Source organism: Corylus avellana, chromosome ca4 (assembly GCF_901000735.1).
Source record: "Corylus avellana chromosome ca4, CavTom2PMs-1.0".
NCBI lineage: Eukaryota > Viridiplantae > Streptophyta > Magnoliopsida > Fagales > Betulaceae > Corylus > Corylus avellana.
Window position 1 is genome coordinate 8,582,714 of NC_081544.1, and position 72,089 is coordinate 8,654,802.

Genomic DNA, 72,089 nt, shown 5'->3' on the forward strand with positions numbered 1-72,089 from the left:
TGTGCGTTCAAGTATGATATTTTCAGTATTATTCATTGTGCTTAAACATGTTACATTAGTCATATCATTTACATCAAACATACCTAATCTTGACCTAGCTAGGTAGTGTCTAGCTAGTCCACATGCTTGCACTGTCATGATTAGTGCATCTCCTTATGCTTGGGTGATTAACTATTGGTTTAAACTATTTGTGTGTTCGTTGCTTGTGTTTTCAATAAAATTAATGGTCGAGTCTTCAAGAATGCGTGAAAGAAAAGTTCAGGCAGACCCTAGTAGTTGAGAGGGTAGTTAAGGTGGCTGATCTAGAGGAACCTCCTTTTTCTTTCATTTTAGACATCTTTAAGGATAGGGTTTGGCTGTAACTTTTCAACCAATTAATTTTTGTCGTGAGATAAGGCAGTTATGAGGTTTTTACTAAGAGTACATTAATATACATAGTTGAACACAACTCTAGCCCAAAAGCCCAAGCTAATGGGCTAAGGTCCACTTAGGTATATTAACTATTCTTTTCTTTTATATTTTTTTAATGTGGGACTCAACATTTACAAGTGCACTCACAACAATTTTTACCTTAAAATTGTTTGAGAATTCTATATGAACATCGATTAAATAAGCATGACCACTCCCTCTTTTGTGACCTCTATCTTAGGCATCAAAATCAAAGCTTCCATACCACTTGAGCCAAAGAGTATTTCTAGGAGCTTCCTTTTTATTTTTCCAAAATTTGAGAAACTAAACTACTTTTTGCTTCTTTATTTAAATACACTTCAAAATAGTTTTCCTTTAATTTTTTTCTATATCATTAACATATTATTTTTCACTTTTACTTTTTTTTCATTTTTTTTTTCTCTTCTCTCTCTCTCTCTCTCTCTCTCTCTTATCGTCTAGTCTTCTGCAAGCTCCCACCTCTCCATCGGAAAACTCAATAAAATCAAACAAACCAATCAACAAGTTCTGCAAGCTCCCACCTCTCATTATCAGCTTTAATGACTTTCTTGTTCCTTTTTTTTTTCTTCTACTTAGGCATTTTCTTGCATACTTCCAATTTACTAAGGTTATGTCCTGCGCTTTTTAATATATACTTCATTACTTATCAAAACCAAATTCCTATCCAAATCCCAAATCCCAAATCAAGTAGGTGTTTGTTCCTCCCCAGGGTCCTTCATGGCCAAACCATAGCCTTACTTGGTAAACAACAAGCCCTTTCCAATGCACTGTTCATGATTGGTGAGAAAAAAAAATGAGTGTAATAATTAGTATAGAAAAGTGAAAAAGTTGTATTAAAAAGTAGAAAAGTTTTATTTTGTAGTGATTGTTTTTATTTAAATAGGAATAAAAAATAAATGATGTGATATAAAAAGTGAATGTTTTGATGTTAATTTTTTTGAAAAATAAGATGAATCGTGTGGCAGTGTTTGGTGTTGTTTGCCAAACACCACCCATGTCTCTCATTTTCTCTTAGGGGACATGTCTAACCCTATGAGACTCTTTGTCAAGATCATTATGATCATTATGACCAATCTGTGTCACATCCATAGGCACATTTTTTATGAGGACTGATGAGTCTCTTCCTCAATTGTAAACAAACTTTGTTGGTGCCAATGACCGAATTATCCAGATAAAGATGGATGTCAAACCAGTTTTGCACAAGGATGCCCCAAAACCACTTGAGTTTTCCCTTTGTCATTTGTGACAAAAAGGAGAGTGTGGATAGTGAGATATAGGGGGATAGTTGCTTGGATATAGAGGGACATAAAATATTTTTGATGATTTGTTATTTTGCTACAGATTAACACATTTTTGTGTAGTTCAAAACTATTTGTTGTTGAGATGTTTATGTAATTTGAAAACAATCTGTTGATGCTATATGGATGTATTTTTTTGGGTTTAATCTTGAAAATTCTTAAACATCTATGTAATGTGAATGGATTCAATGATTTAGATATTACATTATTTAATAATTTATTCATTTAGAAATATGAGTAATTATTTTGAATCTACAAATCTCAATGCTTGTGACGTGTTTGTTCATGGTTTCAGAAGACCGGTTCAAACTTCAAATTTTCAACTTAGCTTAGTTTTGTGGTTTAGTAGGCCGGCTTAGGTTATGTTTTGAGTTTGAAATTTGTTCTATATATTTTGTTCTCTATTTTATCACCAAATTGCCAAATGAGGAGTTTGTTAAGTTTTTAATGTTGGCATATTAAGTGCTCAAAACATTAATTGTAAGTTCTTTAGTCTTAGGGTTTTGGTTGTCTTCAAAGTGTTGTGCATTTATGAAGAGCAAAACCAGTTAGCAAACTCATCAGCCATGGCATCCTGGCACTCACCAGTTAGCAAACTCACCAGCAACGTCATCAAATGAGCGTCTTGATGTGGTCTTCAAAGTGGTACCCTAGGAGCCTCATTTGCTAAGGCGTCAGTAAGCCGTCCTAACGAGATGATTATTGAACCATAGAGAGCTTTGTTAGCTAAGGTGCTAGCAAGTCGTCCTAACAAGATGTGTTCATGTGAACTTTTAGAGAGTATTGTCAGCTAGGTCGTTAGCAAGGCATCTCGACGAGAGCTATTTCAATGGACTTCTAGAGAGGTTCGTCAACTAGGTGGTTAGTGACTTGTCCTAATGAGACATGTTTAAAAGGACTCCCGGCAGTTTCATTAACTAGCATGTCGGCAAGGTCGTCCCAATGTTGTCAATATTAAATAGTAAAAGCCTAAAGTTGACGACTTCATTATGTGTCTTGACACCACTGTGTTACCTGCATGATTTTAGGGATTCGCTAGATGTGAAACACTCGAATTTTACCTTTGCCTATATAAGGACTATTAAACATGACTTCCAAGAGAGTTCTTTGTCTTGTGAGCCTTGAATCTTGATTCTTTCTTTAACACAAATTACAAACCTTCAGCCACTGGAGTTCCGGCATAAGAGATCAAGTAGAAGAATTGTCTAGTGGTTCTGAAAGTGCTATTGTGATAGAGGGCAAGTGAGTCACTTGTGTACTCCAAAGGTGTGCAAACTACAAAGGTTTTGTAAGTGTGAACTTGTAATCTCTTATTCTTCTATAGTGGATTGATTTCTTAAGTTTTGTTACCCATAAATTATTCAAAAATTGTTTATTGAATGTGTTCGATTTTGATTATTATTCGATTAATTGTTCACCATATTATTTGCAAGTAATAATAATTTATGTGTAATACTTATTCACTCCCCCTCTAGGTGTTGTTTCGGGTCAAAACGTGTATTTCATAAACAAATCACATTGATAAGAAATCTTGCTATGCTCATTTTGAAATCAAAAGACAATTATATTATTTCACAACTATGTGACCCTATTTAAGCATGCAAAGACCATCTCAACTGATATAGCAGTGTCGAAGCGGTTAGAAGTCAAGCTTTGACAACCTCGTTCAAATGGCTCTCAAGTCCATTCCAATTGAACTCAAACTGTGCATCTCATTTCAACGTACCTAATTCCCTTTCAAATGAAATTTGGCAAAACTAGATGAAAGCTAGGGTGTTTTTCCATGCATTTTTATTGGTTTTAAGAGTTATTTTGGTCGTGTTACCGTACAAACAGTTATTACATTAATTGAGTTCTTTTAGGGATTCGTAATTTTTGTTTTTTGATACTTACTATTTTATTGGTTTTATTAGAATCGGCTATCTTATGATATGTAAGTATTTTATTTTCACTGTTTTTCCTAAGAGTTTTAGGAGTAAGAGATCGCTCAAAACTTATTTACTAGGGAATCGTACTTAGATAATTGCTAGTTAATTAATTTCGGAGGCGTTACATGGCTTGTGGGAAACCCCAACCCCACGGAGATAGTTGTGGAGCTAAGGGACCCCCACAATCCACCCTATCCCATGCTAGGGTGGGTCATAAGAGATCCCCACCCATGCAACCACCTGCGTGGGTCGAAGGGCAATCATCAAAGTCCCCCCACCCAATCCCTTAGAAAGGAAAAGATCCTTCAAAATGAACTATCGTTCCCAATCCTATTCGTCGACTGTGTCGTGGTTGACGTGGCAAAGAACCTAGCCCGAGTCATGGTTGATGTGACAAAGCCCATAGGGATATATTCAACAACCCATCGTTGATCATGGTGAAATTTTTGCTGCTATTGCACGTTTGGAAACCATAAGAATGGTCATTTCTCTTGCAACTCAAAATAAATTAAGGATTTATCAAATGGATTGACAATCCGCTTTCTTGAATGGAATTCTTGAGGAGAAAATTTATGTTGAATCACCTATAGGTTATGTCATCAATAGGCATGAGGAGAAAGTCTTGAAATTAAAAAATGTGTATTATGGCTTAAAACAAGCACCAAGGGCATGGAATAGTTGAATTGATAAGGTGCGTGAATATGCTCTCTATGCTAAGATGCGTGAGAATGAAAATATTTAGATTGTTTGCTTGTATGTAGATGGCTTGATTTTTATAGGCAACAAACCAAACATGTTTGAAGATTTCAAGAAAACAACAACTCAAGAATTTGAAATGATTGAAAATGGACTCATGTCCAATTATCTTGGAATTGATATAAAGCAAATTGAGGAGGGAATTTTTATTTGTCAAGGAGGCTTTTCAAAGAAAATTCTCACAAGGTTCAGTATGGACAATTGTAAATCTGTTAGCACTCTGATAGAATGTGGAATCAAATTGTCAAAGCATGAAGAAGCAACAAAGGTGGATTCAACAATTTTCAGGAGTTTAGTTTGAAGCTTAAGATACTTGACATGCACAAGACAGGGTATTATCTACGGAGTTGGGCTTGTTAGTCATTATATGGAGTCACCTAGCATGACACATTTCAATCAGGCTAAAAGAATTCTTGGTTATATCAAAAGTACAATTGATTTTGGCCTACTTTATTCATCTTCTAATGAATTCAAACTTGTGCATTTAATTTATAGTGATTGGGTTGGAGATGTGGATGATAGAAATAGCACTTTATATCAAAACTACAATTGATTTTGGCCTACTTTATTCATCTTCTAATGAATTCAAACTTGTGCATTAAATTTATAGTGATTGGGTTGGAGATGTGGATGATAGAAATAGCACTACCGGATTTGTCTTCTACTTCGAAAGTTCGGCATTTACTTGGATTTCTAAAAAACAAACAATTGTGACACTCTACATTTGAAACCGAACATGTTGCCGCTACATCATGTGCATGTTTGTCATGCAATTTGGTTGAGCAAATTGTTGAAAGAACTACATAAGCCACAAGAGGAAGGTACGGAAATCTTTCTTGATAACAAGTCAGCGTTTGATTGGCCAAAAATCCAATATTTCATGATCAAAGTAAACACATTGACACAAGATATCATTTTCTTAGAGAATGTATTGTCAAGAAGGAGGTAAAACTCAAGTTTGTGAAGACTTAGGATCAAGTTGCGGACATTTTCACTAAGCCTCTCAAGGATGATACTTTTAGCAAGCGCTACGAACGTTACTTGGACTCACTAGAAATTATGTTTAAAGGGGGTATTGAATACTACACTCAATTCCAATAATATCATATTCTTGTAAGTTAAGTGTCTTGAAGAGTTTGTGTGTTTTGGTTTTTCAAGCATGTAGGAGTTACATGAGATTTATTTTGCATGTGGGAGCTACGTGAGAGTTATATGCATGGAGTCACATAGGATTGATTCTATATGTGGGAGTTACTTATGTCTTGTTTGGGAGAGAAATTTATTTCATGAACTTGCATATTTGGTTGTCCGGATAGCATATTCAGTCTCCTAGAGCAGAAAAGCTAATCTCCCTCACAATTTGAGCTATATTGTTTACTGCTTCCACTCGTAGTAGTGCTTTCCCTTATATCTATGCATATCATCACAGTAGGAAAATCCTACTCCAATTGAATGGCATCATCACTCTATCTAAAGAACCAAAAAAAATTCCTTCTACTCTAATTGAATGCCCGCACACTAACTGAAGAGGAATCAAGCTGCATTTGTCGCCCATATTGAAGGAAAATATAGAGAGCTAGATTCAGAAAGGGGATGTTCATGCACTGGAATTTGCCTAATTAAATTGCTAACACTTTGCTTTGTGTTGTGTTAAAGTTGATCCCAACTTAGAGTACATAGAATTGTGTGATCTGTTGAAGTAGGGGCGGGGAATCAAGCCAAACATATTTCCTGTTGGCTATAGTATTAAATAGAGCTTAACATTATCTATACATATGAGTTCAGACACCCCAAAAATCACAGATTTTTGGAATGGCTGAAACGTTGAAAATTGGTGAACTAAGACAACTTTGATTCCTTTATTCAACTTGATCAAAATGACTTGCTTACATTGGTATTTATGTATAGACTATAAAGAATCTTCTAGCTCACTCATTTACATCACATCACTCAAAAAATTGCATTATAAATTCCAAGTCTATAAATTTTATTAGTTAGTATAATAAGATTACTACCGAGTTGATATGAACATGTGGAAAAGGATTAAACCTGAAGAAGAAACTAATTACAATGTACTTTAATTCCACTTCTAAATCAAATGATATCAACAAGACAAGACAATTTTGCGGCTTCATGATAACAAATTAGTTGTCTTCTAAATCAAATGATATAATCCCAAAATACGTATGTTGATTCCTAAATTAATTATTGCATCATATCATTCATGTGCTTAATTAATATGCACTTCTATATCAACTGTTTTAAACCAAAAAGTACGTTCCTAAACTAGTTCACCATATCATTCATTTGGGTATACGCTATATTTTATGAAGACATCCTTAAAGAAAAGCTGCCAACATATTTTATTATTGGAGGACAATAAAAGTACAAAACCACAAAGCTCGTTAGGAATGAAAGGAAACATTGAAACTCCTAATTAAAGCTTAATTTACAATAAGTAAACGCAAGTACTACAAAATAAGTAGCAGCGACATATTAAACCCATCAAGGTGATATTAACTTCTCTTTTTTCTGGGGTAAACTTGAAAATCAAGTACTACAAAATAAGTAGCAGCGACATATTAAACCCATCAAGGTGATATTAACTTCTCTTTTTTCTGGGGTAAACTTGAAAATTGTGCTTTGCAGAAAGGAAAAGACTCGGTAGTACTTCTTCTTCTTCTTCTTCTTTTTTTTTTTTTTTCTTCTTTATTTGATGTATCCTGGTACATTTTTTCAGTCACTCTTTAGGTTTGCTCATTCTTCTATTGTTTAATTTGGGTCTTTGTTTTGAGCTTTTGGATTTCTCATATTCCCTCTCTCGCTCTCAAGAAATGATAAAACTATTGGAGAATGCATGAATAAAACGATCTAAAGGTATAGATAGACAGCGACATATACTTTACTATAAGTAGAAAAACTATATGTTTCTCTAAGTAGAAAGATGCAAGAGAGAGAGAGAGAAACCTTGAGCTGGCGTAGTGAAAGAGCTTTCCAGTAGAAGAAAAGACAATGAGAGCAATTTCAGCATCGCAGAGAGTTGAGAGCTCCATAGCCTTCTTAAACAGCCCCCTCCTCCTCTTTGAGAAAGTCACCTGCCTTGCCGTTGTGTTGTCAATCTTTTTGATCTGGATTTTCCTCCTCGTCATTTTTGAGAGAAATTAAAAAATGATCCGACCCTTTACATAAAACCAATCAAAATTATCATCCCCAACTATTAATTCTAGGAAGAGAAATCAAAACTTTACTTGTACAAATTAAAAGAGGAATAAATATCCTTCACAAATGTTTTAATCCAAGAATTCAAAAGAAAACCAGTACCTCAGAGACAGCAAATTCAAACTCCTATACCTGAAAAATATAGACAGTCAAAAGAAAACCAGTTTTTTTCACAAAGAGGGAGAGTATATATATATATATATATATATATATATATATAGAAGAAAGTTCTTTCAACCTGCACTTGCTCTCTCCAAAAAAACAAAAAAGAAGGAAAAATATGAAACATAAGCTGAAATTTAACCTACCCTTCAGACAACAATCAACTAATCTTGCAGATCTTCCACCAGTCTTCTAGTGCTTAGTAAGCATTCTATATATGGAAAATGTGGAGAGAGAGAGAGAGAGAGAGAGAGAGTGGTATGTAGAGAGTAAGAACAAAGGAAAAAAAGAAAGACGGGGAATTTTCCAAATTAGGCCAACAATCTCTAACCAACCAACCCTAGTTTGCAGAAACACTGTGGGGGTGAAGAAGGAGATCGAAGAATAATTGATGAACCCTACTGTTCTAGCTTCACTGCTTCCTTTCCTTTCTTGTCGTTTGTAGGGCTGTTGACATCCGACACTTGCCACAAAAAGTTTTAAGATAGGGAGAGAGAGAGAAAAGAGAAAAGAGAATGAATGAGATACTTCTTTTTATTTTTTTAATATAAGCATCTAAATAAAGAAAATTCATGTTCCTTTTTTGGTCAAGCAGAGGGGTAGTCAGGTCATCTGCAATTTCAAATTAAGTTTGGTTATAAAAAAGAGAAGCCAACTGAATGGGTGCATTCATTGTGGTTGTTGATAAGTGGCTCAGATTAAAAAAGGAGTGCATGATTTTTATTGTTTTTTTATAAGTTGAGGTTCATTCCGTACAGATTGCCACGCTGCATCGTTGGACAGAAATTATGACATCTCTGTACCCTCGTACCCGTCACGTCACCATAGTTCTGTTTATGCATTTTCAATAAAAATAAAAATAAAATAATATTGGGTATAGAAAAGTTAAAAAATTGTATTAAAAATTTTTTTTATAGAAATATTTTTATTTAAATAATAGTAAAAATTAAATAATGTGATATAAAATTTGAACATATTTTTATGTTAATATTTTTGAAAAAATAAGATAAATAGTATGTAGGGTACGTAGGGTACGTAGTAGAACACTAGGGGTCTGTTTAGCAAATGAGTAGATCTAATCGGACCTAAATATCTAAAAAATTTCTCTCTAAGTTAACTCTAATATTCTTACTTTTTACATTACATTAATCACTTTTTATTACTATTCAAATAAAAAATCACTGTAAAACAATTTTTCTTTTTACTTTTTTATACAAAACATTTTTTTTTCCTTACATCAATCAAATCTACTACAATTCTGATCTACTTCCTTTTTCAAGCCTTTTGTCAAACACACTTCACTGGTACGTATATATAATTATTTACACATACATATATCTTAAGAAAATCTTATAAATACTTTTAACCTTTTTATTTTATATTATTAGAACATTCTCATTTTTATTTTTTATTTTTTGTACCAAACTTTGTATTAGAAACATAAAAGAATACAACCCTCAAGGGGGGAAAAAAACAGAAGGTGGTGTAGCACCACTACAGGTAGTAGGAGGGAGAGAAGAAAGAGGAAAAATGGGAATGCAGCCAGAGTGGACTCTAGCCGCAGCCCAATAAGCCACATGATGGGTGCAGAAGTTTGCACTTCTGTTTATCTTCTTTGCTTCCCACTTAGGGGAAGGAGGGAGAAGAGTTAAGGTATCTTTTATAGCCTTTTCAATGTGCCAATCTTGGATGATCAAGGGATGTTGGAGAGCTGTGATAACAATAAGGGAGTCTCCTTCGATGGTGAAGTTGCTGAGGTTCAAAGACACTGCTAGAGAGGCGGCCAGCAGTGCTGCTTGAGCTTCCCCACTGTTTGGAGAGCAAGGAGGACTGATCATGGAGATAGCTTTAATGATATTGCCTTTATGGTCTCTGCAAACGGCTGCTTGAGCAGATAAATTCTCTCTAATGGCTGTATCAAAGTTGATCTTATGATGGCCTTCATGGGGAGGGGTCCAAACTTCTATTCCTCTAGGAGATACATAATTCCAAGCTGCAGCATGAGAAAGAGTGGTCTTTTTTTATGGAAAGAGCTAGCTTGGCAATATTTGGAATTACACCTTCATGAAGAGCTTTGTTCCTGCTAAACCATAACATATCACAAAAAACAGCAGCATATATTTGGAAAAGATGAGACTCAGCTTTTGGAATGCCAAACGTAATATGGGGATTTAAGATCCCCTTGATCCAACTAGGGAGATTCATTGAGGACCATGCTAAGGAGTCCACTGGCCAGAAGGAATTTCTCCAGGCTATACGGGCAAAGCAGCATCTGAAGAATAAATGGGGAAGGGAATCTTCTTCAAACTTGCACAGGGGGCAAAGGGCCTCTGAAGGAGGGATAGGAAAAATGGACTTAAGTCTGGCTTTAGAAGGGATTATATCCTAGGCAATTTTCCACAGGAAAGTTTTGAGCCTGGCATTCAACTTTAGGTTCCACAACAGTTTCCAGGAGAAAGCACTAAGAGGGGAGGATTGAGAGGAAACTCTAGGGCTGTTGATCATTTTGTAAGCTGACTTAGTGGAGAATTTCCCAGATGGGGAGAGAGGCCAGAAAAAATCAGCACAAGGGGAAGTACTGATAGAGATTTTAAGGATTTCCCTAACACTATGTAAGTAAAAAGTAGCGAGGAGGAGGGGTGTATTCCAGGTAGCATTAGGATTGATAAGGTCCGAGATAGTGTGGGGAAGGGAAAGGAAAGAAGCTGTAGAGAGAGGCGAGGGCCGGAAGGAGGGGATAGAAGGGATCCATGGGGAATGCCAACAAGAAAAACTGGACAGGGAGTGAACTCTATGGCAGGCTCCTTTGGAAATGATAGGTTGAGAAGAGAGGATGCCTTGCCATAGCCAAGAGGGGGAAGAATGGGAAGAGGGGGAGAGAAAAGTACCAGAAGGAAAATACTTACCTTTGAGCTGCTGCACCCACATGGAGTCTGAGTTACTTTGGAGCTTCCAACCAAGCTTAGCAATGAGAGCAAGATTAATTTCTCTCATTTTCCTGATTCCCAAACCTCCAGCATTTCTCGGCAAGCAGAGAGAGTCTCATGATTTAAGAGAGAGATTTCTGGCTTTTGAAGGAGGAAAACCCCACCAGAAGTTCTTGAACATTTGGTCTAGCTTTTTGCTAATGCTGGCAGGCAACAAAAAAGTACTCATAGCATAAGAGGGGATAGCTGCTGCCACTGCTTTAATGAGAACTAACCTCCCAGCTTGGGAGAGGGTTTTAGCTCTCCAACCTTCTATCCTATTCTGAACCTTGTCCAAGATACTTTGGCAGGCTGCAATTTTTGATCTACCAATGAGAAAGGGGAGCCCCAGATAAATAGAGCAAGATGGATTAGGGTTGAAAGGAAGGATATTTAGGATGGAGGAGCAGGTGGAGGGGTAGGTATTATTGCTGAATCTGATAGAGGATTTGCTATTGTTGATGGATTGACCAGTCCAAGCACAATATTTGTCTAAACAGGATTTGATACAGTTAGCTTCAATGAGGGAAGCCTTTCCAAAGATAAGCAGATCATCTGCAAATAGCAAATGATGAATGGCAGGAGATCTCCTGGCTATCTTCATGCCTTTTAATAATCCAAGACTTTCTTCTCTAAACAATAATCTGGATAGCACTTCTGAACCCAAGATGAAGAGGAAAGGGGAAAGGGGATCACCTTGTCTCAACCCTCTTCCAGGAAAGATCTTGCCAAAGGGGCTGCCATTTATGAGAATGGAGAAGGAGGGGGAAGAGATGCAGGATTCAATCCAACTGATCCAAGTGGCATGGAATCCCAACTTCTTCATGACTGCCAGAATCAAGGGCCATTCCATTTTATCAAAAGCCTTTTCCATAGCCATATGCAGAAACATGAAACCTCCTTTCCCTTTCTTATTCTTAAAAGAATGCAGAAGTTCATGAGCTAAAATGGAATTGTCTTGGATATTTCTCCCTGGCACAAAAGCAGATTGGAGAGGGGATATGATCTTAAGGAGCAAAACTTTCAGCCGATTTGCTAGGATTTTTGAGATGATCTTGTAGGCAATATTGCAGAGGCTTATGGGCCTAAATTGATCAACTGTGTGAGCACCATTAAGCTTAGGGACCAAAGTAATGAAGGTGTGGTTCAGCTCTTGGATCAGCTGCTTGCTATTGAAGAAATTCCAGACACACTCCAGAACCTCTCTTTTGACAGTAGGCTAGTATCTTTGGTAAAAGAGGGCTGTGAACCCATCTGGACCAGGAGCTTTTTTTGAGCCAAGACTAGAGAGGGCTTGAAACACCTCTGCTTCTAGGGGGATAGAGCAAAGGGATAGGTTTTCTTCTTCGGTTATGATGGGGTTGAAAAGGTTCAGGAGCTCTTCTTCAATGGGAGGAGAGGTGGAAGAGAACAAGTTGGTGAAATGTGAAACAAAATTTTCACCAATTTCTGCTATATCCAAAACCCAACCCCCATTTCTGGATTTAAGGAAATTCACTGCATTGGATCTCCTCCTGATGATGGTGGATGTGTGGAAGAATTTAGTGTTGAGATCAGTGCAGGTAAGCCAAACTTCTCTGGATTTAGATTTCCAGAGAATCTCCTCTTTGATGAGAAGCTCATCAAGGTTAATCTTCAGGTTAGCTTCTAAGGAGCAGGAGTTAGGACAAGGGAAAAGCTGTTGGACCTCATCAATTTTAGCTTTAGTGGCTTTGATTTGGGACTGAATATTTCCAAAGTGGAGAAAATTCCATCTTTTGAGAGGCTTTGGTGTGATTTAATTTCTGGTTAAGTGAGGAACTAGGAGGATCAGAAACCGGTTGATTCCAGGCTGGATTGATGACAAACTCACATGAGGGGTCTCTAGTCCAAAATTCTTCAAATCTGAAAGGCCTAGGCAACAGGGTAGCATTTTAGTTGGTGTTGAGTGAGATGGGGTGATGGTCAGAGATTGTGGCAGGGAGATGAATGAGGGAATATTCAGGGTGCAAATGGATCCAGCTGAGGGAAGCTAGACCTCTATCTAGCCTTTCTTTGATAGAGGCATCACCTTGCCTATTGTTACTCCAAGTGAAAGGGTTTCCAAGGTCAACAAGGCCAAATTGATCAATAAACAGTTTGAAAGGGCAAGTGGAGGAGTTAGCAACAGGCCAACCTCCTTGTTTCTCCAATTGATCAAGCACAAAATTGAGGTCCTCAATACAAAGCCACGGACTACCAAAACTTTCACCAACCGTGGTGATAGAGTCCCAAAAGGCAGTTTTGTCTTTCTTACAGGGGGGGGCATATATACAAGAAAGGATCCAAGGGGATGGGGTCAATAACACCATGCATAGATGTTATTCTTGTTAGTGATGAAACATTCTAAATCAATACCAGGGCGCCAAGCAAGGACAAGACCACCACTAAACCGATAGGGGCAACTTGAGACATTAAGAAGAAACCAATAAGATTGAGGGAAAGCTGAGACAAGAGAGGGGAGGATTTGGTTTCTGAGAGGAAGAGACTGTCAGGGCATTTTAGGATAAGCATCCGTTAGGGACCGAACTGCAGCTGGCCTGGAAAGCCCCCTGCAGTTCCAAGAGAGGATCTTCATATGTTCTTTGGGGACATATCATTGTCCCCTGAGAGAGAGAAATTTCTGAGATTAGGAGAGGGAGAAACAACCACCTGTTTGTTCTTACGGGTGGCTTGGATGATATGTCGAAGGTAAGGGAGGATGATAGCGCTGGGGGGATTAACAAAGGTGTCCATTTGGTAAGTTGTGTCCATATCCTCGGAAAGGACTCCATGGTGATTGATGTCAGAGCCTTTTTTGAGAGGGCCATAGGCACCAAGACTACACTTCCTTTTTCTAGTGATCTGAGGGGTTGAGGGGGTGGGGTTAACATTTGAGGGTTCTTTCTCAGTGTGGAATGGTTTAATAGGTTTGGGATGTCTAGAGGGGTAGGGAGAGGACTTGTTTTGGGCTATTTTTTTGAGTGAGGTTTTGGCGGGGAAATCTGGTATGTTTTGAATATCAGTTGGTGGCGTGGAGTTAGTTGGGCTTTTTGGAGGGATGGGGTGGTTTTTGGGATGGGTTACATGGGAGTTTTTTTGGGCTTTTTCTACTGCTGATTTGTTCGGCCTAGGATGGAATAGTTGGAGGTCAATGGAGAGGGAGCCAGGAACTAGATTGGTTGGGGATTCAGGAGTAGGGTAGTTAGCTTTAGTAGTGGTTTGCAAGAGGGGATGGTTGATGAGAAGGGGTTCAATTAAAGAGGAGAGGTCACTTCTCTTAGCGGTGGGGGAGTTTCCCGATTGAGCATTTAATGAGGTGAGGGGTGGACTAGGGTAAGCAGTAAGGAGAGCAGTGGGAGGTGTAGTGGGCTGCACGTTCTGATTTCTGATGGAGTAAGGGAGGGAAGGGGTTAGGTGGGTGAGTTTGACCGGGTTGAGGTGATTGGGACTCGGGCCTTTTGCCTGGGATGACTTAGCACCTAGGTTTTGGGCGGTGGGAGCTGGTGCGCCATCTGAGTAGCCCCAAGCTCCGGCGTGCATGGGATGCAAATTTGAGAATAAATTGACTTTGAGAGAAATGGAATACTTATCAGGGATGCTTTCTTCTAGAAGTGCTCGACAGTTTTAATTTGAATGCCCAATTCTGCCACAAAAGACACAGTAGATGTCCAACCTCTCATACTTCAAGGAGATCCAAGTTGACTCTCCATTCTCTCTCTGGAGCTGGAATCCAGGGTTCAAAGGTGTGAAGACATCTATCTCAACCAGCAGCCTAAGATAGTTCCTGAAGGTCCGTTTATCTCCACTTAGAACATTCTCATTGAAATAGTCTTTTTACACAAACTTTTATCAAAATTTATGATTGGTAATTTTTGATATAATTTTTAAATTCGACACGAAATTAACGAGTTAAAAGTTTATATAATTGAGCTCTAATCAATTTGAATATACTCAAATTCAAAGGCCAATTATATTTGAAGGTTGTATAAACTTGTCTTTTTTTGTGACTATTCTACCTGAGCGTGACCATGCATAGTAGTACCCATCCGTCGGGAGCGGCACATATAGGAAGGGCTTAGACCGTGGGAACTATAAGAATCAAAAGCGCCTAATACTAATCAGGCATATGTAGAGAATATTCTTCATTGCAGAGATTCGAACTCATGCCCTAATACATGCCCGAACCACTTAAAAATTTTCTTGAGAAACTGCCACTCTTAGAGCATTCCCAGCAGACTCCTTATAAGGGAGTCTGTTCTCTATATGTAGGAAATATGTTCAAAAAATTCCAAAAAAAAAATCTCACAGCAGATTCCCTAAATGGTTCCTTAAACCATCAGATGCTACAGTGGAACCCAATGTATTGGGTTCTACTGTAGCGATCCTTATGATTATTATATTGAAAAAAAAAAATTATCTCTCCTCTCTCCTCTCACGTCTCTCTCTCGTACCTCACCAAACGGCTACACGACACCGGGGTCCTCCACCAGTCAAACGACATCATTCTCTCTCACCCAGGTCCTTGCTCTTCCATAAAAGACTCGGTGTTTTTCATCGGGGAACTCTTTACCAGGTTGCAAATCGGCGGGATCGAGTTCAAGAACATACCTCTGGAGTCCTTGCTTCACCTCCTCGATAGGGATGAGAAATCCGCAAGCTTGGTTGCCAAAGAAGGATTCACTTGCTGGATTTCAACCACAACAATTCGATTGTCTGGGGCCTCTGCTTCGGATTCTCGAGACTAGGTCGATGCCTATGAAGGAGAAAGCTTCGGCAGCAGTCGAGGCCATCATCGCCAATCCCATCGGAGAGAATGAAACTGAGGGAGAGAGAGAAAAACGAAACAGAACGAAAAATCATCGGAGAGAAGAAAATCAAATCCAAAAAATTAAAAGAATCCAAAAAAGTCAAATCTACCTCTTTTGGATTCTGAAAATCTCTACCTCTTTTGGATTCTAAAAATCAAATCCAAAAAAACGAAACGGAACCATCGGAGAGAAGAAAATTTGATGGAGAGAGAGAAAGTTTGTTTAATAAATTAAAAGAAAGTAAAATAAAAATAATAATATTTTAATGCTATAGGGAATGATTAAGGGAAGTTATTGGGGTGTATTTTGACATAGGAAAGCAAAAAGTGGTATAAATCCTTAAATGTAGGGAAAATGACGAGGAAGTTGCTGGGAATGCTCTTAGAGCACTAGCAGCAGCTTCCCAACCATTTTCTCTCAATTTAGGGAATAAAACTACTTTTTGATTCCATATAAAAAAACAATTCACAATAGATTTTTTTTTTTTTTTAATTTTTTTTTTATATATATGAATTAAATAATATTTCTTTTTATCATTGCAACCAATGATAGAGTAGAGAGGAGAGAGAATTGTTGGGACATGTGAAGGAGAGAGAAGAGAGAATAATTTGTTTATAATTTAATAAAGCATTGAATATCTACAGTATTTCTTAATATTTGATACCGTTTGGTGTTGGTTAAATATAGGGTTTTTTTTTTTTTTTTTTGAAATGAATATAAGGCTTTTGATGTGGGCATTTTTTTTTTTTTTTTTTAAATATAGGGCATCTGCTGTTAGTGCTCTTAATGATGTATCAACTTACCATTAAGTGTACGAGGGGAAACTTCTACCCATATTGGACTGGTAGACCTTCCATTTCCCCTCGAATCTGAATCATTTGCTGTTACCAATGTTGATACCTGAACTGCAAAGATTAGCTTCAGCTTTTTTTTTTTTTTTTTTTTTTTTTGGGTTTTTTATTTTATTTTATTTTTATTTAGTTGATCACTTGGTTTGTCGAGAAAGTGGAGCAAAAGAAAATAGATTACTTTTTTTTTTTAATTTTTTTTTTATCATTATTCTTATAATAATATTTTCCTTTTGTGGTTTGATATTATTTCCTGAAGCACTCTCTTTTTTTCTTTTTTTCTAATTAAGCTTCCATTGAAACTTTCTTTCTCTCATCGTTGTCTCTCTGCACAAAAGGTTTTTTGGTGAGCGAAGGGCGTTTGATTGACTGAGTTTAGTGTTCTCTCTCCCTCTTCTCTTGCTAGACAATGAGTCGATTGGGTGATTTTCGTTGATGATTGTGGTTTGGCTTGCTATGATGATTGGATGATTGAGTGATTTTCAATGATGCTGGGTTGGTGTGGATAGTAGTGTGCTAATTTTTTTGGCAGATATGGGTTTTAACATGAATAAAAATATTTTAGAAGTATTATTTTAATAAAATAGAGAAGAGATTTAGAGTCGCCTTAGATACCGTAAATGAGGTGAATTGATGTGGTATAAAGTTTTGAATTTTTTATATTAAAAATTGAAAATTTTTTGTTTTGTAATAAATTTTTATTTAAATAATAATAAATGTGAATGATGGAATATAAAAAATAAAATAATAAATAAAAATATTTTTATGTTAATTTTTTTATTTTTTATTTTTTTTTAAAAAAAAGAGAAAATGGTTTGCCAAATGAGATTTTGAGAAGTAGTTAGCTAAAATAAAAGAAAAAAGGTTTAAGTTGACTATTTTATATGAAAATATAGCAAAGTTAGGAATGCTTTGGAGCCATCTCCAATGATGTCTTTTTCTCACATTTTTAAGGCTGTTGTCTCATGTATGTAGGTTAGATACCATCACAGCCTAGCTATATTAATGGCCCACCTACCCCTATCATGATGGATATGTTTGGTAAAGGAGTGGACTTAGAAAATTTGACCGAAATTATGGCTATGATTCAATCCTTGGATTATTGATATGTTGTTCATACCATATCGAAAACTGTAGCAACATTAAGAAACACACTTTCTGCCTGTAAATATTTTATGCATTCTAATAGTTTCACTTTTTTTTTTTTTTTGATATGTCTGCACAAAAAGGGGGAGAGGGATTCGGACTAGTGACCTCCGCTTTATTAGACATGGTCCCAGTTGATTGTGCTACCTCTTGGGGACATTTGATCTTCCTGTAGATGAGATTGCACATCAATTTTTGTATACACAAGCAACAGTTTTCCCTCACCTTAGTGATCCCACACCTGTATCTTTCGTATATGTTGTGTCAAAATATAAATGGGTTTTTAACCAAAGGACTGTAGGGTCAATGTATATGGGTGTTTGTATGTGCTGAGGTGGAGTGAAAGATCACACCGTCCAAATTGATATATATATATATATATATATATATATATATATATATATATATATATATATATATATAGAGAGAGAGAGAGAGAGAGAGAGAGAGAATGGCCTGAACCATTTGATCTTATTATAATATACTTTATGTAAAGAGTCAAGGATAGTCAATTTATGATGCCATTATTGATGATGTGGATTCTTATCCTAGACTTGTATTATTTGATGATGTCATTATTGTCATGTGAATTGCTAGAAACATTTGAAGTGATGGCTAATCCAATAACGAAAGTTTCTTAAGAAAACAAGAATATACAGGCTACCATGAGACAAAATATTTTATTTATAAAAAGATTCCATTAAGAACTATTATATGTCCAAAGTTCAATATTGAAATAATTTTAGAGATTTGACGTGAACTATTTTTTTGTCAACAAACAATTCAAATTGCCTCACGGTTTTAGAACATGCTAGAGTCAAGTAGCAATAATTCAAAGCACCTATTTTTACACTATTTTGGAAATGACTCAATCGTATGGTTAAAGACAATACATATACTAGTATACTACTTATAATTTATAGTTTAGATATCATAGATGTGTATATAACTAAGTAAAGTTAATATGCATTAGCAATCAACATTTTAACATATTAATTATTATGGAAAATTTCACTAACCGCATTTGACTTTTTAGTACTTTTGCAATCATATTCTTAAACTTTAAAAAATGTCAATTTATGACAGTGACGGAGTTAAGATCTTCTTCTTCTAGTGGTGGGATGCATGATTAATAATTAATTGACATAAAATAATATTATATTTTAATAATGATCCATTAATTGGATTTGTAATGAATTAATACTAGATTTTGATATATGATTTTAAAAGTCATATCAAATAGTGGGTGGTTTGAAAGTACACAATTCAGTGTTTGAGAAAGAGAAAGCATCGATCTTGTACTTCCCTCTTGAAACTTGCCGAGAAGAAGAGAAATTTCAGAGGAGAAGAGCATAAGAGCCAAGCCAAGAAAAAAGGAAGACAAATAAAAAAGAAAAGAAAAAAAAAAAAGTAAATTAAGAAATAGATTCAGAATTTCAACAGATTCAAAATTTCAATAGATTTAGAATTTCAACAAATGAGAAGAGTTGAGCCAAGAAAAAAGAGAAGACAGGACAAGGAAATCAAGAAGAAGAAGAGGAGGAGGAGGAGGTGTTAGGCATAAAAAAAAAAAAAAACAAACAAAAAACAAAAACAAAAAATCTACTATAGGATTTTAATTTTAATTTTTTTTTTTTTTTTTTTTTGAAGGGGTGGGTACCCCCTACTTGCCCCTACCACTGATTTAGGGTTACTATTTTTTAAAAGTTTACAATGTCAATCCTCCCACCAAAATTCAACGTTAAATCAAACAGTTGATGAGTGAAATCATCAAAATACTCTTAAGATGTTTATAAAATTACAAAAATATCTTGAATTTGGACGAGTATTTTAGGGATTTCACTTTATCCCTTAGGATTTAACTCTGAATTTGGACAGGACGGCCGACATTGCAAACTTCTAAAAAAATGGCAACCCTAAATTGACATTTTTTTACAGTTTAAGGGTATGATTGCAAAAGTTGTGAAAAATTAAGAATGGTAAGTAAAGCTTTTCCTAATTAGTAAGTAACTAGTTATATTATATTATAATTGTGTGTGTATATATATATATATATATATTTTGTAAAAACTACTTCATTCCACAAAAACCAGATTACAGCGGAGGAACAACAAAACGAAAAAAAAAAATACGACACAAAAACCCAGCCATGAAAGACATCAGCACCTCAAAGCCCTGAAGGAAATCCAGGAAGGTGACAGTCATGTGAGAATGCAGCTTTTGAAGGCCACGGCCCAATATGATGAATAAAACCATCAGGAGTACAAGAACCCCTAAAAACTTAGATCTAATTCAGTAACCAAAGAAACCGAACAGACTAAGAGGTGGCAACTTAGATCTAGCCCGATTTCCACGGAAACCGAACAAACTAAGAAGGAAAAGAATAGCGGAAAGGGGATCTCCTACACAGACAAATCGTCTGAAGCCCAAACAGTTCGGGTTGAGTTGTACAAACCACAACACCAACAAACAGAAAAACACAGAAAAAAACCCAAAAACCAACAGCTTCATCTTTGAACAAGGCAGAGGAAGGCGGTGAGCGGAACCTATCCGGCATGTTAGACCCACGTGTGAGCGCGTGTGGACCACGCGCTGGTGCGTGGTTGTGTGGAGAAGAGGTGGAAGGAGGCACTAGGAAGCTGGAATGCCGGTGAGAGGGGTGGTATGGCGCGTTGCAAGCTGAGCCAAGAGGAGAAAACAAGATATGATTTTGAAAAATCCCATCTTGAAAGGTTCGCATAAACGGCCAGCGACGCGGTAGAGAATATAAGACCCAAACTGCTGTTTTAAGAGGATCTTGGATAAATCGTCAAAGACGATGAGTTGATCTAGAGAAAACTCTAGAGAGCAAAGACCTAGAGAAAACTCTAGGGAGATAAGAGTTCTCTCAAGAAGAGAGAAACTTAGCAAAAAAGAAAAGCATAAAACTGTAGGTAAGGGGAGGAGGAGGAGGGAAACCAGAAGGTTTCCCCTCCTCCTTTAGCACCGGTGGCAGGTCTTTTATTTTTATTTTTTATTTTATTTATTTTTTTATTTATTATCAAGGAGAGAGAACAGAGCTTTTTACGCTAGGGTTTACAATTGTCAGTTTTTTATAATTGTATATTAACATTAATCATGATGATCTGAATCTACACGATCAAGGCAAATACATATTATATGTTAGAATCTAATAAAAACTCCATATTTTGCTCATAAAAGTTCATGTGGCAAGATGCCAGATCATCTTCTTTTTGTTTTGTCTTTTTCCCTCCACAAAAAAATGATACGGGATCTTGCTATGTGGACTTTTATGGGCAAAATATAGAGTTTTTATTAGATTCTAGCATTTCTCATATAATAAACATTGTAAAGAAGTTTGTACATACATAAATCTCTCAAAACATTTCCTTACTATTTTCTTTACTACATAGTACCTTAGTTGTAATAATATATACATACGAATATGTCTAAATATGTCTAAGCCCTTCGCATATCCTTTATATAATTATATCACCCAGCAGAAAATAATACATAATAATTTCAGAAAGATTCAGCAAAGATTGAAACATTTGTTGTGAAAATACCTCATGCCCAATTTACAATGGGCCTTCAGAGACTGTTCAGCATCTCATACTCGACTGCCCTTTTGTAAGAATCATTTGGGAGAGTTCCAAATAGCCCCTAAACTCCAATGTTTTTGGGTCCTAGCCCATTGAAATATGGATTACTACTAAGAGTCTATTTGAGATTGCATTTGAGAAATAGAGCTTTTAAGTTTAAAAGCATTTTTTGGCAAAAATTTCATGACACTTTTGCCAAAAGTGCGTTTTAGCCATTGTTGGACCCTTAAAAGCGCTTTCAATTTTTTATTAAACGATTATTTTTTCTCTTTAAACGAACTTTTTGTGTGTTAGACGCATTTTTAGGCCTTCAAACAAACTCTAAATGGCATCCCCTGGTGGAAACTAATATTAGGGAAGCTTGTGCGGTTGTCCTTCTCTACAGCTCGAAGGGTATTCAATGCTTAACGTTTTTTGCCATCAACAAGGCACTTAGCCACAGCTCATTACTTATTGGTCTTTTACTCTATCATCTTTGAGATTCATCAGCTCAGCAGCACCATCTCATCTAGAATCGGAGTGCATCAAAGATTTTCAGATGTGCCAACTTCTGTGTACACCAAGTAACTAAATGGGTTGTTTCCTATCATTTGTTTGGAAACATTTCCAACTACTCCCTCATCGATCCTATCCTCCATTAGAATTAGGAGTGGAAAAAGATCCACCCCTGTGACCTCTCCCTTTCTTTGTATTGCTTAAGAAAAAAAGAAAAAGAAAACTATGGTAGAATTTTGTAATAGGTTCTATTAGTAATAGCTATCCAACTTCTGATGTAGGGTGGAAATTAACCCCTACGAACGTTAATGATGAGTATGTGAATTCATTGGCGAATTCTATCCAACCTGGGGAGGATGATGTAGACCAGAGTGCTTGGGAGTATATGAGGAGCGCATTGTCCTTGGAACTGAGATGGAGCCCCCTTTACCAGCGATTGAGCGCACCTTCTCTGGTACTGCGAACGATCTTGAGATCGAGCGTACCTACTCCTTGGAAGTGCGATCGAGCGCCCTCTACCTGCGATCGAGCGCACTCGGGACAATTTATGTTATTTTCTGCGTTTTAATTATTTAAAATTGACTTTATTTCATTGTTAAAGTAGGGTTAAGGTTTTAACAGTCTTTCTTTCGTTATTTTATTAGGTTTTGGGTTTTGGGGTATTTATGTCATATTTTATTAGGTTTTGAGTTTTAGGCTATAAATATATGCTTATAGCCTCCAAAGAAATCAGTTGTTGTTTATTATTGATTTTGATTAATGAGAATACTCAGAATTGAGTTTATTCCTCTATTTTTCTTCAAAACCTAGAGAGTATCTAGTTTTTGTCAAGAGAATTCTTAGATCTTTGATAGAATCTAGATCTAGAGTTATTTATCCGCTGCTTATTGATGTTCGTCGCTACAGCCCACTAAGTTACACTGCATCATTTGGTATCAGAGCTCAGTTACTTTCCATGAGTGGGGAGGAGCAACCTCTTTGCAAACATGAACAAGGTGTACGTGCGCACAAAGACAGCACATAAGGAGCAACCGACGATTCGTTTAAGGCACATGAGTGGTGGGCCGAACAATTGTCATCGCCAACCAAGACCGCTATTCGCAGAGGCAGAAGGTAAATCTATCGCTGAACGTTGGCAACTCAAGGATGATCAATTCTGGGCTATGTGGTATCAACTCGAAGACCTCAGTACCTAAATATCCAACTTGTGTCGTGACAATGGGAATGGATCTAGAAAACCGTTTACGGAGCGCCGAACGTAGGGACGTCAGCACCTTGCGTAAGCTCATGCCAATCAGAGGGTGAGTAGATTCAAACTTGATACACCGAAATTCCAAGGTTGCTTGCAACCCAAAGAATTCATGGTAGCAGAAAAAAAAAATAGAAAATTTCCACAAAAAGAAGTACCTAGGAAGATGGCGGAGGTGGTGCCTAGAGAGGCGGCAGAGATTAGGAGTCAATTGATTGTGGTGGAGGAAGAAGATGGATTTATTGAAGAAGATTGCTTGGTAGATTGGGCCTCTCCACCAATCTATGACACCTATCTCGATGAAGAGGTGAGTTGTATACACCAAATGTTTGATGAAAGTCCTAAACGAAAATTCTTTAATTTGGAAGTTGATTTCCTTGGAGTAGATGCTATCTTATCAAAAACTTTTAACCAAAGTTGTGATGAGATCTATGGGACGGAAGCGACTTGTCTATCAAAGAGTGAAGGGGTTTTTCTGAATACTTTGGGAATTTTCATAGCATGTGGGAAGGGAAATGCACGACAAGAGCATTGCAAGCCCACACGGCAAGGGGAGGCACATGGTCTTCAATATAAGCGTGGCGGTGTGTTGATGAATAAGGCCGTCACGTTTATTATAGGGTGTGGCCTTGTTATGATTTTGAGCAGAGGAGAATGGAATGAGTTGACGGGGCATCCGAAGGACCGCAGAAAGAATCGGCGGAATTCGTGGACGAATTCTCTCCAACAGGGGGAAAATGATGTAGGGTGAAAATTAACCCCTACGAACGTGAATTATAAGTATGTGAATTTGATGACAAATTTTATCCAACTTGAGGAGGATGATGTAGACTAGAGTGCTTCGGAGTATATGAGGAGCGCACTGTCCCTAGAACTGCGATCGAGTGCCCTCTGCCTGCGATCGAGCGCACCTTCTCTCGTACTGCGAACGATCCTGAGATCGAGCGCATGAGCGAGCGCACTTGCTCCTGGAAGTGCAATCGAGCGCCCTCTACCTGCGATCGAGCACACACGGGACAATTTATATTATTTTCTGTTTTCTCATTATTTAAAACTAACTTTATTTCAATGTCAAAGTAGGGTTAGGGTTTTAAGAGTCTTTATTCGTTATTTTATTAGGTTTAGAGTTTTGAGGGTATTTATGTCAAATTTTATTAGGTTTAGGGTTTTGAGCTATAAATATATGCTTATAGCCTCCAGAGAAATCAGTTTTTAATTATTGATTTTAATTAATGAGAATACTCAGAGTTAAGTTTATTCCTCCATTTTCCTTCAAAACCTAAAAAGTATCAACCTTTTGTCAAGAAGAATTCTTAGATCTTTGATAGAATCTAGATCTGGAATTATTTATCCGCTGCTTATTGATGTTCTTCGCTATAGCTCACTAAGTTACGTTGCATCAAGTTCTAATAAAATCATTGACAGATATGAATCACAAAATGCAGGTGACTTCATACACACACTCATCCATATCTTTCCCTCAAATCAAATACCCTGCCGTATCCAATTACTTTAATGAGACTAATTTCCTTTAATGATTTTAACTACAAGTCGAATGAACTAATTTATTAGAACAATTGAGTAAAACAAAGATGTAAAAAACTTGCAAATCCAAGGAATGTCAGTAGAATTACATCAGGAAAATAGGTATATTATACAGTGAAAAGAACATATTTCATTGAGACACATATACAACAGGGTAGATATTCCCTAAAATTCGACAGATTACCAGTATTTTTCAATTATTTTCAATGTCTATAAATCAAGCCTATGCTTCAGCTTTCGTAATCAAAATAAATTGTGAAAAGGCCAAAAAATAAAATAACATAACATTATAAACCATACAGAGAAGGTGGTAGCAAAATTTCGCACCAGTAAAATTGGTTTTTGACTGCAAATCTGCTATTCTTCTGTAAATTGCCTCCCTCATAATCCATTGTCCACTACTCAAATGTACACTCAACGAAATCATAGTACCCACCATGCACAAAGAGTTCTCCTCTAGCCACTTTTTCTTCTATCCATGGGTAAGTGTCTAAGTGAGCAGATTTGACAAGGAATGGTTGACTGATTCCTGTGGTAGAATTACAGAAACATGTAAGAGGCTTAGATACTCAACATGCAAGAACCTTTTATAAATTAGAAGTGTCGTCTTATATATTCAGAGCACCACTCACGATGTAATAATCCCCCCCACCCCACGGGATCCATTTGATGGTCATGATTTAAAATTGGTGCTTCTAATGGTGTACACTATGTCACAATATTTAAATTTTTTAAAAGACGTGACAACATTAAAGTGAATAGTGTAACATCTAGTGTTTTTGTCTTAATCAGTTATGGTGTTCCATGCTTAAATGTCTATTTCCTGTTGGATGGCACAAAGGACCCAGTTTATGTCAGGTCCTAATAAAAATTATTATTTTTCCGAATCCCATATTCGAGAATACATTAAATTATTACAAAAATAAAGATGTGAATATTAATGTTGAATCAAACAGTCAAACAATGGGATTCGATATTTCAAATTAAGGATGAAAGATTACCTTCTCACAGTGTCTGCACTGCTGGTCAAAGCTTAGGTTGGAAGCTTCAGACTTTGTGATTAGCCTTGCATTGTTTCCAACAACAACCCAACTTCTAATAAAGCTACTGTATAGAAAAGTTTAGCAAAGTTAAAAAAAACATGAGAGCAATGTTATTTACCCAAAAGAAATAACACATACAAAAGACTAGTATGTTCTCTTAGAAAAGGTACTTAAATGATACATGTAAAATACTGGTAAAATGGGGGGGTGGGTGGGTGGGGGTTGTAGTCTTCACTTAATAATAAAGTTGGATGCTTAAATCTATGTTCATTTAATAATAAAGTTGTCTTCATTTATTAAATGAAGACAACAACCCCCCCGGGGGTCCACAATTCAAGGTATGAAATACTTACTTTAAGAGCATTTACAGCAAATTCTAATGCAGAATTTGTTTCTGACTGTCCACTCTGAACACACAGGAAGAAAAAATGAAGGGGGAAAATACTTTGTAGCCTCAGTGCTTGTCTGTTTGGGAAGTAGAAATTCAAAATAAACAAAATGCAATGTAATACACCTCAAATGTGGGTACTAGATTTGCTATATTTCGAACCACGAATGCTTCTCCTGGTTGAAACCCCAAGATGTTTGAGGGGCAAACCCTAGAGTCTGCACAAGCAATAATCATGAACTGTTCCAGAACTTGTTAGTTTTAACAGGCTATCTATTCCTGACACTTGCAGAAAAATAGAAAAGAAAGAAAAGATGAGGGAAAAGGCCAAAGCTTGTCCACCCATGATGTTCTCAATGTTTATATAACACGCGCAATAAATAATTATGACTAACCAGAAAAAATGATTACCTTTGGTGCTTGACCCTGGCAAGATTTTGAAAATGTTCCAAGTTTTCTCTGTACAAATAACAATTCACTTTAGAAGAAACTAATTGCTTTAGAGCTCAAAAACTTTAGGCCAGAGTTGTTTGCTGCTTACTTGAATTTACGGTTTTTGAATCTAAGAAATCGATGTTTCAAATCTTCAAAAAAGTCACACACATTTTCAGTTTCGGCCAAGCTCTCCAGCCTGCTATTTTCAAGTTGCGGAGTCTGTCCTGGAGGCTCCTTGGAAGCCTTCAACTCTAAACGTGGACCAGTCCTGCAAGCATCAAAGCAATACATTTGAAGCAGCATATAAAAAAAGAAAGATGTTTGTATGTTCAAGTTCAATGGGAAGGGTTGAGCATTTCCTGAAGAATGGGAAGGTTTATATTTTAAGCTATCAAAAGATATAGAAGTGGAAAGACTACCCTTGTTTGCTTTACAATAGCATATAATCTATGAATTAACTATAATCAACTTGGTAAAACATTTTTATGATTGACATTAACTGATCGATACAATTTATCAATAGGAAAATGAATATAGCATGTGATCTTTTACTTAATGGGCCATTTGGGAACAAACCTTTCAGCCCATTTATTGTCATTCTGCATTATGTCTGGAATCCATATCCTTTCCTTTGTAGAATCCCATTTATTTTTCCAATGCTTTTGATAATCGATTGTTAAATTGAGAAAAGTGTAATTCTATTTAGTAGACTCTTGTATAATTACTATATACCTAGATCATGTGCAGTCAAAATCAGCCATTTGATTATCACTCGATTTATTTATTTATTTTCACAAGTGCTGATTCATTGGCTGATTTTTTGTTACGTCATCTAACTATATGGCAGTTATACAAGATGACCCAATCTACTAAATAGTATTACCCATAAAGAAAATGTATCCCATGTACTCTTGACCTTCTTTTATCTTTCAAAATCAGTAGGGAAAGGTAACCTGCAAGACATAGAAAAATATACCAAGATAATTATAGTATCTCTTCGATATCAACATGCTACATATGTCTTAGCATTTTGTCTCCAACCAAAGTTTAGAATATATTAACTAAATAGTTAAACCCTAGGACAGATCCATCTGTTTGGTTAAGTTGTTGAATAGAAACTTAAACTATATGCCCCAACTACTAAAATTTAAATTAAGGTATCCCTGGATTGAAATCTTAATACTCTAACTACATATTATAACCAGAAAACCAGAAAAACAAAGTTAATTAGTGTTGTAATGTTGCAAACTTACCCCAACTTGAGAGAAGTGTCGTTGTTGTCTTGGTCTTGAGGAGGATCAGCTGAGCTGCAAATATTGGTGATTGACTCAGTTGACTGACCTTGTTCAATTGCATGTGTTTTAATGTTAAACTGTTTCTCCATCTGCTGAAACAGGCATTTTCCATCAATTGAGAAAGTAGGGAAACAAAGAAAAAAGTAGAGAAATTCAAGACCTGATACCTGTTTTAGTTGATGGTTATCCTCCATCAGTTGGGATACCTGCATATTAAAAAATGAGAGAGTGAGAGAAAGAGGGAGATATTAAAGAATAAGAAGAAATACAAATAGACAGTTGCTCCTCACAAGAGAACAAAACCAACAACATAGAAATCCAAAGAGCAAAATATTTTTGGAAATACCCAGGACATAAAAATGATTATGTTAATTACTGAGCCTAGGTGCCTTAAAACATTTATGCCTCAAATTCCTCTTTTTTCCAAATATAGCATGTTGAGGCACCACACAACTTAAAAGCTTAAGCCTATGAGTTTAGGCCCAACAATGCTATATTAACTATTCACACTTCTTACATATATCTTTCCAATGTGAGACTCTATCATTTTTTACACTCGCACGTTATTTGAAAATGGGTTTAAGATAGCATATGGTGCTGGATTTATGGCCAAAATGATTTCACTAAAGGTTCTATGGTGGTTGTTAGCTTTGTGAGAGACCATTCCCAATGCTTGAGCAAGCCACTGCACATACAAAGACCTTGGCAAAAGGAAGGCAAATTTCTTTGATTTTAATTTATAAACTTGCATCAACCTATTCATTTCTAGTTATCAAATACTTTGCTCTAAAATTAAGTAATTGTGTGCAACTACATGTTGAAATATAAATTAAATGATTTAATTCATCTTTTCCTATCAAGTTAAAGTTTTGGGATAGTTAGTAATTTAAAATGGTATTATAGTAACGGTCATGAGCTCGAACCTTGTCTTTTTCATTTACCTCACATTTCAATTAAATATTCTATGTATTCACGAATATTAGTATGAAAATGCTTTCCATTAAATATCTTCCTAAATTATATATAATAATTGCATGAAATGCACGTCATATGAAATTAAAGTTTAGCTCATGATCACCTTCCGCTCAAGGGCACTCATCTCTTCTAGAAATCTTTCATCCTGAAACACGTAAAAGCTTCTCATGTTAAGATACGTACAGTACAAAAATCTCATCCCTCCATTATAATGCCAGCAAACAGAGACAACAAAGAGAGACAACCTTTGCTTTTAAAACGCGACTCAAGCCTTCCTCGAGTTCCTCTAGTTTCTTTAGTTCTTCCATATTCAATCCTTGGAGCTCTTCTCCCATCATCTGCCTGTAATTAGTTGTAATCATTTTGTACATTAATTAATTTTGAGTATAACAACTTGATATAGAAATGTCGTTATAACATAATACCTCAGTTCACGAGTCTTATCCATGATTTCATTGCTCAACGAGGTGCAGGCCCTGTTCTCAAGCTGAAAGGGCACAAAGAGGTTCCATTAATGAAGATTTTCAGTATTATATTATATAACAATGGATCGATTTCGTGCCTTTCCTTAAAAATATTTAAGGATGTTGCAAATTTTAGGGTTATCATTCTGGGATTGCTACAAGTAGTTTGTTGTCAGACTTATTCCAGAAAATGCATCTAGCTTTTCATATTATGGAATAATTTTCTTTTATATGCAAGTTTCAAAGAATTACATGAAAATTTCAGATTACGGTTCAGTAAATACTTCTGAATCATGTTTCCTTATGATGACATTACTTACAGGTACCTGCATTTACATTTACATAGAAATTAAGGAAATAAGAATGAAAAACATTGGAAATAAGGTAAACCCATAAGTTTAGCGGTATAAATGAATTGTGTTGTGGATAATGTGTTTGTAGTTACATTTAGAGCAACCAGATAGAGTAGGTGTGGGATTTTGTTTTTGTTTTTGTTTTGGATAAATAAGAATTTATTGAAAAGAGAGCCCAATAACAATTTAACATGTCAACTAAAAATGCCATATAGAATAGAGATGAAAACAGCATATCTTTCAATCAAGCTAACCCATCAATCACTTTTCTCATTCACACACTGGTGAGGTTTCCATTGTGTGAAACCATGGCCTGAGCTCGATCACTGGCCAATGGAGGTATTTCGATTTCCGGCCACACATAAAAACTTGGTATTTTTAGCTCACAAGTTGGTTCTCTATTGGAGGCTGTAAATGAGGGGTTTTACACCATATCTGGATTGAAGGTTTTCCCTATTAAACAAGATTGACAAGCAACCCCTAAAAAATAAGACGGCCTAAAGGCTAAAAGTCAGAGAGTGCCTATACAAGCAAACGCCTACAACCGCAAACGTGTGCAAACAAAACTAAAATATTACATCAGAAAACTCCAAGACCCAACTATAAAGCTATTAACGGGAAAATCTCAGACACCCTTAAAGGATTTAATGGTGGATCTAACCTAAAACATAATCTCCAAGACAATGCACCTAGACTCCCTATTTTTCCTCTGAAATGATATTCTTGCATTTCTCTCATGTCAAATAGCATACATTGTAGCAACCATCATTATTGTCAGGTTTTAGAAATTGGCTTCATTCGGAGTACACAATCTTACATGTTATTTATTCCATCACCTATAGTTTCGGTTTGGAAATGTCATGTGTTGGAGTAGGACCTACCTCATCAGATATAAGACCTTGGGAAAGATGAGGTGCCCTCGAGATTGTTCTTGTGCTTAGGTCAAGATTTTGAAGCAGAGAAGCTTAGTCCATAAGAAAATTAAATTTCAGGGGGATCCGGTTTTGTGAACGAAGTCTTTCTAATGGTAAGTTTTTGGTTTGGAGTGCATAATTAAGAGAGTATTCGACCAAGGTCATTTGAATGAGCAAAATGATTCCCAAACATTTGATAGTTCTTTGGTTTGCTATGTGGAAGAGGCCAGTTGCCCAGTTAACTAAGTGTCCTCTTGTTCTTTCCAAGCCCATTCTCTCAATGATTTTGGCACATCTCTTGTGAAAAGTGTAATCTCCCAAGGGCCAATAGGTGCCAAGAGGATACTTCTCAATGGATGGTAAGTAATTGCAAGGAAACTTCTCTTTAGAAGTAATTGCCAAGTTGATGCTAGAGATTGTGATGTACCCATTCGGGCCGTTCTAGCATGAAAGAAACTACCATGACCTGGGGAAACGCTTCCATGTTATCCTTTCAAAAATACTAGTTAGGTTACGAATGGAGCTCTCCAAAATTTCCGATAAAGCTTAATCTTACGTAGCAGCGCATATCTAATACTTTTACAATCCACCCACTAATGTGGAACTCTCTACAATGTCATAATTTCCTTGACTTAAATCGATCCTTAATGTTTTCGTGAGGGCCTACTTCACGTTGCAACCCAATCCCAGATGGCGTTGCTCTTTCAGCCTAATACTATTTGTCAAAACCCTTAGAAAGCGCTAGCCATGTTGAGCTATATTATTATTACTCCAAAAGAGCTAGTCAAAGTTACATTTTGAGCTCAATGAAATCATTTATAAAGTTGAGTCTTACCTAGTAAAGAACTATGTAATATGGAAATTGTATTTATGCAACACCTTTACAATCCACTCACCTAATGTGGAACTAACTTTTCGGAGTGTCACAGCTTTCAAAATTACTATGAATGAAATGCCTATACTTTTTTTTAAAAAAATAAACATCATAAAAATAAAATAATGGTAAACTTACATGATCAATGGTTAAATTACAAAAAGTTAGGATGTTTTGTGGCAAATCCATCAATGTTATAAATATGTTTTCCAATATGCATTTTGGGTTACAATTAGAAATAATCCCTTGCCTTTTATTCTTTGATTTTTTTTTTCCTATTAATTAATTCAATCTTTATTCATCCAAAAAACGATAAAATGAGTTTGAAATCTTTGCTCCTTCAAACTATTTATTCATTTATCTAGAGAAACATTAAGAAGTATTCATTCCCTCCAAGCTAACATAAAAAAAAAGGGACATTATATATATCTAACCTGCAGCTCCAAAGATGGTTGGTCGAGATTCTTTTTTTTTTTTTTGGTAACAAACCGAATTTCATTAAAACATAAGAAAGTTACAGGACAAACACATTAAGCTAAGCAGCTTAGACAGATTAACCCAATCCAACCAGACTATAAACTCCCCAAAGGTGCAGATGGAAGGCATCTGCGAATGCAGCTCGAGAAAACCCTTGCCGTGACACAATCTGATGGACAAAACCATCGGGAGTACGATAACTCCATAGAAGCATCTAAACAAACTTTCACAAAAGCCATGGAAATTTAGATGCACGGTAACAATGGAAAAAAGGTTTTCCAAAAGAAAGGGAAAAAAAATCCACAACACTTATGAGGAGTCTGAAACCTAATCGAATTGGGGTTAATAGAAAACAAAACAAACAAGTTACAGAATAGTAACACAACAGCGTTATAGAACATAAAAGCAAGCTAAAAAGCAAAGTAAAAAGTCCAAAAACCAACAATGGCGGAGAAGTCAGAGGCATTCGAGCCCACGAACCGGAGAGGGAACCAGAAGATCGGCGTAGGAGGTGGGTGGAGGTGGAGCGGCGAAAAAGAGGCTTCACATGCCGGTGCGTGGGGGACATGCGCCCGCGAGTAAGATCTACTCGCAGGAGCGTGTTAAACACGCATCGGCGCGTGGAGGTCGGATGGGCGGATCGCTGGTGGCAGCCGTAGGCGGAGACGGCCAGGAACCCTGTGGAGTGGCTCGTGTGCATCCAAGACTTCCTGAAATCAAAAGAATAGATTTTGAAAAAAACATATCCAAAGATTTCAAGAAAAAAACTAAACCCAGACTTGGAGCGGCTGAAGATGGTGATGGTCGAAGGTTTTGTGGTGGAGGATGGACCATTGCAGTTTTTGGACAGAGATAAGGCCTCTGAGGAGGCAGATAGGGTCTCCAAAGAGACGATTTTAGCCTCTGAGGAGGCTAGAAGGGGTGGGAGAGGGGAGTATAATTTTGGTCGAGATTCTTTGAATGCATATTTTGTTCGTCCAATTACCTGTTGCATACTTCAAACAACAAACGAATAGCGATTCAATTCCTTAGAATAAAATGCAAAGCATGTGTGCAATTGAGTTTCTGTAGCACATTTATGCACCCTTAAACTATTTATACTGATCGATAAAGATGATACGTTGACTTTACTTAACATGACTTTGGTTTTAGATATGGTGCTAATGAATTAAAATGTTGATTACTGTAAGTTCTTGTTGGCTTAATTCGGTAAGCAAAATGGTGACCAAAAGTGCCAAGATTCATCATCCATTCAATTACTGTTCGGACGAGAAGAAGTGTCGTTCAGACGCTCGAATAATTCTATTTTCCCCGAGAGCCTCGTCTGCAATCTCGTTTGCAATCCCGTCCGGATGAGCTCGATAAACAATAATTCCCGAGAGCCTCGTCTACAGTCTCGTACGAACCCCGTCCGGACGAGCTCGATAAACAAGAATTCCCGAGAGCCTCGTCTGAATCCTATCCGGACAACTTTTACTAAAAATATCATATCTTGAGTTTCAGACCTCTGATTGGAGCAATGTTTGCGGCGTTGAAAAGGTAACTCAAGGATCTACAAAGTCATGTTTCATAAGGTTTAGCTAATTCCAATGTTTACTGGGTCAAAACGGGCCATAAAGAGAAGACTACGAAGTTGGGCGGAATGGCTCGTGTGCAATCTCGTCCGGACGAGATTTCAGACGGCCATGTGTTAAAAACACATTCTGGCTGTGTTCTGTTGTCCCGTCCGGACGTCGCGTACCTGTAACAGTTTTAAATGAATATAAACTTTCCTAGGTCTAGGTATGATGAGACTATTATAAATACATCTCTATAGGAAGATAGAGGCACGAATTTCTGCAACTAGAATTCGCCGTCTTGTGCTAAGAGAGTCCATGATATAGAGAGTCTGTTCTCTCTCTTAAAGTGATCATTTGTTTATACTTGTTGATTGTTAAAGTGAAGTCAACCGGAGTTCCGGTGAAGGGAGATCACGTAGAAGGATTGTGCCAGCTGTCTCTAGAAAGGGCTACTGCGGTAGAAGGCAAGTGGGTCACTTGTCTTATACAAGATCGTGTCAATTGCAAAGGTTTTGTAAGTGTGAACGTCTTGTAATCCTTTATTCTTTTACCGAGTTAGTTGATTTCCTGGGTTTGGCTGCCCCGGAGAGGTTTTACAATTAGAGAGTTCTCTAATTGGTTTCCTCTTCGTAACCAAAATATCTGTGTTCTTTATTGCTCATTGCATATCTGTTTTTTGGTTAATTATTATTTGTTAGGTCAGATTTATTTCCGCATAATATTGTGTGAAACACCTATACATTCAGAATATGTGTCGTTTGGAGTCGTATATAGAATTTGCAATTGGTATCAGAGAGGGTTCACTTTGTTTTGATTAATTTCCAGAGTGTGATCCTAGACTCCTCATAATATGTCTCACACAGTTGCACCTAACTCACTTCCCATCTTTGACGGATCCAATTATACGTTTTGAAAAATTCGTATGAAAGCATATCTCAAGTCTGTGGACGTTTGGCATATTGTTGAATCTGGATGGACTAATCCTAATAAGACAATTGCCGAATTTTCAAAGGATGAAAAGAGTGCTTCGTCTGCGAATGACAAAGCGTTAAATGCCATCTTCACATCTATCTCCATCGAAGAATTCTCAAGAATTTCTCGATGTGTAATAGCTAAAGAAGCATGGGAAACATTTGAAATTACTCACGAAGGAACTAAAATTGTGAAAGTTTCAAAAATTCAGATGTTAGTTTCTCAATTTGAAGAGATTAGGATGGAAGAGGAAGAGACATTTGATGATTTTTATTCTAAGCTTAGCACTATTAGAAACTCTACTATTAATCTTGGAAAGAAAATGACTGATGCTAAGATAATAAAGAAAATCTTAAGATCTCTACCTGCGAGGTTTATACCTCAGATTATTGCTATACAACAGAGCAAAGATCTAGAGTCAATAAGAGTAGAGGAACTTGTTGGTTCTCTTCAGACATTTGAATTCATGTTACATAAGCCCAAAAGCTCAAACAATCTTACTCTTAAGATCAAGGCTGCTAAAGGTAAATCTGTAGTTCATTCTGATGAGGATTCTGGAGATGATGAAGAAATAGCTATTATTGCTAGGGAGTTTAGAAAATTTTTCAAAAACAATGAAAATTTTAGAAGTAGGGAATCTAAAAGTTCTGTGAATCCTAGTCATGAGGTTAGAGATAATTATGAAAGCAAAAATGATGAAAATCAAAAAGATAAATTATCTCATGGTTGTAAGTGTCATGAATGTGGTGGTATTGGTCATATTCGTGCTGATTGTGGAAATTTGATAAATTCTAAATGCAAGGCCTTTAATGTGACTTAAAGTGATGAGTCAGACAATGAGGAAAAAGCTGAAAATGTTGCTAATTATGTAGCTTTTGGGGTTTCTTATGATAGTGAACATGAGGCTAGTGAGTCTAACTCTCTAGATAGTGAACATGACATATGTGATAATGAATCAAAAGAGGAGGGTGATCTGCAAAATGCTTATAATAATCTATTTTTGTAATGCATTAAATTGAAGAAGTTAAATAAGCAACACTTGCAGAAACTCAAAGATGTTAATCTTGAAAATGATCAACTTTCTGTTGCCTTAACTGATACACATGCTATTCATAATACCTTGATGTCTGAAAATCACATGTTAATTGCCAAAGTGAAATTCTTAGAGAATGAGCTTAATGAGTCAAGAAATCATCTGAAAACATTCTCTAGTGAAAAGCTAAATCACATGTTGAATAATCATAAACATTCGTTTGATAGAACTAGATTGGGCTTTGATAAATCTGCTGTTTCTTCTACTAATGCTGCTTCTCCTTCAAAGTTAATTTTTGTGAAACCAGTTTGTAAAGAAGAAAGCTTGCCTAAGAAGAAGGAAATGTATCCTCCAATTTCAAGACGTGAGAAAGGTAAGGGAATTCTAACTGATTCCTATGTATCTCGTTCTACACCGAGACGTGCTCATATGCCAAGGAACCAACCTTCTCAAAGGTTCATTCCTACATGTCATCACTGTGGTAAGATTGGGCATATTCGCCCTAATTGTTTTCAGTTGAATAATCATGATTCAAATAGAGACTATTTTCGTTCTAGGGATAGTCATGAAGAATTATTCAACATGCTAAGGGGTGTTATCACCCAGTTAAATGACTTGGACAAGAGTCGCACTTATGTTCCTAAAATGAAGAAAGTTTGGGTTAAGAAGGTTGATACCGTTTATCCGTTGAGAGGGAGTGGTATTGGACTCACCTAGTTTAGGTGGGCACATTGCATGCCTAGGACAGACTTTGCTTATATATATACTTGTGTCCTAGCGTCATAGTTTGTTTGGCGTTTGTTTTTTTTTGGGTTTAAATCTTTTGTTGTTGTTTGTTTTTGTTGTTTGTGTTTTGTTTCTATTAACATGTTTTGTTTTGTGTGCATTTAAAAAAAATTAAAAAAATAAATAAATAAATCAAAAAAAAATCAAAAAAGACAAAAATATTTTAATTTGGTGGTTTTTCTTTTCTCTCTTTTGTCTTATGTACCCAGATAGTCCATTAATTTCTCATGTTGCTTTCATGGATTTAATTCCTTGCATCTTGGAATATTCTAAATATGCATGAGATAAAAAAATTGTTTCAAATGGACTTGTTTTTGTTGTTACTTAAAGCTTAAGCGTATGTGGTACGTTTTACCTATACTTAATCTTATGCACACTTAAGCTTAATTTGAGGTAATTTTTTTTGAAAAGTGAGGTATGTTAGGTAACTACATGAGGTGTTTTTGACTAGTCATATTTTTTTTCAAATTGACCATATGTTAGTTGAACCTAGGGCTTAAAAATTCCTGCATTCTTTCTTTTTGTATAAAGCACCAATTGTTTAAGGACAATCTCTCAAAGAGAACAAGAATCAAAATAGTGAAACAAAATCAAAAGAACATGTTCCTTATGGAATGTATTTTCACTGTGTCAAACTTGTGCTATTTTTTCAAAAGAGGATTGTATTGGATGAGAGTGGCTAGGCCCTAGTATGATAAGGTTTGACTTTTGATTGAATTTACTTGTCAAAACCTCGTGTTGGTGAAACTTTCTCCTCTTTGTGTAAATTGGTATTCTTTTTCTCATTGGGTTAAACAATATGAGTTTTTTGTCATTTCTAGTCTCATGTATATTTTGCATATTTGGAGTATGTTTGGCATATTCATTGCTAAAATACATGAGTTGTTGATGTGTGTATCATGTGTGTTCATTTGACTTTTGGGGGGGAGAAAATTTTTTTTAAAAAAAAGTTTCTTGTTGATTATTAAGTCTTATATTGAGGGGGAGTTTCTATTATTCCTGATCTTGCATTATCTTCATGCATTTTCCTATATGTGATCATGAATGATTGATTATTGTTTTTCCTGTTCCACATATGCCTTGATGTTTTTGTGTTGAGTGTTTCAGGAAACATGATACCTTTTGTCAATTTGTGACAAAGAGGGGGAGTATAAAATTGGGGAGATGATGCTGACTCGTTCGATTGATTTTGTCACCGAATTGCCAAAGGGGGAGTTTGTAAGTTCTTGTTGGCTTAATTCGGTAAGCAAAATGGTGACCAAAAGTGCCAAGATTCATCACCCATTCAATTACTGTTCGGACGAGAAGAAGTGCCGTTCGGACGCTCGAATAATTCTATTTCCCCGAGAGCCTCGTCTGCAATCTCGTTTGTAATCCCGTCCGAACGAGTTCGATAAACAATAATTCCCGAGAGCCTCGTCTGCAGTCTCGTCCGAATCCCGTCCGGACGAGCTCGATAAACAAGAATTCCCGAGAGCCTCGTCTATAGTCTCGTTCGAATCCTGTCCGGACGACTTTTACTAAAAATGTCATATCATGAGTTTCAGACCTCTGATTGGAGCAATGTTTATGGCGTTGGAAAGGTAACTCAAGGATCTACAAAGTCATGTTTCACAAGTTTTAGCTAATTCCAATGTTTACTGGGTCAAAACGGGCCATAAAGAGAAGACTACGAAGCTGGGCGGAATGGCTCGTGTGCAATCTCGTCCGGACGAGATTGCAGACGGCCATGTGTTAAAAACACGTTCTGGCTGTGTTTTGTTGTCCCGTCCAGACGGCACATGTTCCCGTTCGGACGCCGCATACCTGTAACAGTTTTAAATGCATATAAACTCTTTCCTAGGTCTAGGTATGATGGGACTATTATAAGTACATCTCTATAGGAAGATAGAGGCACGAATTTCAGCATCTAGAATTCGCCGTCTTGTGCTAAGAGAGTCCATGATATAGAGAGTCTGCTCTCTCTCTTAGAGTGATCGTTTGTTTATACTTGTTGATTGTTGAAGTGAAGTCAACCGGAGTTCCGATGAAGGGAGATCACATAGAAGGATTGTGCCAGCTGTCTCTGGAAAGGGCTACTGCGGTAGAAGGCAAGTGGGTCACTTGTCTTATACAAGATCGTGTCAATTGCAAAGGTTTTGTAAGTGTGAACGTCTTGTAATCCTTTATTCTTTTACTGAGTTAGTTGATTTCCTGGGTTTGGCTGCCCTGGAAAGGTTTTACAATTAGAGAGTTCTCTAATTGGTTTCCTCTTCGTAACCAAAATATCTGTGTTCTTTATTGCTCATTGCATATCTGTTTTTGGTTAATTATTATTTGTTAGGTCAGATCTATTTCCGCATAATATTGTGTGAAACACCTATACATTTAGAATAGGTGTCGTTTGGAGTCATATATAGAATTTTCAATTACAAACCATAGAACACACTGCAACAGTAAGATGTGATAATAGTTTTCCATGAAACTTCATCATGAAACCCTAGAAATTTATCGCCATCCCCCTCCTTTGAAGTGCTTGTATGTGTTTCCTGATCTACGATTAATGCTGCTGAAATTTTTACCACAACAGAAATTGATTTTCCCTTTGAAAATGCTAACATCATGTTTAACAGCCACAATCGAAGATAAGTTTAGAAGTTCCATAAACAAAGCTATAATAAACAACACATCCATTTATGATGAAAAAGACAGTTGCACTGGTGTATGTCGCCACAATGGCCAAAATTTACTATATTATTATCATGATAGTGATTGTGACCTTAAAAAGTTTGAATGTTGCTAAACATAAGAAACTTTACCATTTTAGCAAGGCTAACACAAACTTTTCCTTTTCTGTTTCTCAATGTGTGACCAGTTTTCTTTTTTCTTTTCTTTTTTTTTTTTTTGTTTTCACTTGTGATGGTTGTTAGAGTGCTGACATCCTGGGTTACCCTTTTTATTATTTTCTTGACTTAAACCAATGTAATAGATGAGGTACCATCTCCCTTCTGCTAGTTTTGAGTATTATGTGTTAGGGAGAGAAATGCCTAGGGAGTATACAAAGAGGAGATTAATGTACAAAATGCTTAAGCTAATTAATGGGTTTGAGTCTACTTATTTATATTAAGGGAAAAATATAAAAAAGCCCCACAAACTACCAGCCGTTTTCGATTTAGCCCCCTAATGTTCCAAAAGTGATAAAGTAGCCCCCAAAACTACCAAATTATTGCATTTTGGCCACTCCGTTAGTCAAAACCGTCAATTTGGACGGAAACTGCAAAACGACGTCGTTTGTTACGGGTAAGTTACTACAATGCCCTTTTGAGAAAAATATAAAAAAAGCCCTCCAAACTACCAGCCGTTTTCATTTTAGCCCCCTAATGTTTAGAAAGTGATAAAGTAGCCCCCTAACTACCAAACAGTTGCAATTTGGCTACTCCGTTAGTCATTACTGTCAAATATGATGGAAAATTCAAAACTACGTCGTTTTGACAATGGTAAGTTACTAAAATGCCCTTTTAGAAAAAAAAATCATATTAAAACAAGCACGCTAAATGGCGCCGTTTTGCTTGAAATTAGGGTTTCCTTACACTTACCAAAACGGCGCCGTTTTGATAAGTGTTAGGAATAAAAAGAAAAAACCTTAGACACCACGCAGAAAAAACCCCCAACCCCAGTTTATCTCTCTCCTCCAAACCGCCGACCACCACATCGTTCTATCTCCGGCAACCTTCTCCCTCAAGTGAAAAAAGGCAACGCCCCTCTCTCTCTTTCTCTCAAAACGACTGCCCCTGCCACCACCATCCATCACCGCCGGCCACACCATCCACTAGCTACGAAGCGTCACCGAAAAATTCTTACCCATTGTAGAAATCAAACAAAAAAATCACGTTCGTAGATAAACAACACCGATCCGATAGCTATACCATGAAATACAATAAAAAGATTGAGTTATGGGTAAGATTTACAGGCTGTCAGAGATAGACGACGTGGTGGTCGGCGGTTTTGGGGAGAAAGATAAACTGGGGTTGGGGGTTTTTTCGTGGGTCACCTACGTGGGGTCTAGGGTTTTTTCTTTTAATTCCTAACACTTACCAAAGTGGCATCATTTTGGTAAGTGTAAGGAAACCCTAATTTCAAGCAAAACGGCGCCGTTTTGCTTGCTTGTTTTAATATTATATTTTTTTTCCAAAAATGACATTTTGGTAACTTACCATTGCCAAAACGATGTAGTTTTAAATTTTTCATTATATTTGACGGTAATGAAGAACGGAGTGGCCAAATTGCAATTGTTTGATAGTTTGGGGGCTAGTTTATCACTTTCTGAATATTAGGGGGCTAAAATGAAAACGGCTGGTAGTTTGGGGGGCTTTTTTATATTTTTCCCAAAAGGGCATTGTAGTAACTTACCTGTAACAAACGACGTCGTTTTGCAGTTTCCGTCCAAACTGACGGTTTTGACTAACGGAGTGGCCAAAATGCAATAGTTTGGTAGTTTAGGGGGCTACTTTATCACTTTTGGAACATTAGGGGGCTAAATCGAAAACGGCTGGTAGTTTGGGGGGCTTTTTTATATTTTTCCCTTATATTAACTACTCACTTCTTTTTTTCCTCAATGTGAGACTCAACACTTATGTTCACTCACAAATAATCTCCCCTCACATGTGAGTTTCTTCCACATTAACTTAACTCCTCCTTACATGCAAGTCCTTTATAAATCAAAGAGTGTCACGCGTACAAGAGTTGCACCAATTGTAGCTCACTAAATGCAACTTTGCTCCAAGAGCTAGCCACACTCGTTACCCAAGGCATACAATATGCTTCGAAGACCTAAGCATTCATTTCAACCGGAAGTTGAACCATAGCTTTAATTTGATACCCATTTTTTAGGATGAAAATCGCTTAGCGAGTCCACCAAGAACACATTTAAATACATGTTTGAACACTACTCAAACCCAAAAACTTAAGTTAATTGGTTTAGGTCTATTTATATATATTAATTACTCTGTTTATGTTTTCCTCAATGTGAGACTCAAACTACTCATAATTTTAGTTCATTTAAGGTATCTTATCCTCAAAAGGCTAAACAACATTTTGTCTTTCCACCATCAGATGTGCTAGCAAAGTCATGTTCAAACATTCATACAAAATGCTCGTTGATAATTTTCTATAGGAGATCCTATCTTGTCCACCTCTTCAATAATCCCATTCCAGAGTGTTTAGTTACGTGCTCTCCTCATAGATACACGCTTCATCCAAATACTAGAGTCAAGTCTCTAAAGTATCAAAAAAATTTATCTTCGAGAAAGGGATTGGTCCATTGTTAGCTTGGGTCTAACCTTGGGGGAGAGAAAACCATTCAACTACACTACCAAGGAGGAAATGGCTTATCCCTAAGATGCTTCAAATTCATTAAAAATGCAAAACAAGAAATTCCACTCTCATACCAAGAAAAAGTTGTATTGTATAAGAAAGTGTACATGCTGAGAGATAAAGCTTGCAATGAAAATTAATTATAGTGAAATGATCCTAGTGAATTGATTAAAGTGAAACTTATAAAGAAATGATCCTAGTGCATTGATCCAATACCGTCAAGATGCGGTTACATACAAAGGCTATTTGAGAGCCTTATCAGCAACGTCATCAAATGGGCGTCTTGACATGATCTTCAAAGTGGTACTCTAAGGAGTCTCGTGAGCAAGCCGTCTTGACAAGATGTGTTTAGGTGGACTCTAGAGAGTGTTTTCAGCTATATCATCGGAATGGCGTCCTTATGAGAGTTGTATCAATGAACTTCCGAAGTTGTTCGTCAGCTAGGTTGTTAGCAAGGTCGTCCTAATGTCGTTAAGTTAACTACATGATTTTATTTGTGCCAATAGAGTTCTTTGCTTTGTGAGCCTTAAATATTTATTCTCACTTGGAGTTTCTGTGAACCAAACCAAACACAAATAACAAACATTTAGCCATCGGAGTTCCAGTAGAGGAGATTAAGTATAGAATTATTTGAAAGTTCTCGAAGAGCTATTTTTGTAGAATTGAAAATGGGTCAGTTGTCTAGTACAAATGGTATGAGGAGCCCAATCGTGATGATGAAGATCATTCACAAGGATTCGGGGATGGTATCGTAGATTATAATAGGGTTGATGAAGACCTTCCAGATGAAGTACCTAACTTTAATGATGAAGTAGGTTATGTTGATTTCCTTGGTGTAGATGATATTTTGTCAAATTCTCCTAACAATGATTGTGATGAGTTCTATGCGGTTGAGGAGAATTACATGTTCACAAGGGAGACAATGACTAACTCATTCTTGAGTATTTTCATGGCATGTGGAAGGGAAAAGATGTGAGGGAAGCACGACAAGCCTAACATATTGCAAGGCGGCGTGTGGGGCGTTCAACATAATCATCATAGTTTGCCGGTGATTAAGAGCATCATATTTCTTATGGCGTGTTGCCTTGTCTTGACCTTGAGAGCGGAAGAATGGAATGAGTTGACGTGGCACCCAAAGGACCACGGGAAGATCCGTCCGAATTCGATGACGAATACTCTCCAACCTGGGGAGAATGATGTAGATCGGCAAGCCTCATTTGCAAGCTCGTCTTGATGGGCCTAAACCCAAGAGCCTTGTCTGAAGTCCTCGTTCGGAGACCGTCAAGACGCCTATGTTATTTTGGTGTTTTTTAAGTTTTATGTGAGTGACCATCCAGACGGCGTTATGTTACGTCCAAATGACCATCGTAGCTTCATTCATGTTTTACGTTTTATGTCAGCTCCTGTTTGAATAGCCTTAAGTTCCATCCGAACGAGCGCCGTAGAGTTTCAATTTGATTTAAGTTCGAACTTTTATTAGGTTTAGGGTTTGGGGGCCTATATATACATGTTTTATAGACCCTAGAACGGAGTTGTTTATGATTGAGTTTTGTTCAATAAGAATCCTCAGAGTTGAGCGTTCTTCTATTTTCCTTCAAAACCTAAAGAGTATTTAATGTTTTAGAGAAGATTTCGTAGATCCTTTGATAGAATCAAGATCTAGAAATACCTATCCGTTCTTTATTATTGTTATTCGCTGCAGCTCACTAAGTCACACTGCATCAAAATGTATCAAATTCAATTGCAAAAGTTTTCTAGTGACAAACTAACTTGTTCAATAAATTCTTAAAAACCTTAAGGTGATAAATGTGGTTTGGCTTTTAGTTTGGTTACTTCCACTTCAAAAACCCCATTTGTCACTAAAGGTAAGATTACTTTTGTACCCTCTACTTGTGTGAAAACTAAAGGAAAGGGAATTCATGATTTTGCTGGGTGTAAGTCTGAAGGTGTACACCCTTCTAAGAAACAACCTTATCAAGGGTTTCTTTTAAGATTTCTAATTGGTCTATTTGGTCCTCCAACAAGTGTCTTTGTTATTTGTGGTTTGGTAGATTTGTACTTAGGATTTGGGCAAAAAAAGGTTCAAAAGCTTCGTTCGTAGGATCGTCCATTGATCTCTGGATGAAATGGGTTGAGAGAAAGCCTGGTCTGTTGATGTCTAGATGATGCACAGAAAAAAATGTTTCGTCTGCTGGCATGTTCTCTCATGTCCAAACATCTTAGAGAAACATAAGGTTTTGTCTGATGGGTTCTTTGCACATGTCCACACGAATATGAGAAGAAAAAAACTCTCGTCCGCAGAGGCATTTGCTTGTGTCTAGAAATCTCATTAACCTGTACGGATGCTTCCACAAGAAAACCTAAACTGACTTTAGGTTTTAGGTTTGATTTTCACAAGTCTACTAAAGAACTTTAAGGGAACGATTTTTAGAGAGCTAAGCAAAGATGAGCAAGTATGATATTGAGCTTTTTTTTTTTTTTTTTTTATAAGTAATAATGCATTAAAAGAGCGCAGAGGCGCACAACCCAAGTACATAGGGTGTATATAAGAGAGTGACTAAGATGAGGAGAAAGAAGAAGAGAACATAAAAAGAAAATCAAGAAAATTCATCACTAAAGGAGCAAGCCAGCCTGCAGGCCAAGTGAAATGCGTGTACAAAAAGAAATGAACAAGGTCCTCAAGTTTCCTCGACAAATCCTCGAAGCATTTCGCATTCCTTTCCTTCCAAAGGCACCATAAAAGACAAAGGGGAGCCATCTTCCACACCACAGCACTACTAGTTCTTCCGCCCGACCACCAACTGGCAAACATATCCTTGACACTTCTAGGCATAACCCAACACATGTTGAAGTGAGAGAAGATAACATCCACAACTTGCGCGCAACCCCACAATGAAGAAAGAGATGATCCACAAACTCCCCATCTGATTCATACATACATCATCAATTAATCACCACAATACCTCTCTTCCGAACATTATCCAATGTGAGAGATTTCGCAAGGGCGGCCGACCAAGCAGAAAACGCCTCTTGAAGGAGCCTTGGTGCGCCAAATACTTTTCCAATGAAAGTGGTTGGACTCTTTAAAGACAAGCATCCTATAAAAATAGCAAACCTCAAACTTCTCTTTTCTTGATGGGATCCAGCATATCCAGTCCTCCCCTTCCCCACGAATCGATATTGAATACAAGAGCAAGAAGAGAGAGGCTAAGGCCATCTCCTCCCAATCAAGAATTCTACGGGTAAAAGTAACATTCCAGTGAACCATACCATTTAAACACTCTCGGATATCCGCAATGAAAGTATCTTTATTGCAAGCAATATTGAAAAGACCGGGAAAAGCATCCTTGAGGGACATCTCGCCACACCAAATATCCTCCCAAAATTTGACTTTCACCCCCAATCTAGGATCAAATCTAAAGTGGCACTGAAACGACCTCCAGCCCTTACAAATGTATTTCCATGACCCCACCCCATGTGTTCTACGAGGAACTTTAGAATGCCAACCACCCCAAAACACCCCATACTTTGCCACTAAAATACTTCTCCACCAAGCTTCTTCCTCATTTGCAAATCTCCATAATCATTTCCCCAAAAGAGCTTGATTAAAAAGATGCAAACTTCGAATCCCTAGGCCACCCTTAGCAATCGGAGAACAAACCTCGTGCCAACTGACCAAGTGGAACTTAGGTTTTTTCATACACTAAGAGTGATAATAGCTTAAAAGAGCACATTTTCTTTAATTAAAAGTGCATTCTAATAGTTGGCTTGATCTAATTTCTTGCATTTTATAAGTTCATTTTGAAATACTGCCTAATCATTAATCTTGAGCTAAATGATAGACTAATGCAAGAAATTGTCTTTCGTAGGAATTGTCATAATTTCAAAACAAAATAAAAAAAGAAAAAGACAAAGACAAGCAAGGAGTGAAATCAAGGGGCAAAACGCAACAGATTTTAGAAAGGGACTAACAAGAAGTTTAGGAAATTCCTCAGATTTTAGAAAGGGACTAACAAGAACCCTTCTTTGATGACATTGTGCATTCAAGTATGATATTTTCAGTATTATTCATTGTGCTTAAACATGTTGCATTGGTCATATCATTTGCATCAAACATACCTAATCTTGACCTAGCTAGGTAGCGTCTAGCTCGTCCACATGCTTGGACTGTCATGATCAGTGCATCACCTTATGCTTGGGTGATTAACTATTGGTTTAAACTATTTGTGTGTTGGTTGCTTGTGTTTTCAATAAAATTAATGGTCAAGTCTTCAAGAATGCGTGAAAGAAAAGTTCAAGCAGACCCGAGTAGTTGAGAGGGGAGTTAAGGTGGCTGATCTAGAGGAAACTTCTTTTTCTTTCATTTTAGACATCTTTAAGGATAGGGTTTGGCTGTAACTTTTCAACCAGTTAATTTCTGTCGTGAGATAAGGCGGTTATGGGGTTTTTACTAAGAGTACATTAATATACATAATTGAACACAACTCTAGCCCAAAAGCCTAAGCTAATAGGCTAAGATCTACTTAGGTATATTAACTACTCTTTTCTTTTATATTTTTTTAATGTGGGACACAACACTCACAAGTGCACTCATAACAATTTCTACCTTAAAATTGTTTATGAATTCTATATGAACATCAATTAAATAAGCACGACCACTCCCTCTTTTGTGACCTCTATCTTAGGCATCAAAATCAAAGCTCCCATACCACTTGAGCCTAAGAGTATTTCTAGGAGCTTTCTTTTTATTTTTTCAAAATTTGAGGAACTAAACTACTTTTTGCTTCTTTATCTAAATACACTCCAAAATAGTTTTCCTTCAATATTTTCCTATATTATTAAAATATTATTTTTCACTTGTACTTTTTTCATTTGTTTTTTTTTTTTCTCTTCTCTCTGTCTCTCTTATCATCTAATGTTCTGCAAGCTCCCGCCTCTCCATCGGAAAACTCAATAAAATCAACCAAACAAACCAATCAATAAGTTCTACAAGTTCCCACCTCTCACTATTAGCTTTAATGACTTTCTTGTTCTTTTTTTTCTCCTACTTAGGCATTTTCTTGCATATCTCCAATTTACTAAGGTTACGTCCATCTCCGCTTTTTGATATATACTTCATTACTGTTAGGGGTTACTGTTATAACCCTTTGTTGCTTGCCACGTGGGTTGGTCCCCACATAAAGAGGGACCACCCCCAACAATTACTTATCAAAAAAAAAAAAATTCTTATCCAAATCCCAAATGAAGGAGGTGTTTGTTCCTCCCCATGGTCCTTCATGGCCTAACCATATCTCTCATTTTCTCTTAGGGGACATGTCTAACCCTATGAGACTCTTTTTCAAGATCATTACGACCAATCTATGTCCCATCCAGAGGCACATTAGGCACATTTTTTGTGAAGAATGATGAGTCTCTTCCTCAATTGCAAACACACTTTGTTGGTGCCAATGTGTAACAGAATGGTTACTGCCAAACTGAATATAGGAGAGAAAATGGAAGAGAAAGAGAGAAATAATAGAATGAATGAATGAATTGACTATTGAACTAGGTATTTCGAGGATACCTAAACCTCCTTGAGTATTCGAGGACTCCTCCTCCAAGTTCACAATGAACAATTATCTCCAAAGCTACCGATTACATTCTCATTCAGACTATTTATACATCCTCTCTCAACTAACACTTCAACTAACTCTCAACTAACTAAATTGTATTATAACCTTCTCAACTAACTAAACTATATTATAACAGAAATGAGTTATCTACTTTAACCCATTACATTACCCGCTCCTTTAAAACACCTTGCCCACAAGGTGTGCAATTGAAAGAAAGCTGCCTATTACAAGGGACTACAAAGAATATTGAAATACAAATGCAGCCTAGGGTCAAAATGCAGGCCAAAAGCCCAAACCTTTGTCTGATATTTGTTCTCACTTCCCCACCTTCGCACTATTCAGCTTCCCAAGCAAGCCAGCTCAGGTGAACACACTGACTTTCACAATGCCCAATTCCACCATTTGCACACAACAGTGACAGCACACACCTCCTCCTCACCCTTTTTTATTTCTGTTGAACCCTCTCTCTTCTCATGCATCATCTACATTTTCTTCCAGCGCCATCTATGTTTGAAGAGAAAAAAAAATTTCAGACCACAAAGCTGCTTCTCCACATTAGCAAATACAGCAACCTCCCCAACAGCAGACAAGCAATGCCTCATATTGGCCAAGGTTTCATCAGCCCGAGGAAGATCACCATTGGCAAAGACATCCTCCACAGTTGCATTTAAAGTCTCATACGCAGCTTCCATTCTTTGTTTGACGGTATCGACTTTATCAAGGGCAGCAATAGATTCAGCTGAGGATCCCTCTGCCTTCACCTCGCCTTTCTTGAATTCTTCTTGGGTCTCTACCTTCTCATTCAAAGGCGAATTAATTTCTTTTTCCAACTTGACTTGTTCGCCTAATGAATTTTTAAATTGTTTCTTATCTTCCTCTAGTGAGCCCCCTTGCGTCAACTTAGCTAAGCTTTCCATAGGATCATCGTAAAACCCCATGCCAAATCGTTTTTGTAAAGCTCTAGCAAAATCATCCCAAGATGAAAAAGAATTTGACTTAGGTAATTCTTTCAACCAAATTAGAGCTGTACCTTTCATGTGAAATGAAGCAATTTTCAGCCTTTGTTGATCTGGTGTAGAGAAATGCTCAAAAAACTGAACAGCCTTATAGCACCAATTCATCGGTTCGTCTCCATCAAACATTGGAAATTCCCATCGAATGAACCTAGTTTGAAACCCTTCACCAACTGCTGCATGACTCCTTCCTTTTGAGGTCGAGCCAAAATTGGCCTCCATAGAATCAAAAGAAGAACTTTTATCTCTTTGCTCTGGTGCCCTCTGCGATTCCTGAATGCTTCTCATCACTTGTGCCAACTGTTCACTCAAGAAAGCAAACTGGTCATCCTGCTTTTTCTCCAATCTATCCTGTCTTGCATTCCTCTCTAAAAAATCATCCTGCAACTGCTTAAAGTCCTTCCTGAACTGCACCAAATCCGCATTTTGCCCCATTGACCTAGTTTCCATGAAAAGAAAACAAATGGCTCTGATACCACTTGTAACAGAATGGTTACTGCCAAACTGAATATAGGAGAGAAAATGGAAGAGAAAGAGAGAAATAATAGAATGAATGAATGAATTGACTATTGAACTAGGTATTTCGAGGATACCTAAACCTCCTTGAGTATTCGAGGACTCCTCCTCCAAGTTCACAATGAACAATTATCTCCAAAGCTACCGATTACATTCTCATTCAGACTATTTATACATCCTCTCTCAACTAACACTTCAACTAACTCTCAACTAACTAAATTGTATTATAACCTTCTCAACTAACTAAACTATATTATAACAGAAATGAGTTATCTACTTTAACCCATTACACAATGACCGAATTATCCAGATAACGATGGATGTCAAATCAGTGTTGCACAAGGATGCCCCAAAGGATGCTGATGAGACCACTTGAGTTTTGCCTTTGTCATTTGTGACAAAAAGGAGAGTGTGGATAGTGAGATATAGGGGGAGAGTTGCTTGGATATAGAGGGACATAAAATATTTTTGATGATTTGTTATTTTGCTACAGATTAACACATTTTTGTGTAGTACAAACTATTTGTTGTTGAGATGTTTATGTAATTTGAAAACAATCTGTTGATGCTACATGGATGTATTTTTTTGGGTTTAATCTTGAAAATTCTTAAACATCTATGTAATGTGAATGGATTCAATAATTCAGATATTACATTATTTAATAATTTATTCATTTTGAAATATGAGTAATTATTTTGAATCTACAAATCTCAATGCTTGTGATGTGTTTGTTCATGGTTTCAGAAGACCGGTTCAAACTTCAAATTTTCAACTTAGCTTAGTTTTGTGGTTTAATAGGCTTAGGTTGTGTTTTGAGTTTGTAATTTGTTCTATATATTTTGTTCTTTATTTTGTCACCAAATTGCCAAAGGAGGAGTTTGTTAAGTTTTTAATGTTGGCATATTAAGTGCTCAAAACATTAATCGTAAGTTCTTTAGTCTTAGGGTTTTGGTTGTCTTCGAAGTGTTGTGCATTTATGAAGAGCAAAACCAGTTAGCAAACTCATAAGCCATGGCATCCTGGCACTCACATGTGAAGGCTACCCAAGAGCCTCATCAGCAACGTCATGAAATGAGCGTCTTGATGTGGACTTCAAAGTGGTACCCTAGGAGCCTCATTCGCTAGGGCATCAGTAAGCCGTCCTAACGAGATGATTATTGAACCATAAAGAGCTTTGTTAGCTAAGGCACTAGCAAGTTGTCCAAAGGAGATATGTTCATGTGGACTTTCAGAGAGTATTGTCAGCTAGGTCGTTAGCAAGGCATCCCGACGAGAGCTATTTCAACGGACTTCTAGAGAGGTTCGTCAACTAGGTTGTTAGCAACTTGTCCTAATAAGACATGTTTTAAAGGACGCCCGGCAGTTTCATTAACTGGATCGTCGACAAGGTCGTCCCAATGTTGTCACTATTAAACAGTGAAACCCTAAAGTTTTCTTGACGACTTCATTGGATTTTACCTTTGCATATATAAGGACTATTAAACATGACTTCCAAGAGAGTTCTTTGTCTTGTGAGCCTTGAATCTTGATTCTTTCTTTAACACAAATTACAAACCTTTAGCCACTGGAGTTCCGACATAAGAGATCAAGTAGAAGAATTGTCTAGTGGTTCTGAAAGTGCTATTGTGATAGAGGGCAAGTGAGTCACTTGTGTACTACAAAGGTGTGCCAACTACAAAGATTTTGTAAGTGTGAACTTGTAATCTCTTATTCTTCTATAGTGGATTGATTTCTTAAGTTTTATTGCCCATAAATTATTCAAAAATTGTTTATTGAATGTGTTCAATTTTTGATTATTATTCGAGTAATTGTTCACCATATTATTTGAAAGTAATAATAATTTCTGTATAATACTTATTCACTCCCCCTCTAGGTGTTGTTCCTGGTCAAAACGTGTATTTCATAAACAAATCACATTGATAAGAAATCTTGCCATGCTCATTTTGAAATCAAAAGACAAATATATTATTTCACAACTATGTGACCCTATTTAAGCATGCAAAGACCACCTCAACTGATATAGAAGTGTCGAAGCGGTTAGAAGTCAAGCTTTGACAACCTCGTTCAAATGGCTCTCAAGTCCATTCCAATTGAACTCAAACTGTGCATCTCATTTCAACGTACCTATTTCCCATTCAAATGAAATTTGGCAAAACTAGATGAAAGCTAGGGTGTTTTTCCATCCATTTTTACTTGTTTTTAAGAGTTATTTTGGTCATTTTACCTTACATACAAACAGTTATTACATTAATTGAGTTCTTTTAGGGATTGGTAATTTTTGTTTTTTGATACTTACTATTTTATTGGTTTTATTAGAATTGGCTATCTTATGATATGTAAGTATTTTATTTCACTGTTTTTCCTAAGAGTTTTAGGAGTAAGAGATCGCTCAAAACTTATTTACTAGGGAATCGTACTTAGATAATTGCTAGTTAATTAATTTCGGAGGCGTTACATGGCTTGTGAGAAACCCCAACCCGACGGAGATAGTTGTGGAGCTAAGGGACCCCCACAATCCACCCTATCCCATGCTAGAGTGGGTCATAAGAGATCCCCGCCCACGCAACCACCTGCGTGGGTCGAAGGGCAATCATCAAAGTCCCCCCACCCAATCCCTTAGAAAGGAAAAGAACCTTCAAGATGAACTATCGTTCCCAATCCTATTCGTCGACTGTGTCGTGGTTGATTTGGAAAAGAACCTAGCCCGAGTCATGGTTGATGTGGCAAAGCCCATAGGGATATATTCAACAACCCATCGTTGATCATGGTGAAATTTTTGCTGCTATTGCACGTTTGGAAACCATAAGAATGGTCATTTCTCTTGCAACTCAAAATAAATTAAGGATTTATCAAATGGATTGACAATGCGCTTTCTTGAATGGAATTCTTGAGGAGAAAATTTATGTTGAATCACCTATGGGTTATGTCATCAAGAGGCATGAGGAGAAAGTCTTGAAATTAAAAAATATGTATTATGGCTTAAAACAAGCACCAAGGGCATGGAATAGTTGAATTGATAAATACTTTTTAAGAGAATCGATTCGCCAAATGCCCTCATGAATATGCTCTCTATGCTAAGGTACGTGAGAATGAAAATATTTAGATTGTTTGCTTGTATGTAGATGGCTTGATTTTTACAGGCAACAACCAAACATGTTTGAAGATTTCAAGAAAGCAACAACTCAAGAATCCAATATGTCATGATCAAAATAAACACATTGACACAAGATATCATTTTCTTAGAGAATGTATTGTCAACAAGGAGGTACAACTCAAGTTTGTGAAGACTTAGGATCAAGTTGCGGACATTTTCACTAAGCCTCTCAAGGATGATACTTTTAGCAAGCGCTACGAACGTTACTTGAACTCACTAGAAATTATGTTTAAAGGGGGTATTGAATGCTAAACTTAATTCCAATAATTTCATATTCTTGTAAGTTAAGTGTCTTGAAGAGTTTGTGTCTTTTGGTTTTTCAAGCATGTAGGAGTTGCATGAGATTTATTTTGCATGTGGGAGCTACGTGGGAGTTATATGCATGGAGTCACATAGGATTGATTCTATATGTGGGAGTTACTTATGTCTTGTTTGGGAGAGAAATTTATTTCATGAACTTGCATATTTGGTTGTCGGGATAGCATATTCCGTCTCCTATAGCAGAAAAGCTAATCTCCCTCACAATTTGAGCTAGATTGTTTACTGCTTCGACTCGTAGTAGTGCTTTCCCTTATATCTATGCATATCATCACAGTAGGAAAATCCTACTAAAATTGAATGGCATCATCACTTTATCTAAAGAACAAAAAAAAAATCCTTCACTACAAAAAAAACAAGGTTTACTAACGCTTGGAATAGAGGTGCTCTAATAAAAAAATCCCCTTATAGGGACGTTTTATTGTGTAAACGACACAAAATAAAATTAGCAACGTCTGTGCAGAAAAACGTCCCCTTAATTCAGGACATTCCAATAAGGCATGCCCCAATTTAGTTAATTAAGTGCGCTTGGCTGGCAAACACCCTTAATTCGGACGCGTGCTATCCAAGCGCCCTTAGTTAGGAGTGCCTGCCAGCCAGGCGCCCTTAATTAGGGGCACCTGCCAGCTAGGCGCCCTTAATTAAGTGCGCCTAGCTGGCAAGCGTCCTTAATTCAGGATGCCTGCTATTCACGCGCCCTTAATTAGGGGTGCCTGCTAGCTAGGGGCCATTAATTAGGGGTGCCTGCTGCTAGGCGCCTTTAATTAAAGGCGCCTGACTGGCAAGTGCCCTTGATTCGGGATGCCTGCTATCCAGGCGCCCTTAATTAAGGGCGCCTGGCTGGCAGGCGCCCCTAATTAAGGGCTCCTGGCTGGCAAGCGCCTTTAATTTGGGACGCCTTCTATCCAGGCGCCCTTAATATTTAATTTGAGACGCCTTCTATCCAGGTGCCCTTAATTAAGGGCGCCTAGTTGGCAGGTGCCTTTAATTAAAGGCGCCTAGATGGCAGGCGCACCAAAATTATTTTTAGTTATATAGGGGAACTAGCTGCTCAAATATTAAGTTATATAAAAATAACTTAAACACAATAAATGATAAAAGATAAAGGAAGAACAACATAAAATATGAAATTCTAATGTTGGCTTATCTTTTATCCTTTAATGTTAGCTTATATAACTTAAACACAATAAAAATTATTTTATGTTGTTCTTCCTTTATCTTTTATATATCCTTTTATAGGGAAACTAGCTGCTCAAACACAATTCATTACCATTGACTTAAGAACATATATATGATTGCGTAATATACATTTGCATCTATTTATATATAGGTGATAATGGATTAACAAATGAAGATAGCATGCAGCTGATGCAGAAAGCGACCATCGTGGATCATCACAAAGCATGTGTAGATCTTCATATCTTAGTCACTTGTAATATAATCTAGTTATATATAGGTATGCACTTTCAAAATAGTTTGATATAGGTTTGTAATTTAATATTTTCTTTTGGTTTTATCATTTGCAGGTAATTGTTAAGTGACATACGTATACTTGACCTGTTAGATTTGGTACGTATTTGACGCCAAATGCTAAGCGAATCTGTTGATATATTTTATTTCATATGCAATATACAATTTTTGTAAACTCTTTTAAGAGGTGGTACATTATATGTTTATGACACCGTTTTGGATATTTTATTTCATATGTATAGTACAATTTTTGTTAACTCTTTAAGATGTGGTACACTTTGTGTTTATGATATCATCATTTTGGATTTAGATGCCTTATGAGATATGAGATTGTATATATGGATTAGATATGTATAAGATTGATGAATGGAAAAAATATTTATGAATTAATCCAATATTTATGAAGAAAATACGCAATACAATATTGTATTGCGTATTGTATATCAGGAAAAAATCCACTTCACCCCCCTGAAGTTTCATGGACTTTTCAATTTGAACTCCAAAGTTCAGAAATTGGTAATATACCCTCTAATGTTTCAAAAATTTTCAATTTTAAACCTTCCATTACTAATTTCCGTCAAATTGGACGGAAATCTCTAAAATTAAGTAATTACCCTCTGGCTTTTATTTTTAAAATTTCCGTCCAATTTAACGGAAATTAATAACGGAAGGTTTAAATTGAATATTTTTGAAACTTTGGGGAGTGCATTGCTAATTTTTAAACTTTGAGGTTCAAATTGAAAAACTCCTGAAACTTTAGGGGGGTAAAGTAAATTTTTCCCAATAAAAAATATATATGGATTGCATGGGGAAAACATTTTCTCCATATATTAATTAATGGGGGCGCTTCGCAATGTGGAAGCGCTCCCATATAGAAATAGGGGCGCTTTACACACAAGCACCCCCTTTTATGAAAGGGGGCGCTTGCCCATCTGAGTGCCCCCTTTTTAGAATGAGAGCTCTTCCAAGGCAAGCACCCTCTTTTAAAAAATAGGGCACTTGCCTAGAAAGTGCCCTCATTCTAAAAAGGGGGCGCTTGCCTTGAAAGCGCCCTCATTCTGAAACGGGGGCGCTTGCCTAGGAAGCGCCTTCATTCTAAAAATGGGGTGCTTGCCTAGGAAGGGCCCCCTTTTTTAAAAGGTGGTGCTCTGTTCTAAACGTTCCATTTTCGATGCGCCTTTTAGTAAAAAAAGTCTCAAACTTAAATTCTAGTCGCCATAAAAATCAACATGTCCCAAGTGCCTCTAATCAAGCGTTGCGAAATCAATAGACTTTTTTTTGGCCAAAAATGCCCCAAATAACTATGTCACTAAACCTTATTTTTTTTATAGTGCTTCTACTCTAATTGAATGCCCGCACACTAACTGAAGAGGAATCAAGCTGCATTTGTCACCCATATTGAAGGAAAATATAGAGAGCTAGATTCAGAAAGGGGATGCTCATGCACTGGAATTTGCCTAATTAAATTGCTAACACTTTGCTTTGTGTTGTGTTAAAGTTGATCCCAACTTAGAGTACATAGAATTGTGTGATCTGTTGAAGTAGGGGCGGGGAATCAAGCTAAACATATTTCCTGTTGGCTATAGTAATAAATAGAGCTCAACATTATCTATACATATGAGTTCAAACACCCCAAAAATCACAGATTTTTGGAATGGCTGAAACGTTGAAAATTGGTGAACTAATTAAGACAACTTTGATTCCTTTATTCAACTTGATCAAAATGACTTGCTTACATTGGTATTTATATATAGACTATAAAGAATCTTTCTAGCTCACTCATTTACATCACATCACTCAAAAAATTGCATTATAAATTCCAAGTCTATAGATTTCATTAGTTAGTATAATAAGATTACTACAGAGTTGATATTAACATGTGGAAAAGGATTAAACCTGAAGAAGAAACTAATTATAATGTACTTTAATTCCACTTCTAAATCAAATGATATCAACAAGACAAGACAATTTTGTGGCTTCATGATAACAAATTAGTTGTCTTCTAAATCAAATGATATAATCCCAAAATACGTATGTTGATTCCTAAATTAATTATTGCATCATATCATTCATGTGCTTAATTAATTTGCACTTCTATATCAACTGTTTTAAACCAAAAAGTACGTTCCTAAACTAGTTCACCATATCATTCATTTGGGTATACGCTATATTTTATGAAGACATCCTTAAAGAAATGCTGGCAACATATTTTATTATTGGAGGTCAATAAAAGTACAAAACCACAAAGCTCGTTAGGAATGAAAGGAAACATTGAAACTCCTAATTAAAGCTTAATTTACAATAAGTAAACGCAAGTACTACAAAATAAGTAGCAGCGACATATTAAACCCATCAAGGTGATATTAACTTCTCTTTTTTCTGGGGTAAACTTGAAAATTGTGCTTTGCAGAAAGGAAAAGACTCGGTAGTACTTCTTCTTCTTCTTCTTCTTTTTTTTTTTTTTCTTCTTTATTTGATGTATCCTGGTACATTTTTTCAGTCACTCTTTAGGTTTGCTCATTCTTCTATTGTTTAATTTGGGTCTTTGTTTTGAGCTTTTGGATTTCTCATATTCCCTCTCTCGCTCTCAAGAAATGATAAAACTATTGGAGAATGCATGAATAAAACGATCTAAAGGTATAGATAGACAGCGACATATACTTTACTATAAGTAGAAAAACTATATGTTTCTCTAAGTAGAAAGATGCAAGAGAGAGAGAGAGAGAGAAACCTTGAGCTGGCGTAGTGAAAGAGCTTTCCAGTAGAAGAAAAGATAATGAGAGCAATTTCAGCATCGCAGAGAGTTGAGAGCTCCATAGCCTTCTTAAACAGCCCCCTCCTCCTCTTAGAGAAAGTCACCTGCCTTGCCGTTGTGTTGTCAATCTTTTTGATCTGGATTTTCGTCCTCGTCATTTTTGAGAGAAATTAAAAAATGATCCGACCCTTTACATAAAACCAATCAAAATTATCATCCCCAACTAGTAATTCTAGGAAGAGAAAACAAAACTTTACTTGTACAAATTAAAAGAGGAATAAATATCCGTCACAAATGTTTTAATCCAAGAATCAGGTCAAACCAGTACCTCAGAGACAGCAAATTCAAACTCCTATACCTGAAAAATATAGACAGTCAAAAGAAAACCAGTTTTTTATCCTTCACAAATGTTTTAATCCAAGAATCAGGTCAAACCAGTACCTCAGAGACAGCAAATTCAAACTCCTATACATGAAAAATATAGAAAGTCAAAAGAAAACCAGTTTCTTTCACAAAGAGGAAGAGTATATATATATATAAAGAAGAAAGTTCTTTCAATCTGCACTTGCTCTCTCCGAAAAAACAAAAAAACAAAAAAGAAGGAAAAATATGAAACATTAGCTGAAATTTAACCTACCCTTCACACAACAATCGACTAATCTTGCAGATCTTCCACCAGTCTTCTAGTGATTAGTAAGCATTCTATATATGGAAAATGTGGAGAGAGAGAGAGAGAGAGTGGTATGTAGAGAGTAAGAACAAAGGAAAAAAAGAAAGATGGGGAATTTTCCAAATTAGGCCAACAATCTCTAACCAACCAACCCTAGTTTGCAGAAACACTGTGGGGGTGAAGGAGATCGAAGAATAATTGATGAACCATACTGTTCTAGCTTCACTGCCTCCTTTCCTTTCTTGTCGTTTGTAGGGCTGTTGACATCCCACACTTGCCACAAAAAGTTTTAAGATAGGGAGAGAGACAGAGAGAGAGAAAAGAGAATGAATGAGATACTTTTTTTTTTTTTTTTTTATCTATTTTTTTAATATAAGCATCTAAATAAAGTAAATTCATGTTCCTTTTTTGGTCAAGCAGAGGGGTAGTCAGGTCATCTGCAATTTCAAATTAAGTTTGGTGATGCATTCATTGTGGTTGTTGACCAGTGGCTCAGATTAAAAAAGGAGTGCATGAGGTTCTTTCCGTACAGATTGCCACGCTGCATCGTTGGACAGAAATTATGACATCTCTGTACCCTCGTACCCGTCACGTCGCCACAATTCTGTTTATGCATTTTCAATAAAAATAAAAAAAATAATAAAATAATAATAATGGATATAGGAAAGTAAAAAAATTGTATTAAAAAAATTATTTTATAATAAATTTTTTATTTAAATAATAATAAAAGTAAATTGTGTGATATAAAATTTGAACTTATTTTTATGTTAATTTTTTTAAAAAAAATAAGATAAATAGTGTTTAGGAGTATGTATATATAATTTTTTTTTCTAATCAGGAGTATGTATATATAATTATTTACCTATACATATATCTTAAGAAAATCATATAAATACTTTTAACCTTTTTATTTTATATAATTAGAACATTCTCATTGAAATAGTTTTTTTGAGAGAAACTTTTATCAAAATTTATGAATGGTAATTTTTAATATAATTTAAATTCGACACGAAAAAATTATATATTTGAGCTTTAATCAATTTGAATAGATTCAAATTCAAAGGTCAATTATATTTGAAGCTTGTATCAACTTGTTTTTTTTTTTTTTTGTGACTATTCTACCTAAGCGTGACGATGCATAGTAGCACCTATTCGTTGGGAGCGGCACATACAGGAAGAGCTTAAACTATGAAAACTATGAGAATCCAAAGCACCTAATACTAATCACGCATATGTGAAGAATATTCTTCATTGCGGAGATTCGAACTCACGCTCTAATACATGCCCGGACAACTTGAGAATTTTCTTGAGAAACTGCCACTCTTAGAGCACTAACAGCAACTTCTCAACCATTTTCCCTCAATTTAGGGAATAAAACTAGCTACTTTTTGATTCCCTATAAAAAAAAAAAAAAAAAAAAAAAAAACAATTCACAATAGATTCCTTTATTTTTTTTCTATATAAATTAAATAATTTTTATTTTTATCATTGCAACCAATGATAGAGGAGAGAGGAGAGAGAATAATTTGTTTATAATTTAATAAAGCATTTGGTATCTACATTATTTCCCAATATTGGGTAGTGTTTCCCAATACTACTCAGATTGTTCCATCTTAGAAGCATCGCAAGGGAGGCGCCCGTCTTTTGCATGGCGTAGCATTCAGAGTTATTGCGACCTGCTTCAGGAGGGATTAATTTGGAGGGTGGGTAATGGTGAAACAATTCGGATATGGCATAATAAGTGGATTCTAAACCCCTCAACTTTTATGTTATTCTCTCCTTCGGTTTTGCTCGACTCGTTTGCCACAGTGAATGCTTTAATGGATACTGACCTTAAGAGGTGGAATGTTGGCCTCATAGATCAACTCTTCACCCCCACGGATTCAAGACTATTTCAGTCCATTCATCTTAGTGGTATGAACAGGGAGGATGCACTGATTTGGAGGGGTACGCCAAGGGGAATCTTTTCAGTCAAGGGTGCTTACCACATGATAAAAGAGAAAGAGGATAACGGTAAAGTAGGATGCTCATCCAATGGTAGGCACAGTAACATGTTGAAGTCCTTGTGGAAACTACCGGTTCCCAATGTTGAAAAATACTTTCTCTCGAAAGCCTGCCATGAGGTTCTTCCAACCAGAGCCAATCTATTTAGAAGAAAAGTCATTGATGATCCGACTTGTCCCATTTGCGGTTTGGATGTAGAAACGACCTTCCATATTTTATGGAGGTTTTTTTTTTTTTTTTCTTCCAGGTAGTGGAGAAGATCCTCCTCAGTGGAGCTGGGGAAGACAGCCAGCTGTTCACAGGAATAGCTCGGAGGATTTGGCTTCGGCGAAATGAAGTTTTACGTACATGGGGGCTCTTTCTCTCATCCCTCTGAGATTTTGAAACGCACGGCGGTGGCGATGGAGGAGTTCTAGCTCTCCCACAATGTTGTAGTTGCGTCGAGCGTCAGGATAGAAGGAGATAAATGGTTTGCACCACCCTCGGGATGTGTCAAGGCAGATTGGGATGCGGTGGTTGATCGGGAGGGGGCCATATGGGACTGGGTGTGATCCTGCGTGACCATACAAGGGCTCTTGTTGCAGCACGTGGTATCACAAGGATGGGCTTCCTGGAACCAACTGATGTACAAGCACTGGTAGCTTTGGCTGCTACTTAGCTATGCTAGGACTTTGGCTTAGATCAAATTCATTTTGTGGGGGATGCGAAGGTGGCGATGGATGCGGTGCATTCCAGGGACCAAGATGATAGTGGGAGAGGTCTCCTTATTGCCGACCTACGGATGAGCTTAACGACTTTTTTAGCATGGACATTTACTTATGCTAGCAGAGATGCAAACCGTACAGCACATGAACTGGCAAGATTGGAGGTAAAGCAGAGTATGGATCAAGTGTGGGTCTCTCATCCTCGATCTTGTATTCAGAATCTTATTTCTTTTGAGCAGTCTGTAATGGTTTCTGATGATTAATGAAAAGTTCGCAAATTCTTACAAAAAATAAAAAATAAAAAATAAATATTGGATACCTTTTGGTGTTGGTTAAATATATGGCTTTTTTTATTTTATTATTTTTTATTTTCCTAAACATAAGGCATCTGCTACTAGTGCTCTTAATGGTGTATCAACTTGCCATTAAACGTACGAGGGGAAGCTTCTACCCATATTGGAGTGGTAGACCTTCCATTTCCCCTCGAATCTGAATCATTTGCTGCTACCAATATTGATATCCGAACTGCGAAGATTAGCTTCAGCTTTTTTTTTTCTTTTTTTTTTTGGGGTTTTTTTTTCAGTTGATCATTTGGCTTGTCGAGAAAGTGGAGCAAACGAAAATAGATTAGTTTTGTTTTTTTGTTTTTTTTTGTTTTTGTTTTTATCATTATTCTTATAATAATATTTTCCTTTAGTGGTTTGATATTATTTCCTGAAGCTCTCTCTTTTTTTTTTTTTTTTTTTTTTTTTTAAGCTTCCATTAAAGCTTTCTCTCACTCATCGTTGTCTCTATGCACAAAAGGTTTTCTGGTGAGCGAAGGGCGATTGATTGACTGAGTTTAGTGTTCTCTTTCCCTCTTCTCTTGCTAGAAAATGAGTCGATTGGGTGATTTTCAGTGATGATTGTGGTTTGGTTTGCTGTGATGATTGGACGATTAATTGAGTGATTTTCAATGATGTTGGGTTGGTGTGGATAGTAGCTAGTGTGCTGATTTTTTTGGCAGATATGAGTTTTAACTTGAATAAAAATATTTCAAAAGTATTATTTTAAAAAAATAGAGAAGAGATTTAGGGCCGCCTTAAATACCGTAAATCACGTGAATTGATGTAGTATAAAGTTTTGAATTTTTTTATATTAAAAATAGAAAAAAATTTGTTTTGTAATAATTTTTTATTTAAATAATAATAAAAGTGAATGATGGAATATAAAAAATAAAATAAAAATAAAAATATTTTTATGTTTAAAAAAAGAGAAATTAGTTTGCCAAATGAGATTTTGAGAAGTAGTTAGCTAAAATAAAAGAAAATAGGTTTAAGTCGACTATTTTATATAAAAATATAGCCTAATTAAGTTGGGAATGCTTTGGAGCCATCTCTAGTGATGTCTTTTTCTCACATTTTTAGGCTGTTGTCTCATGTACGTAGGTTAGATGTGAGCCGAGCTATATTCATGGCCCACCTACCCCTATCAAGATGGCTATGTTTGGGAAAGGATTGGCAAGGAGTGGACTTAGGAAGTTGATCGAAATTGTAGCAGATTTGATTGATGTGAGAAAAAAGTAAGAATATTTTATATAAAAAAGTAAAAAAAAATTATTTTGTAGTGATTATTTTATTTGAATAGTACTAAAAAGTGATTGATGTAATGAAAAAAGTAAGAATGTTGAAGTTGATTTTGAAATGAATAGTGGAATTGATTTAGTATTTTTTTTCTCCTTCCCAGTCCGGTCCTTTGGCAAATGGTGCCGATAATACATCTGCTAAGATTCGTACAGAACGATTATGGATGGTGGGAACCTCATGAAGACACTCTTAAATCTGATTGAGTCATAATTAACATGACCCAACCTTATTAGGATTTGAGTGATCAAACCTTTAGTAATTTACGCTAATGAGACACAAAAATTTATATTACGAGATTCAAACTCATGCCCTAATGTATACTATGTTACTTTGAAACTGTTTTTAGGACTATTGAACCATCACCCAAGATTGTACATTGAATTTATATGCAATAAACGTGATTCAATTATTTTGTGTTACAATTTGCCTTCCGAGAAGTGTCGGGAATAATCCCACTCAACTTGCCTGACTGATCCTTGGCTTCAAGACTAGCGGTGAGCCCACGACCCATTTAGGAAGATCCTTGAGATTTGTATATTACGGGAGGATACGAAGGGTATTTCAAGAGTGATTCCTGGGACAAGCACCTCCCGGGATAATTAGGTATTTTTGGGACAAACATCTCCTGAAATTGTTGATATTACTTCGATACATAGAATTCAAGAGGTAATTATCCCTTCACTTTATGGAAGAGTACGGCTATGATTCAATCCCTAGGTTATTGATATGTTGTCCATACCATACCGAAAACTGTAGCAACATTAAGAAACACACTTTCTGCCTGTAAATATTTTATGCATTCTAATAGTTTCACATTTGATCTTCCTGCTGATGATATTGCACATCAATTTTTGTATACACAAGCAACAGTTTTCCCTCACCTCAGTGACCTGTATCTTTTATAAATGTTGTGTCAAAATATAAATGGGTTTTTAATCAAAAGGACTGTAGGGTCAATGTACGTACGTGGGTGCTTGCTTGTATGTGCTGAGGTGGAGTCTGATTATGCCAAATGAAAGATCACACTATCCAAATTGATATATATATATATATATATATATATATATATATATATATAGAGAGAGAGAGAGAGAGAGAGAGAGAATGGCTTGAACCATTTGATCTTATTATAATATACTTTATGTAAAGAGTCGAGGACCGAGACTTGTATTATATATTTGATGATGTCATTATTGTCATGTGAATTGTTAGAAACATTTGAAGTGATGGCTAACACAATAACGAAAGTTTCTTAAGAAAACAATAATATGTAGGCTACCATGAGACAAAATATTTTGTTTATAAAAAGATTCCATTAAGAACTATTATATGTCTAAAGTTCAATATTGAAATAATTTTAGAGGTTTGACATGACCTTTTTTTTTTTTTTTTTTTGTCAACAAACAATTCAAATTGCCTCATGTTTTTAGAACATGCTGGAGTCAAATAGCAATAATTCGAAGCACCTATTTTTACACTATTTTGGAAATGACTCAATCGTATGGTTAAAGACAATATATATACTACCTATAATTTATAGGTTAGATATCATAGATGTACGTGTATATAACTAAGTAAAGTTAATGTACATTAGCAATCAACGTATTAACATATTAATTATATGGAAAATTTCACTATTTTAGTACTTTTGCAATGATAGTCTTAAACATATTAATGATATTTTGCCCCTGCTTGTCCCTACCACTAATTTAGGGTTACCATTTTTTTTTTAAGTTTACAATGTCATTTTTCTGTCAAAATTCAGTGTTAAATCAAACAGTTGATGAGTGAAATTCTCAAAATACTCTTAAGATGTTTATAAAAGTACAAAAATATCTTGAATTTGGACGAGTATTTTAGGAATTTTACTTTCTCCCTTAGGATTTAATACCGAATTTGGATGAGAGAGTTGACATTGCAAACTTCTAAAAGATGGCAACCCTAAATTGACATTTTTTATAGTTTAAGGGTATGATTGCAAAAGTTGTGAAAAATTAAAAATGTTAAGTAAAGTTTTTCCTAATTAGTAAGTAACTAGTTATATTATATTATAATTGTATATTAACATTAATCGTGACGATCCGAATCTGCACCATCAAGGTAAATACATATTATATGCTAGAATCCAATAAAAACTCTATATTTTGACCATAAAAGTTCATGTGGCAAGATGCCACATTATCTTCTTTTGTTTTGTCTTTTTCTCTCCACAAAAAGATGATATAGCATTTTGCCATGTGAACTTTTATGGGCAAAATATAGAGTTTTTATTAGATTATAGCATTTCTCATATAATAAACAGTGTACATACATAAAACTCTCAAAACATTTCCTTATTATTTTCTTTACTACATAGTACCTTAGTTGTAATAATATATATATATATATATATATACGAATACGTCTAAGCCCTTCGCATATCCTTTATATAGTTATATCACCCAGTAGAAAAAAAATACATAATAATTTCAGAATGATTCAGCAAAGATTGAAACATTTGTTGTGAAAATACCTCCTGCCCCATTTGCAATGGGCCTTCAGAGACTGTTCAACATCTCATACTGGACTGCCCTTTTGCAAGAATCATTTGGGGGAGTTCCAAATATATAGCCCCTAAACTCCAACATTTTTGGGACCTAACTCATTGAAATATGGACCACTACTAAGAGTCTATTTGAAATTGCGTTTAAGAAATAAAGCTTTTAAGTTAAAAAATGTTTTTTGGCAAAAATTTCATGAACCTTTTACCAAAAGTGCGTTTTGCCATTGTTAGACCCTTAAAAGTGCTTTCAATTTTTTTTATCAAACGATTACTTTTTTTCTTCAAACGAACTTTTTGTGTTTTAGATGCACTTTTAAGCCCTCAAACAGACAACCAAACAAACTCTAAATAGCATCCCCTGGTGGAAACTAATATTAGGGAAGCTCATGTGGCTGTCCTTCTCTACGGCTCGAAGGGTATTCAATGCTTACCCATTTTTGCCATCAACAAGGCACTTAGGCACAGCTCATTACTTATTGATCTTCTACTCTATCATCTTTGAGATTCATCAACTCAGCAGCACTATCTCATCTAGAATCGGAGTGCATCAAAGATTTTCAAATGTGCCAACTTCTGTGCACACCAAGTAGCTAAATAGGTTGTTTCCTATCATTTGTTTGGAAACATTTCCAACTACTCCCTCATCGATCCTATCCTCCATTAGAATTAGGAGCGGGAAAAGATCCACCCCTGTGACCTCTCCTTTACTTTGTATTGCTTGAGAAAAAAAGAAAAAGAAAACTAGGGGTAGAATTTTGTAATAGGTTCTATTAGTAATAGCTGTCGAACTTCTAATAAAATCATTGACAGATATTAATCACAAAATGCAGGTGACTTCATACACACACTCATCCATATCTTTCTCTCAAATCACATACCCTGCCGTATCCAATTACTTTCATGAGACTAATTTCCTTTAATGATTTTAACTACAAGTCGAATGAACTAATTTATTAGAACAATTGAGTAAAACAAAGATGTAAAAAACTTGCAAATCCAAGGAATGTCAGTAGAATTACATCAGGAATATAGGTATATTATACAGTGAAAAGAACATATCTCATTGAGACACATATACAACAGGGTAGATATTCCCTAAAATTTGACAGATTAACAGTATTTTTCAATTATTTTCAATGTCTATAAATCAAGCTTATGCTTCAGCTTTCGTAATCAAAATAAATTCCGAAATGGCCAAAAACTAAAAGAACATAGCATTATAAACCATACAGAGAAGGTGGTAGCAAAATTCAGCACCAGTAAAATTGGTTTTTGACTGCAAATCTGCTATTCTTCTGTAAATTGCCTCATTCATAATCCATTGTCCACTTCTCAAATGTACACTCAACCAAATCATAGTACCCACCATGCACAAAGAGTTCTCCTCTAGCCATTTTTTCTTCTATCCATGGGTAAGTGAGCAGATTTGACAAGGAATGGTTGACTGATTCCTGTGGTAGAATTACAGAAACATGTAAGAGGCTTAGATACTCAGCATGCAAGAACCTTTTATAAATCAGAAGTGTTGTCTTTATATATTCAGAGCACCACTCATGATGTTATAATCCCCCCACCCCACGGGATGCATTTGATGGTCAGAATTTAAAATTGGTGCTTCTAATGGTATACACTATGTCACATTATTTAAATTTTTTAAAAGACGTGACAACATTAAAGTGAATAGTATAACATCTAGTGTTTTTGTCTTAATCACTTATGGTGTTCTATGCTTAGGTGTCTATTTCTTGTTGGATGGCACAAATGACCCAATTTATGTCAGGTCCTTAAAAAAATTATTCTTTTTCCGAATCCCATATTCAAGAATACATTACATTATTACCAAAATAAAGATGAGAATATTAATGTTGAATCAAACAGTCAAACAATGGGATTTGATATTTCAAATTAAGGATGAAATATTACCTTCTCACAGTGTCTGCACTGCTGGTCAAAGCTTAGGTTGGAAGCTGCAGACTTTGTGATTAGCCTTGCATTGTTTCCAACAACAACCCAACTTCTAATAAAGCTACTGTATAGAAAAGTTTAGCAAAGTTAAAAAAAACATGAGAGCAATGTTATTTACCCAAAAGAAATAACACATACAAAAGACTAGTATGTTCTCTTAGAAAAGGTACTTAAATGATACATGTAAAATACTGGTAAAATGGGGGGGTGGGTGGGTGGGGGTTGTAGTCTTCACTTAATAATAAAGTTGGATGCTTAAATCTATGTTCATTTAATAATAAAGTTGTCTTCATTTATTAAATGAAGACAACAACCCCCCCGGGGGTCCACAATTCAAGGTATGAAATACTTACTTTAAGAGCATTTACAGCAAATTCTAATGCAGAATTTGTTTCTGACTGTCCACTCTGAACACACAGGAAGAAAAAATGAAGGGGGAAAATACTTTGTAGCCTCAGTGCTTGTCTGTTTGGGAAGTAGAAATTCAAAATAAACAAAATGCAATGTAATACACCTCAAATGTGGGTACTAGATTTGCTATATTTCGAACCACGAATGCTTCTCCTGGTTGAAACCCCAAGATGTTTGAGGGGCAAACCCTAGAGTCCGCACAAGCAATAATCATGAACTGTTTCAGAACTTGTTAGTTTTAACAGGCTATCTATTCCTGACACTTGCAGAAAATAAAAAGGAAATAAAAGATGAGGGAAAAGGGTAAAACTTGTCCACCCATGATGTTCTCAATGTTTAACACGCGCAATAAATAATTATGACTTAACCAGAAAAAATGATTACCTTTGGTGCTTGACCCTGGGCAAGATTCTGAAAATGTTTCAAGTTTTCTCTGTACAAATAACAATTCACTTTAGAAGAAACTAATTGCTTTAGAGTTCAACAACTTTAGGCCAGGGTTGTTTGCTGCTTACTTGAAATTACGCTTCTTTGAATCTAAGAAATCGATGTTTCAGATCTCAAAAAAGTCACACACACTCTTTTCAGTTGAGAAATGTTTGGTTGCAATATTAAGTCCATGTTTTGGCCATAAATGTCCACGTGGCAAGAATTTTAAAATAAAAAAAATATCTCCTCTCTCCGCTGTCGGCATTTTCAAATGAAAAGAAAGTAGGCTGGTTAACCAGCCTGACTATTTTAAAACAAAAAAAACAATGAAAATCCCAAATCTCCCACCCCTCTCTCTCTCTCTCTCTCTCAATTTCTCTCACCCCCTCCCACCCACATCCGGCCGCCACCACCATCCACCACCGCCGGCCACACCATCCAGTGGCTACGCCGCCGCCCATCACGAAGCAGAAGCAGCGCCGACCCGAACCAATTTCTCTCTCTCCCAAACCGCCGGCCACCACGAAGCAGCAGCGCCGGCCACCATTTAAGGTAGGCTGAATGGGTATATGTTTTGTTGGGCTGAAATCTTGATGAGTTTTGTTGTTGGTGGTTTTTTGTTTGATTTCGAAAATGGGTAAGAATTTTTGGGTATATTTTGTTTTTCATTGGAAGATCTTGGTAAGAATTTCGTCACTTTGTCATGGTATGGTTGTCAGATTATGAGTTTTGGCCATTTGGGTTTTGTGGGGATTTAAATCGAGGGATTTTGGTTTTGGGTATTCTTTCTTTTTCTTTGGGTAACCGACTATGGTGCCGCCGCCCACCACGGCACCAGCTCGGACATCCACCTCCACCCATTTCACCTCAATGTTAATATTCAATTATTTTTAGTTGAATGCTGTGAGAAAAACAGTGTGTTTACTTCTGTTTTTTTTTTTTTTTTTTTTTTTTTTGTTTCAGGAGCTATATGTGCAGGTGTTTGATTCCATTCACTTGAAAGACCGTTGAATGAAAATATGAACGAGATGCAATGGATTGTTTTGAAGGTGGGGTTAATGAACAATTGGAGATACTCTTGGTTAAAATCCGGAGGTAGAAAAGATGGGAGGATTGACATACCGTGGTTATTGGAGAGGGCCGAGAGGCAACCCAAAGCAATAGCAAATGAGAAGACAATTTTCTGCAACACGATGTAGTGCCTATTTTTGGCAATGTCTTGTGGGGACAGCAATTTTTAACTTTTTTGCATCCTGATTCCACCGCTTGATATCCATTGCACAAAAGCATTGAGTCATTGACAAATGAATGTGATTTATTTGTCCATAGAGCCTTATCAGTAAAAAAAGTTTATCACTTCTTATTTAAGTAAGTTTAATTCAAGTGACTCAAAATATAATCTTTGTCCATCAGATGAAAAAGGAAAGAAGGAAAAAAATATTTAGTCGAAAGTTCGAAACATGTTCAATTTATTTACAAAATGTACAGAGAAATTCTATTGCATGACAAGATAAATACAAATTATTGAAATTAATATATAACCTATTACTAGGAAGGACAAAAATGCTATCTTTTGACAGAGAACTGAATGTTGATAGAGAACTTTTCTTCCTTCTCTTTGCCTCTCCATTTTGAACTTGGTTGGGAATCTCCTGATTCATGGACTTAAAGCACAATCGAATAGCTTTCTGAAGATACAAACTCCATAGACCATAGCAATGTTTTTCCCTCAAACACTACACGTTTCTGCATGCTTATAGATACGCTCTAGAATGGTTAGAAAAAATGGAAACTTCATCATTGTATCTGCAAGAATGAACATAATCAGAAAACTTCAGAAAATCTAAGGCGGCATTAACAATCTAAGATAGACTGCACTGCATTCAGGTCACCAGGCCTCTCATCAAAGCAATACATTTGAAGCAGCATATAAAAAAAGAAAGATGTTTGTATGTTCAAGTTCAATGGGAAGCGTTGAGCATTTCCTGAAGAATGGGAAGGTTAATATTTTAAGATATCAAAAGATATAGAAGTGGAAAGACTGCCCTTGTTTGCTTTACAATAGCATATAATCTATGAATTAACTATAATCAACTTGGTAAAACATTTTTATGCTTGACATTAACTGATCGATACAATTTATCAATAGGAAAATGAATATAGCATGTGATCTTTTACTTAATGGGCCATTTGGGAACAAACCTTTCAGCCCATTTATTGTCATTCTGCATTATGTCTGGAATCCATATCCTTTCCTTCGTAGAATCCCATTTATTTTTCCAATGCTTTTGATAATCGATTGTTAAATTGAGAAAGAGTAATTCTGTTTAGTAGACTCTTGTATAATTACTATATACCTGGATCATGTGCAGTCATAATCAGCCATTTGATTATCACTCGATTTATTTATTTATTTTCACAAGTACTGATTCATTGGCTAATTTTTTGTCACGTCATCTAACTATATGGCAGTTATACAAGATGACCCAATCTACTAAATAGTATTACCCATAAAGAAAATGTGTCCCATGTACTCTTGACCTTCTTTTATCTTTCAAAATCAGTAGGGAAAGGTAACCTGCAAGACATAGAAAAATATACCAAGATGATTATAGTATCTCTTCGATATCAACATGCTACATATGTCTTAGCATTGTGTCTCCAACCAAAGCTTAGAATATATTAACTAAATAGTTAAACCCTAGGACAGATCCATCTGTTTGGTCAAATTGTTGAATCGAAACTTAAACTATATGCTCCAACTACTAAAATTTAAATATTAAAATTTAAATGAAGGTATCCCTGGATTGAAATCTTAATACTCTAACTACATATTATAACCAGAAAACCAGAAAAACAAAGTTAATTAGTGTTGTAATGTTGCAAACTTACCCCAACTTGAGAGAAGTGTCGTTGTTGTCTTGGTCTTGAGGAGGATCAGCTGAGCTGCAAATATTGGTGATTGACTCAGTTGACTGACCTTGTTCAATTGCATGTGTTTTAATGTTAAACTGTTTCTCCATCTGCTGAAACAGGCATTTTCCATCAATTGAGAAAGTAGGGAAACAAAGAAAAAAGTAGAGAAATTCAAGACCTGATACCTGTTTTAGTTGATGGTTATCCTCCATCAGTTGGGATACCTGCATATTAAAAAATGAGAGAGAGAGAGAGAGAGAAAGAGGGAGATATTAAAGAACAAGAAGAAATACAAATAGACAGTTGCTCCTCACAAGTGAACAAAACCAACAACATAGAAATCCAAAGAGCAAAATATTTTTGGAAATACCCAGGACATAAAAATGATTATGTTAATTAGTGAGCCTGGGTGCCTTAAAACATTTTTGGTTCTTCTAGAAAATAACCTCAAATTCCTCTTTTTTCCAAATGTTCAGATTAACGCTAACAACCGATGTAAGCCTAATTGTAAGTGTTAGGAAGATTAATACCATGAGGAGTCTTTTTGTGAGCCCATAATATAGCATGTTGAGGCACCACACAACTTAAAAGCTTAAGCCTATGAGTTTAGGCCCAACAATGCTATATTAACCATTCACATTTCTTACATATATCTTTCCAATGTAAGACTATCTTTTTTTACACTCGCATGTTATTTGAAAATGGGTTTAAGATAGCATATGGTGCTGGATTTATGGCCAAAATGATTTCACTAAAGGTTCTATGGTGGTTGTTAGCTTTGTGAGACACCATTCCCAATGCTTGAGCAAGCCACTGCACATACAAAGGCCTTGGCAAAAGGAAGGCAAATTTCTTTGATTTTAATTTATAAACTTGCATCAACCTATTCATTTCTAGTTATCAAATACTTTGCTGTAATTGTGTGCAACTTTATACGTGTTAAAATATAAATTAAATGATTAAATTTATTTTTTCCTATCAAGTTAAAGTTTTGGGATAGTTAGTAATTTAAAATGGTATTATAGTAAAGGTCATGAGCTCGAACTTTGTCTTTTTCATTTACCTCACATTTCAATTAAATATTCTACGTATTCACGAATATCAGTATGAAAATGCTTTTCATTAAATATCTTCCTAAATTATATATAATAATTGCATGAAATGCATGTCATATGAAATTAAAGTTTAGCACTTGATCACCTTCCGCTCAAGGGCACTCATCTCTTCTAGGAATCTTTTATCCTGAAACACGTAAAAGCTTCTCATGTTAAGATACAGTACAAAAATCTCATCCCTCCATTATAATGCCAGCAAGCAGAGACAACAAAGAGAGACAACCTTTGCTTTTAAAACGCGACTCAAGCCTTCCTCAAGAAGTTCCTCTAGTTTCTTTAGTTCTTCCATATTCAATCCTTGGAGCTCTTCTCCCATCATCTGCCTGCAATTAGTTGTAATCATTTTGTACATTAATTAATTTTGAGTATAACAACTTGATATAGAAATGTCGTTATAACATAATACCTCAGTTCACGAGTCTTCTCCATGATTTCATTGCTCAACGAGGTGCAGGCTCCGTTCTCAAGCTGGAAGGGCACAAAGAGGTTCCATTAATGAAGATTTTCAGTATTATATTATATAACAATGGATCGATTTCGTGCCTTTCCTTAGAAATATTTAAGGATGTTGTAAATTTTAGGGTTATCATTCTGGGATTGCTACAAGTAGTTTGTTGTTAGACTTATTCCAGAAAATGCATCTAGCTTTTCATATTATGGTATAATTTTCTTTTATATCACTACAAGAAATTTGCTCATTAGCGGCGACCCAAAGTCGCCGCTAATGAGCAAAATGTCGCCGCTATTGATCAATAGCGGCGACCCTTAGCCGCTATTCAGTTGCTGGTATTAATCTGCCACTGATGATCAATAGCGGCAACATTTCGGGTCGCCGCTATTGATGGGTCAATAGCGGCGACTTTTAGTCGCCGCTAATGACTTTTTTTGTTGCCGCAAAAAAAGCTTGAAATGGGCCGAGTGTCGCCGCTGATGATGGTCAATAGCGGCAACAAAAATGTCGCCGCTATTGACAGTCAATAGCGGCGACCATCTGGGTGGCTGCTATTGACTATCAATAGCGGCCACCTTCTTGGTCGCTGCTATTGATAATCAATAGCGGCCACCTTCTAGGTCGCTGCTATTGATAATCAATAGCGGCCACCTTCTAGGTCGCTGCTATTGATAATCAATAGCGGCAACCTAGATGTCGCCGCTACTTAGTATCAATAGCGGCAACCTGGTAGGTCGCCGCTATTGATAGTCAGTAGCGGCGACATCTAGGTCGCCGCTATTGATAATCGTAAAAAAATAAAAAAATCATTAGCGGCGACATTGAGGTCGCCGCTAATGATATTTAAAAAAAAAAAAAAAAAAAAAAGGACCTGCTTATAATAGATGTTATTATATAACAATTATGAGAATTACATCAAGCCTATTTATAGTCAAATCGCTCGAGATAACTAAAGTTAATTGGTGCAAGCATTGCATATATATGAAAGGACAAGTGGATTCAAGGATTCACTTCTTATCATGAAACAAAA

At 36.3% G+C, this 72,089-nt stretch overlaps 3 protein-coding genes, 1 long non-coding RNA gene and 1 pseudogene across 10 annotated transcripts in view; all 5 read right to left on the reverse strand.

The window, feature by feature from the left end:
- The window catches only part of LOC132179373 (MADS-box protein JOINTLESS-like), an 18,694-nt gene extending 10,379 nt beyond the window's left edge, over window positions 1-8,315 (reverse strand). For 2 of the 3 annotated variants that reach the window (XM_059592091.1, XM_059592089.1), the window contains exons 1-3: window positions 7,957-8,314; window positions 7,751-7,780; window positions 7,397-7,608 (exon numbers count right to left, since the gene is read on the reverse strand). In XM_059592091.1, the coding sequence (XP_059448074.1) occupies window positions 7,397-7,578 (182 nt within the window). In that variant the 5' untranslated portion in view covers window positions 7,579-7,608; window positions 7,751-7,780; window positions 7,957-8,314. Of the gene's footprint in view, window positions 1-7,396; window positions 7,609-7,750; window positions 7,781-7,956 lie in introns of all 3 variants that reach the window. The other variant, XM_059592090.1, reaches the window with a different exon arrangement.
- A 16,221-nt stretch (window positions 8,316-24,536) lies between these two features.
- LOC132179372 (beta carbonic anhydrase 5, chloroplastic-like) lies at window positions 24,537-32,195 on the reverse strand (annotated as a pseudogene).
- A 24,201-nt stretch (window positions 32,196-56,396) lies between these two features.
- On the reverse strand, window positions 56,397-57,204 carry LOC132179374 (uncharacterized). The gene is made up of 4 exons (XR_009439916.1): window positions 56,865-57,204; window positions 56,669-56,692; window positions 56,556-56,585; window positions 56,397-56,415 (listed from the first exon to the last, which is right to left on the reverse strand). It is a non-coding gene; the product is annotated as an uncharacterized LOC132179374 (long non-coding RNA).
- Window positions 57,205-65,705: 8,501 nt separating this feature from the next.
- LOC132177406 (MADS-box protein JOINTLESS-like) overlaps window positions 65,706-72,089 on the reverse strand; it is a 55,127-nt gene continuing 48,743 nt past the window's right edge. For 2 of the 4 annotated variants that reach the window (XM_059589701.1, XM_059589702.1), the window contains exons 8-11: window positions 66,533-66,581; window positions 66,252-66,365; window positions 66,091-66,144; window positions 65,706-65,798 (exon numbers count right to left, since the gene is read on the reverse strand). In XM_059589701.1, coding sequence (XP_059445684.1) covers window positions 65,790-65,798; window positions 66,091-66,144; window positions 66,252-66,365; window positions 66,533-66,581 — 226 coding nt within the window. In that variant the 3' untranslated portion in view covers window positions 65,706-65,789. Of the gene's footprint in view, window positions 65,802-66,090; window positions 66,145-66,251; window positions 66,366-66,532; window positions 66,582-72,089 lie in introns of those variants that run through there. The other 2 variants (XM_059589703.1, XM_059589707.1) reach the window with 2 other exon arrangements.
- On the reverse strand, window positions 69,021-71,069 carry LOC132177410 (MADS-box protein JOINTLESS-like). Of its 2 annotated transcripts, none has more exons than XM_059589711.1 (6): window positions 71,015-71,069; window positions 70,832-70,931; window positions 70,694-70,735; window positions 69,679-69,717; window positions 69,470-69,600; window positions 69,021-69,155 (listed from the first exon to the last, which is right to left on the reverse strand). In XM_059589711.1, exons 1-6 carry the CDS (start codon window positions 71,035-71,037, stop codon window positions 69,125-69,127), a joined length of 366 nt encoding a protein of 121 aa, XP_059445694.1. In that variant the 5' UTR covers window positions 71,038-71,069; the 3' UTR covers window positions 69,021-69,124. The 2 variants fall into 2 exon arrangements, with proteins under 2 accessions (XP_059445694.1, XP_059445693.1); XM_059589710.1 differs by having other exon boundaries at window positions 69,470-69,603.

What these genes read in the sequence shown, in the direction of transcription:
- LOC132177410 (XM_059589710.1), bottom strand. Translation starts at nt 71,037, where the DNA reads ATGGAGAAGACTCGTGAACTGAG. An exon ending in GAGAAGACTCGTGAACTGAG is followed by an intron (nt 70,932 to 71,014) that starts GTATTATGTTAT and finishes AACTAATTGCAG; the next exon opens with GCAGATGATGGGAGAAGAGC. An exon ending in GTCGCGTTTTAAAAGCAAAG is followed by an intron (nt 70,736 to 70,831) that starts GTTGTCTCTCTT and finishes TACGTGTTTCAG; the next exon opens with GATAAAAGATTCCTAGAAGA.